The sequence below is a fragment of the Eretmochelys imbricata genome, chromosome 9 (assembly GCF_965152235.1).
Source record: "Eretmochelys imbricata isolate rEreImb1 chromosome 9, rEreImb1.hap1, whole genome shotgun sequence".
NCBI classification, from domain to species: domain Eukaryota; kingdom Metazoa; phylum Chordata; order Testudines; family Cheloniidae; genus Eretmochelys; species Eretmochelys imbricata.
The window spans coordinates 36696493-36762538 of NC_135580.1; the positions used below are offsets into that span (position 1 = coordinate 36696493).

General features: G+C 42.6%; 1 protein-coding gene across 1 annotated transcript; it reads left to right on the forward strand.

Moving 5' to 3' along the window:
• Positions 1-16929: 16929 nt before the first annotated feature.
• SERPINE2 (serpin family E member 2) lies at positions 16930-55861 on the forward strand. The gene is made up of 9 exons (XM_077825765.1): positions 16930-17042; positions 39115-39390; positions 44040-44267; positions 45113-45310; positions 50236-50434; positions 50571-50671; positions 53837-53923; positions 54653-54736; positions 55217-55861. Exons 2-9 carry the CDS (start codon positions 39135-39137, stop codon positions 55252-55254), a joined length of 1191 nt encoding a protein of 396 aa, XP_077681891.1. The 5' UTR covers positions 16930-17042; positions 39115-39134; the 3' UTR covers positions 55255-55861.
• Positions 55862-66046: the final 10185 nt, after the last annotated feature.

Here is a 66046-nt window from a genome sequence, read left to right on the forward strand (position 1 = left end):
GTGAGTCTGTCTACAAGGAGGTCAAAGTCCTCGAAGGAGGCTGTACTCGCCAACTCCTCCATCCAAGCAGCTTGCCATGGTGTGGCGGCCCTCACCATGGGCTGCTGCTCAATCTCTGCAGGCTCAGGCTGGAAAACTGCTGTGGAATTAGCCTGTTGTGTTTTTCTCTCCTGGTGTTGAGAACTCCATTTGGCCAGATCTTCCAGAGTGAGGGCAGTGTCTTCCCTTACGGATTTTAGGGCAGCACTGGTCCTTTTAGGAAGGACAGTTTTAGAGGTAGCAGTACTGGCCCTTTTAGGGATGCCGTCTTGCTTGGGAGTTTCTGGAGCAATGCTGGCCCTTCTGTGGATGAGTTCTGTCTGGTGTGTCTTTGATGCAGTGTGAGCCCTTCTGGGGACAAGGTCCTGTTGGGTGGTCTTGGAGGCCATGCTGGTCTGCCTACAGGTGGGGTCCTGTTACATGGTCCGAGCAGTGGAGATAGCTCCTCCACTGGCTGGGTCTCATTGGGTGGCCTGTGAGATCGTGCTAGCTGTTCTGACGACAGGATCCTGTGAAGTTACCTGTGTATGGGGGGGCGCTTACCCTTCTGACTACGGTGTTGTGCTGGACATACTGCAAGGAAGCACTAAGCTGTCTGGAGATGGAGTTGCCTTGTATAAGCTGCGAGGGAGCGCCAATCCTACTCTTGGCAAGGTACAGCTTAGGGATTTTCGAGGCAGCACTTACTCTTTAATTGGTAGTATCCAGTTGGGCTATCCCTGCCCCTTGGACCACCCTTTCCTCAGTAGATGGTTGGACCACCTCTTCTTGCTGTGGTTCTGGAGGAGTTGGTTGGGATGCAGTAGTCAGAGTGTTTGGGGAGTTGGAAGCCAGAGCTGGAGCATGTGGTGTTTCTGCTTTTGGAGCAGAGATGGGGTGGTGGCAACACAGACAGGTAAAGTTGGACTCTTCCAGTTTGAGATGTCCTTTGCAGGTGACTTAATGAGACTTACATTTTATCTGCGTCTCGAAAGGCAGATCGCAGAGGGCACACCGGAAGGTGATCCGCTTGCTATGGATTCTCTTGAGGTGTGTGCTGAGACTGCCAATGTACTGGAACCCTCGGATAGCAGAAGGAGAAGAGGAGTGTGTCCGTAGGGAGGGGATACTGGAGATAGATGCAGTCATTCTCCTTTTCTTCTCCCTTTGTTGGATGGACTTCAGTCATATCAGCGGATTCTCTGGATGGTTCTCGTTGCTAGGTTCGACTGGGTAGGCATCTAGTGAGATGTTGAGGTCCTGCTGGATGGTTTCTGAGGTCTCGCCAGTTGGGGTTGCTTCCAACACAGCAGGACAATGACCAACATCAGGATCCTGGGCAGTTGAGGAGGTGGGAGAAGTTCTCCTTCTAGCATCCTTCTCCTGAAGAGCAGGCAAGATGATATTTGTCCTAGCTGTGATGTCCTGGAAGGCCGTCCTCGAGGTGCAAGATTTCCCTGCAGCAGCATCTCCACAGGTTTTCTTCAAGGAGGCGCTGCTTTTCCAATCAATGCTGCTCATCTGCGATGTCCTGGAAGTGCTGAGAGTCTTCTTAGAGGCTGTTCCCCAATGGGCACTCCATGGAGCAGCAGCGGTCCGAGCAGCAGTTGAAGATTTCCGTGGAATCGGTAAGGGAGCGATCATCTTCTCAGTCTGTCCTAGAGTCTCCAAAGCAGCATGAAGATTTTCTTTTGAAGTAGCGGCAGTAGAATCCATCTTCAAAGTGGTAGTCTTCCTCAGGATAGGCAGTCAAGTCTTCTAGAAGGTGCAGTTTCTGCCTCAGTAATTAAACTGATAAGAACAGATTTAAAACTTCTATTAAAGCTAATGTTTAAGATCAAGTTTACACAAGTTAAGAAAGAAGGTACTGTACATCTGGGGTCAAGCTTGAATTATGAGAAATTACAAGTATTGGTTACAAGATTCACGAGATACATACATAGTATATAACCAGCGTAGACCCAGATTGGGGTGCAGGAGTTTTTAAAGCATCAGTGAATAAGTGATCTTGGGGGTATGCCACCCATAGAATGTATTTAGAGTCCAAGTCAGTATTGGTGTAGCGAATAGGTACATGGGTGGAGTGTGTCCTTGGTTCATCAGGGAAGGAAGTGGGTTATTTCCCTGACCAGCGGTCTCGTTTACTCCTCCTGGTACTGACGGTGTCCCGTGATGTGCTCTGTCTCTTGACCACCTGATGATTGTTGGACACCATGAGCTGTCTCACGAGCCAGGTGTAGCGCCAACCGACTCCGCACGCTCTAAGCACCGGCTCGTTGTGGGGATCCCAGGCGTCCAGGGCTCCCACGACCAGGGTGTGTATCTGGACCTCGTAGCCCTGGGCTCTCAGGGTGTCAGCCAGCAGGTTGTATTTCAATACCTTCTGAGCTTGGGCCTCATGCAAGGTTGGGGACCTGTTTTTGAATGGCCCCGTGACGTCCACCATGAGGACCTTCTTCTTTTCCGCGTTGGTCCTGATGATGTTGGGTCGCAGTTGGCTGTCCCGTTCCAGGGATGGCGGAGTCAATGGTGATCTTCCCCAGGGACGGCGGGATGGCTTTCACCAACTGGTTCTGGATGGCATTGTGGGTGGTGCCACCAGGCTCCAGAGTGGTGCTTACAACCGCACAGGATGTGGGGCAGGGTCTCATTGGGGTAGCCACTCTTCCTGCCGTCCTTGTCCCGGTTGCCACGGCGGTTGGCTCCACTGAGGGGAACACAGTTGAGCTGGGCCTGGTGGACAAACCGCCAGTCAGCGAACCTGGTGAAGCTGCCCCAGGGAGGAAGTGGTTGCTGGCGTCCCACTTTCTGGTCACCTCGAACACCTTGCCCTGGTCTGGCTTCCACTTGCGGTTCTCGGTGTAGTGGCAGCGGACAGTGTCTTTCAGGGTCCTTTCCAGCATCGTTCTGGCATTTGGGGTGATGATGGTGTGGTCTAATGTACTCCCAGTTTCCGGCGCTCCTCACACCACTTCCAGCAGCAGCCAGTCCTCTTTTCTAGACATCGCAAGGCGTTGCGGGCGCAGGACCAGAGAGAGGACAGGTCTCCTCCTCTCTCCCAAACTCAGCTTCCAGGGTGATGTCAGAGGGGGGCCCTAGCGATGCGTTTCCTGACCACGTCCCATATGGTGCCATCCACTATGCTCCTCACCATTAGGTCCAGGCATGTCAGGAAGCGGAAGGCGTGGGTGATCATCGTCACGTCACACAGGTCACCCATCCGAGGCACGTTGGCGCTGCCCTGCCTGTGAGAAATATTGATATCGGTGCTGGTCCTCTGGGGAAGGTAGAGCCATTTTCTCACCAGCTGCTTGATGGTGCTGTCAGCCTTGTTCAGGGGCACCTTGGCCATGGCCGATCCCCTGAGGATGAAGGAGTTGCAGGGGATCAGGAAGGTACTGAAGGCATTGATTGCCAGGGGGAAAGCAGGGAGGAGTCAATTTGGGCCACGTCCCACGGGATCTCTTGATGGTGTCTTCGGGGGTCTGTTGGACGCGGATTCCTGTGGGTGTGCCCAGGTGCTAGTATACGTCTCCCTCCTAGAGGGAGGCCATGGGCTTGCCCTGGATCAGGAACCATGATGCCCAGACCAGAGCCCTGGTGCTGCCGTCGACGTGGAGGGAGGTGCACTTTTGGGGGTTGAAGTGGAGGCCCATCCACTTGGCAGCTTGGTTGGTGACGTCAAGCATCCTCTGGAGGCTTTCCGAGCTATCGGTGACCAGGACCAGATCATCCCCATAGGCATGTTGATTCTCTTGCCACGCAGGTCGAAGCCGGCCAGGCTGCTGGAGATGGTTCGGATGAGTTGTTTCATGGCCAGGTTGAAGATGATGGGGCTGAGGGGGAAGCCCTGTTTCACGCCGCAGCAGATGGGGAGAGCGTCCATCTCTCCATCCGTGGTGCGGATGGTGGTGATGCAGTCCTTGTAGAAGTCCTGGAGGATCTGGAGGAAGATTTCCGGCATCCCGAACTCTCCAAAGGTGGCAAAGATGTGATGGTGGGGTATGGACCCAAAGGCATTGGCCAGGTCGAGCCATGCTACGGCACATTGCCTCCTGGATCTCCTGGCCACCTGAATGGCCATCTGAAGAAGGAAGTCGTGCTCATAACATCCCTTACAGGACATGAAGCCCTCCTGTGCTGAGCTGACGGCGCCCCGGCACACTGACCAGTCTGTGATCCTTGCCGTGAGGCAGCTGGCATACAGCCTGTAGATGGTGGAGAAGAGAAAGATGGGCCTCCAGTTTCTGGGGTTGTCTCATTCGCCTTTTTTGTGGATGAGCACAGTCCTGGATTTTTTTCCAGGAGCAGAGGGTCTGGCGAAACTGCTTGCATTTATTGAAGATGGCGGCGAGCACCAAGCAGACGGGGTCTCGCTTCTTCAGCAGGTGGTAGCAGATGTCATCTTTTCCAGGGGTGGTGTTTTTGGTCCTCGTCAACCTCACCAGCACCTCCTGTGGGGAAAAATCTCACTCCAAGTCCTCTGTGAGGTTGATCCGGGGTAGCAGGAAAAGGCACTCTGGACATCACACGTTCGTTTGGGCCTCGCGATAGAACATGTCCTTGAAGTTGCAGTAGAGCCTCTCAGACTGGATGGCGCAGTTGGATGAGGTCCCATCGAGGATCTCCCTCAGGGCTTTTGGGCAGTTAGTCCTGTATAGTTTCTGCATATGGGATGCGGCCACCGGATTGTAGTGGCAGCTGGTATCCCCTCTCCTGCTTTCTCTGGTGGTGGTGTTATGGCTCAGTGTAGGGAATCTGCGAGTGATCCGTGTGATCTCCTGGGGTTCTCTCCTCCCAGCTGTGATTTCCACAGACAGTTCTGTGGTCAGTCTGTCCATCAGGGTGTCAAAGTCTCGAAGTTGTCAGCCTTCGCAGCTCCTCTGTCCAGGCGGTTTGCCACGGCATGGTGACCCTCGCTTGCGGTCGTCGTCCCTCCTGCCATGCTGTCTTCGTAGATTCAGGAGCTGCGGGGTCGAACTGTGGCCTTGTTGTCTCTTGGAGTGGTGAGCAGCGTTTGGGTGGATCTTGAGGTGGGGGGTCTTGGTGCAGTGTGGGGAGGCAGCTCTCAGTGTCTCTGAGGCAGCGCTGGCTCTTTCAGGAGGGAGGCAGGTTCTGGAAGCACCGGTGCTGGACTTTGTGGGGATATGGTCCTGTCCGGAAGCGCTGGGGACAGTGCTGGTTCTTCTGCAGGTAGTATCCAGCTTGTGAGGTCCTCGATGGGCACAGGACTTTTTCGCGGTTGGGGTCTCACTGGACAACCCTGGAGGAGATGTTGGATCTCCCAGGGGTGCGGTGCCGCTGTGGGATCTGGGGGCTGTGGGAGGCTCCTCCGTCGGCTGGATCTCGCTGGGTGGCCTGGGAAGCGGTGCTGGGTGCTCCTACGGCAGGGCAGTATGAGGTTACCTGTGGGGGAGCGCTGCCCCATCTCGCATCCATGTTGTGCTGGATGGTCTCTATGAGGTCGCTGAGGCGTCTGGTGAGGTTGCTGACTTACAAGATGGCAGTAATCCCCCTCACGGCAGGGTTCAGCGTGGAGATTCTGGAGGCAGGGCTAGCTCTTTTAGTGGCGTTGTCCTGTCGGTCGGTCCTCGAGGCGTAGGTCGGCTGGCAATTGGTCCCCGCTTCCCCTCGGCTGGCAGTTGTGGCTCTGGGGACACTGGCTGGGGTGCTGAAGCCAGAGCATTGTTGGGGGTTAGAGTAGGCACCCGCAGGGTGTCAGTAGAATTGGCCATCCCCATCGTGAGGGGTCCCTTGCATGTGGTTTGATGATACTTACATTTCTTTTGAGTCTCAAAGGGTAGGCCGCAGTGGCTACACCAGAAGGCAGTCTGCTTGTTGTGGGCTTTCTGAATGTGCTTGCTGAGGGCCCCGAAGGTCTGGACTCCATGGAAGGGAAAGCAGAAAGGGCAGAGGAGGAGGCCCTTAGAATTGGGTATGGGAGGTAGGTGTAGTCATCTTCCCCTACCTCACCCTCTCTGGGGCAGACTTCTGTTGTGCCTGCAGGCTCGCTGAGTGGTTCCTCTCAGTCTGGCAGAGTAGCTTGAAGAGATGAAGTTCTGGGGCGGGGGCTAGACTTGCTGGCTGTGATATCTCTTTGCCTGATAGGACAACGTGCAGCATCGAGATCCAGGGCCATGGAGTATGTTCCCCTTGGAACAGCCTTCCTCCAGCCAGCAGGACAATAAGTAGCATCGGGGTCCTGGTTTGAGGAAGTGGTTCTTTCGGGAGTATCCCTCTCTGGAGCAGCAGGGCAGCGATCCACATCCTGGTCCTGGGTCGTTGGCGGGGCTCCTCTGGTAGCAGCCTTCTCAGAAGTAACAGGGCAGCGATCGGCATCCTGGTCCTGGGTCGTCATGGGGGCTTCCCCAGTAGAAGCCTTCTCAGGGGCAGCAGGGCAACGATCAGCATCCTGGTCCTGGGTCATCGCGGGGGCTCCTCTGGTAGCAGCCTGCTCAGGAGTAGTAGGGTGATTAGTAGCATCTGGGTCCTGGGCAGTGGGAGAGGTTCTCCACGGGTCCTTCTCCTCCTGAAGAGCTGGCGAGATGTTGTTGCTCCTGGCTGTGAGGTCTAGAAGAGCCATCCTCGTGGCACAAGATCTCCCTGCAGAAGTATTCCCAGGGGTGTTCTTCAGCAAGGCGCTGAATTTTTTCATCCTTGCTGGTTGTCCACATCTTCCTAGAAGTGGCGAGAGTGGTCTTCGAGGTTGGTTCCTCCTGAGTTTTCTGGGAGGCAGTAGATGCAGGAGCAGCACCCGCTGAAGGTTTCTGCGGAGCCAGCAAGGGAGCGATCCTCTGTCTGTCCTGGAGCATAGTGGTCTTCCTTCCTAGTTCTGGGGTCCATGATAGAGAAAATAAATTTTAGGAAGTGAGTGTAGTTCTGTGATTCAGTCCATTAAACTGATAAGAACAGATTTAAAAATTTTGTTAAAGCTAATGTTTAAAATCAAATTTACACAAATTAAGAGGAAAGATACTGTACATCTGGGGTCAGGCTTGAGTTATGACTTTCAAGTGCATCCACTCTGCATCATACCTCTTTTTTTTTCTCTCCCATAATCTGTTGGTACCATTTGGAATCCAACATAGTTTTTTCATTCTCCTTAGTCTCAGTTGTTCTCCTAAGATCCGAGAAGAGTGCTGGAAGGCAGATATATTAGTCCCAGGATAAGCAGGTCCCTTTTCCCTTGGTAGCTAAACAGGGGTTACTCTAGGTTAATTAGGACAACTGGGGCCAATCAAGGGCCTGCCAGAACCTGTTAAAAGCCCCCCCCTCCAGCCAGATAGGATAGGAGCTGAGGGAGGAAGGTGAGCTACTGGAGAGCTGAGCAGTGCAGACACCGACAAGCATTAGGAGAGAAGCCACACAGGTACAGAGGTAAAGAGTGGGAGAATCCCCACCCAATAGGGTGGACGGCTCTTCCGGGCCCCGGAGGTCTGAGGGAAGAGACTGAACCAGGTGTCTGGTCTGTTGCCACCATGCCCGGAAGGGCTGCCAGAGACTGAGAGGCTCCTCTCCCCGGCAGGGAGGCCAGGAGGAACTCTGCTCCAACAGGGTGTGGACAGTAAACCCCGAGGCATGCGGAAAATTCTGAGGGAAAAGAGGAATACCCCAGACTGCTGCTAAATGGAAGCATGGGACCCACCAAGGCGGAGAGGAAGCTTTGTCACACTAGTCTATAATTCCCCGGGTTGTCCTCATTCCCCTTTTTATAGATTGGCACTATATTTGCCCTTTTCCAGTCTTCTGGAATCTCCTCTGTCTTCCATGACTTTTCAAAGATAATCACCAATGGTTTAAATATCTCCTCAGTCAGCTCCTTGAGTATTCTAGGATGCATTTAATCAGGCCCTGGTGACTTGAAGACATCTAATTTGTCCAAGTAATTTTTAACTCTTGTTCTTTCTCTATTTTAGCCTCTTCTGATCCTACCTCATTTTCCCTGGCATTCACTGTGTTAGATGTCCAATCACCACCAACCTTCTTGGTGAAAACTGAAACAAAGAAGTCATTAAGTGCACCTCTGCTATTTCCACACTTTCTGATATTATTTTCCCCCCCGCATTGAGTAATGGTCCTACTCTGTACTTGGTCTTCCTCTTGTTTCTAATGTATTTGTAGAATGTTTTCTTGTTACCCTATATGTCTCTAGCTAGTTTGATATTGTTTTGTGCCTTGGCCTTTCTAATTTTGTCCCTACATACTTGTGTTATTTGTTTATATTCATCCTTTGTAATTGAACCTAGTTTCCACTTTTTGTAGGACTCTTTTTTATTTTTAGATCATTGAAGATATCCTGGTTAAGCCAGAGTGGTCTCTTGCCATACTTCCAGTCTTTCCTATGCATTGGGATAGTTTGCTCTTGTGCCCTTAATAATGTCTCTCTGAAAAACTGCCAACTGTCTTCTATTGTTTTTCCCTTTAGACTTGCTTCCCATGGGATCTTACCTACCAGCTCCCTGAGTTTGCTGAAGTCTGCCTTCTTGAAATCCATTGTCTTTATTTTGCTATTCTCCCTCCTACCATTCCTTAGAATCATGAACTCTATCATTTCATGTCTCAAATGTACATTTCTGGTCATGTCTTTCATAGGCTTCCTTAATGCAATGAGCCATACTATTCCACCGTTGATTACTGTCTTCCTGACAGCCCCTCTTGACTGCTTGTTCAAGACGTTTTTTTTCCTCTATTGCCCATATCCTCCTGTCTTCACTGACTTGACTCTGACTTTCAAGTGCATCCATTCTGCATCGTGCCTCTTTTTTTCTCTCCCATAATCTGATGGTACCATTTGGAATCAAACATTGTTTTTTCATTCTCCTTAGTCTCAGTTGTTCTCCATCAGCTCTGTGATAGAATCCAGAAACAAACTCTCCCTCTGCAATAGAAAGCTGTTCATCCAATGTGCAATATTTGTTTGAAATCACTACCACATGACTATTAGCAATCACTTCACCATGAAAGTTATCTATATGGTAGTGTTTTGATGCAATAAATACCCATCTCTGGAACTTTATTAAATGGAACATCATTGTTATTCAGAGTTAATGATCATGTTCCGGAGCAAGATTAGCACCCCCTAAATAAATACATGTATATCCCAGATGAGTTTAGTCAAGGATTTCTGTACTAGCAAGTGATGCAAGGTTGCACTGTCACTCGATAGAGGTCAAAATCAATACTTACGGCAATTCTTGTGCTGAAACCAGGTAGCTATAAAAATAATCCATGTGCAGAAGCACATTCTAATAAACATGCACCATGATCTGATCTCTCTTCTAGTAAATTGTGTGATCCCTGTACCAGTTCAAATCCAGTTCTTTCATGGCCAGTTCGCATGCTTATCTCTCCAGATGATATCTTCAGGGTGACATACTAGATACGTCATCTAACATAGAATGAAAAGCATCTTTTTCAGCATTAGGCCTTGAATTGTTTGGCACATTTGCAATAATAACTACCACATAGCACCATTTTCAGTTTGAAGGTAGGACATCAGGTGTGGAGAATAAGCCTGCCAAATCAGTAGTGCAGATTGTGCCCTCGGGGAAGAACCAGAGCAACACAGTGTGACTTATGCTGATAAATCACAGTGTGACAGAGTGCTGAGGCCTGACTGGTGGGTCAGCACTCTGATCACTGTAGCCTCAATTAGTTTCCCCAGTGATGACTGATTTGAGAAATTAGCTAATCAGAAGGAGAGATAAGGACCTAATTAGCCCTCATCTGGCTAATCTGATAAAAGCTAAGAAGAAAGTGTTAAGGAGGGTAGCTGAGTGCCGACTGAAAGAGCTCTCAAGACAGGGAGACCTCTCTTCCACCTCTGGCCCTGGAAATGAGGTACTGAAAGACATAGGGATTAAAAACTGTGATGTTGCACTGTACTGGTGTTGGTGGAAGGGTTTGGAATCAAAATATTGGCTGAAAACTAAAAGAAAGTGGGTGCGAGCAGGTTCTGGGGCAGCAGAGGATGGGGGCCTGGCGACAATCAAAAGTCCGACCCAATACTCAGGGGCGCAATGCCTAAATATCTTTACACGTTAGGGACTCAGTCTATGAAATCCTCTCTCTATGTCCCTTTGGAGTTGTTTTAAAGACTATGCACAAAGCTTTTCTGTTGGGACCAGTACATCTTAGACTATTTTGGTTTCTCTTGTTACACCTTTTAGATTGTTTGTTTGTTTTCTTTTTGCCCATGTTAATTAGTTCAAGTATTATTTGAAACTGAATATCAGATTGTGTTAGGTTGAGCAGCCCACATAGAAATAATGTCCTTGCTCTGATAACTGCTTCTGGTGAGCTACAGCTCACTTCACGAAAGCTTATGCTCAAATAAATTTGTTAGTCTCTAAGGTGCCACAAGTACTCCTTTTCTTTTTGCGAATAGACTAACACGGCTGCTACTCTGAAACTTGTCATTTTAATTACAATAGTAAAAAAAACTTGCTTCCAAAGTCTTTCTGTCCATCCCTTTCTCCCTTCACCACCTCCACCTTCTCCCCCCTGCCCGTTCCCCGTTGAAGAGAGCCCTTAAAGGGACAACACCCCTTTCCTTCCAGATAGCTGGACAAAGAGTTTCCCTTTCTTTACTTCTGACTATCTGATGAACTAGTTTGAAGAGAACCGTCCAGCGAAATCAGTACCTAGTAAGATATAAAATCCTTTGTTATGCCTAAAATCTTTGGAAACATTTTTTAAAGTTGGTGAAATTTCATAAACATGTCTTGTTATGGAGAGCACACAAAGTAAATTAGTGTTTGCTTTTTCTAAAAGCAATGAACATTGTTATGAACACACTAAACCTCTGTGACTGATTAATTTAAAATAATGTCTTTGTTTCAGTGAGTTAAATATGTAGTAATCTGGAATGATTACTTTATGAAGGCTTAAGAGTACATTTAAAATATAAAATCAGCTTAGAAATACTGATTAAGAAAATGTAAAACAGAGAAGAGTTGCATCATATATTCCATAATATTTAATGTTGTATTCAGCAAGACAGCTGACTCACCCTTACTACAATGTTTTTGCCAATAAATCTCTGACAAACTTCAGGGCATATCAAGAAACCTGTGACTGACATTTTTTATTCCCAAGTTTTGTGTTTTTAATTGGGTACCTTCTGCATGCCCGGTCTGCACCCATCTGGCATGCAGTGAAAAACATGCTCCAATTTCTTTCTGTGAGCCCGGGCTGCCGTCGGGCATAGGGGCATCAGTTTAATAATACTGTATTAGGGCCCCATTAATCCTAAAGACAGCCCTGCTTAGGACTACCATTTGCTTTTTTTGTGCTTAAGTCTGGGTCCACTGACTTTCTTTCACAGAGGCCAGCTAGCCCATTATTTTTCGTTAGTGCCAAGTCTGCTCTGTTGCCTTCTTCTAGGTCTGGAGTTGGCTCCCTTACCTTCTCTTTTCCCCAGTAATCCAAAGAAGTAGGCAGGCCTTTCCTGCCTGGCAACACCTGTTAAGAAGGTCACAATGTGCCAGGTGTGAACACAGTGGATGACATGGGTGGAGTATACTTCAAAGTATAAATATAATCCTTAAATCTAATCCACAGTGGGTTCCTCTCCCCCATGACAGAAATGTGGCCCAACATCAAATCACAGGAAACAGTGGTCAGTCAAAGATAAAAGAACTAATTCCACTGCTCACATCTTTAATCCCAACTGGAAAACAAGATCCAGAGAAAAGAACGAGGAGTACTTGTGGCACCTTAGAGACTAACAAATTTATTTGAGCATAAGCTTTTGTGGGCTAAAACCCATTTCCTCGGATGCATGCAGTGGAAAATACAGTGGAAGATCCAGAGAGTGGCCAGCTATACGTGTTGAGCTGGAACCCAGCTGGAATAGCTGCATGAATGTCATGTTAGGAAGCCAGAAATCACTTTTCAGTTATCTCCAGTGGACACTGAAGTCACCCAAAATAATATGTTTGATGACTTCATTGTGCCTCCAGAGAGAAACTCTACTCAGCCGCAGATTCTGAGGTACAAGCAGGCAACCCATTCTAATTCCATCCTGAGGCTCTCACACAAGATGGACTCTATCACTTCTAGGTTTGAAGCAGCACCTATATCTGATTGAGCCATAAAAATCTTCTGAAAAGGGACTAAGCTTCTTTTAAATGTACTCTCACCACAATTATACACACACATTCTGCTAATAACCCCTTAATGGATTTCAACCTATTTCAGGAAACCATTGTTTAGTAACGGATCTCGCTGATCCTTGACTATGCCAAACACAGATGAGCCAATTAGCCTTCAAAAAACCTAGGTGATATTGCTCACTCCAACTTTGTATTGAGTATGAACTCTAAAAAAGCAAAAATTCTTATCTCTGTTAACATAATTCTTATTGCTGCGTTCAAGTGTCCCACATTGGCGTTTTCATTTACAGGCCTATTATAACCCACGTCACTAATACTAATAGTTAGATTTCTTCAGATAAATAAGAACTTAGCTGATAAGTGATGTTATCTGATTCCTGTCAATGAGCAAAAGCATAGCAGCTAACAGTCCACTGTGCTTACAGATTAAGGGACAGAGTGGAAAACTTTTTAATCTTATCCTCATCCAAAACTCAGCCAAATGGTTTGGGGTCAAATCTTGGACTCGTACACCAGTGTAAATCAGAGAAACTCCATTCAAGTTAACATACCCCATGAATGATGGATTTGGTCTTAGATCGGATTACTTGTTGTTGGGTTTTATTTATGTTTTGTAAATAGCTGCTGTGTGCTATATATTATATTTTGTCAGTAGTCTGGAGTATGTTATTTCTCAACCAGTGGTTCATGTCTCTGGGGGGTTACAGGCAATTAGGGGGTTGTGAGGTACTGAAAATTTTATTACAGTCTAAAGGACAGAAAATCTCACTCCCCCACTTCCTGCACACACACTCTTCAAATTCAAGTATTCTCTACCAAGGTCTCAAAATGCATATAAATAAATTATATAGGCTTTTCATTGTAATCATTGATACTTTTTTTCTTTTACAGCAAATGCAAGGGGGTTGAAACATTTTTGATTTTGAATAAAGAATTGCCATCTGAAAAGGTTTAGCAACACTAATCTAAACCTTTTAACCTCAGCAGATGGCAGCATTCATAGATACCAAAAAATAGGCATTCTCCAAAATTAGGTAGTGGATAGACACAGGGTGTAGTCTGACAGACAATCTTGTCAGTTTTAGACTTACTTGTATTTGAATCAATTTTCCCATATTACGTTGATTTTTTTCCCTTTTGAATCTGATAACATGTCACATTTTTTCCATCATGACAAGAGATATTTTGCTATAAGTGAAATAGAAATTACTGACATTTTCTGAAGCCTTATTAGTGGCTGTATGTGACTTTAACCCTGTCCCTTCAAAATGACTAGGTCTCATCTGACAAAGCTATCTGGTTCTAAGTATAGCCTTGTAACATTAGATATGAGTATGAAGTTTTCTTTTATATACATATGTTTATATTAAATTCTGGTGCACATAAGTACCTTCATACAAATGAATTCAAATAATAATAAGACATATATTCAATTCAGACCTATATACAAATTCAGGGCAAAATCCTGTCATCCTTACTAAGGGAAAACTTCTGTTGAAGTCACTGGAGTTTTTGCCTAAGTAAGGACCTCAGGATTTGGTGCATTAATTTTAGCCTACATACAAAATCAATCAGTGCTAATACAAAATAACTAACAGGAGTGATTCATGATGTTTTCTTTACATACCTGCACGAGTGTTAATAATTTACTTTATAATAGGTACAAGTACAATTATGTAAGGCCATTAATGTATTAGAAAAATAGTGATTACTTATCTGGGCTAGAGGTGGCTGCCCTCTTCTACACCATCTTATACTGACAGTGCACCATGGCAACCAGAAAGTGGAAGGAAGAAGGCTGCTTTCTGGCAGCATAAGTCCAAGGCTTTGCTTACGCTGAGCTGGGAACTGTGCTACCCAAACTGGGTTTTAAATACAACTGAAAACCATTTCATGCTAATTTAGTTGAAACACTCTTGGTCTTGTTAACATCTGTGTTTAAACTAGAAACAGACCTAGAGTGAAAAATTTGGGTTCAGATCCAAACTTTGCCAAAGTTTGAGGATATTTGAAGCTGGGGTTTTGGTTTGTCTTTAGAGAGTAAGGGGTACTTGCTAGTGGTCCACACAGCTGGCCAGTCACTTGGTTCTGGCTCCCCCTCCTCCTTATTCCCAGAAGCTAAATTGCATTAAAGTGTTGCTAAAAATCCATTCCTAATATTAGTTTTCCACATAGTTTTTTACAGGGATGTTCTGTAATCATGAAAGGAAGGTGAAAGGGTCTGCATGATCACTCAGAAGGAGAAGAATGCATCCATGAGATTATCTCCATATTAACATTTGGTCCACATGAAGAAAGAGTTTGAGAATCAGTGTGCGTGACAAATGTCAAACTACTTGAAATTCAAGGGTTTTTGCATTTTCCTCTAAATGGGTCCATTTTTGTAGAAAATGTCACTAAAGTGTGCACATTTTTGAGGGGGGAAGAGCATTTCTGAGTGGAAATAAGCAAAAATGGGCCATGTATTGAACAATGGTGGCATTTGTATTGAACACTTGCAAAAATACTAATTTTGGTTGATACTGCTAATAAAGCAAAACATTATGGAACATTGTCTGTCCCGAAATCCCAGTCCTTACTGCCTCACCACTGGCTCCCCTCTCATGAGTTGTTCTGGATGAGTTGTTCTGGAACTGGGGGCATTTCAGAGATGGGAGAGGAGATTCTCCACAGTGCAGACTGGTACAGAGATTCTGAGCTGCTCCAGACTGTGGAACAATCCATAAGCAGCCCTGAGGAGGCTGCCATAAATTAAAGCATCCTCTGGCTGTCCTAGTTTATGCTGGGTTGTATATTGGCTCCCAGAGCAATACAGAAATCCAAGAGCATAAAGATGGTTTAAAGCACCTTTGTCCCTCTCTCTTGCTGGGCTGCATCTCCTTTGATGAGCCTGTAAAATGAAAAAAATTGTAACTTTCAAACAGCTCTAGTGTGTAACAATGACTGCTACACTCCACTACGCTCATAGGATGCCTATTTGTTTAGTTTGCAAATGACCCACGTGGTATTAACAGGGCTGTCAGGATCCTCAGGGCTGTCAGCCAATGTTAAGATTAATGTGCATTTCCCAGTATAATACTTCCTCCTTGTCACACTGCCATAGATGGCATCAAAATGTAAGGGAAGGGCCAAAGCCCCTTCAAACCAGGAAATTAGCCAGCTCCCGTCACTAACAGTAGCACCTGTGACATAGAACACATGAGACTGAACACACACACCCAGGGTGAGTGTCTTAGCGTGACAAAGTGTATGTGTGAGACAAGGTGGCTGAGGTAATATCTTTTATTGGACCAGCTTCTGTTGGTGAGAGAGACAAGCATTGGAGCTTACACAGAGCTCTTCTTCAAGTCTATTTACGAACTCTGTGCAAACTCGAAAGCTTGTCTCTCTCACCAACTGAAGTTGGTCCAATAAAAAATATTACCTCACCTCCTTTGTCTCTCTAATGACCTGGGACTGACATGACTACAGCAACTCTGCATGCTTTATTCACTGCTGGACTAACAGGTTTGGGAGGGGAAATGATAATCTCACCTGCAAATAAAGTAAGGAAGTTAATAAGGCAAGAAGGGAACAGTTAGGGACAAGCAAGGAGGATTCTCTGAGGCTAGAGATGGGGGAATTTAGGACAGGAGTGGAGTGATTGCACACACAGGCATGAGGGGAAGAAGTCTCTGGGAAGGGTTTCTTACCCAGGCAAAAGGGGAGAGTATTTTGGATTGGGGTTCTCCTATGCAGGTGGAGTGGTGAGTCTGAGGTAAAGGTGGGCAACCTCTCACACATGCAAGAAGGTGAAGAATGTGGGGCAGGGAGGGAATGGGGAGGAGTTTGGAAAAGGTGGGTGGTTGCTTCCTTTGTCTGGTAAGGGTGGAGTATAGCACTATCATGGGTAGGGAAGGAGAACAGAGTGGAGGCACTATTGAATATTTTACTTCCTAAAGTTTCTTCATTTTATTAGAGTCTATTTTCAAACTTTTCCTAGCAACTGTAGTGTCAGGAATATTTTGAGATTTAGATTGCATAGCTTCCATATTGCCCATGTGCTTCAATCCCTCTGCTCTTTCTTGCTCTGCTGTAGAACTACAGGGGGGAAGGGGTAGAGTTTGGAGAAGGGGTGGGCAAGGATATAGGGTTTTATATTCTGAAACCTGCTGCTCTTGTGGGGGTGTGGGGAAGGCTTGCTGCTGATTCCACATCATGTTTCTATGCAGGAGATGTGAGCAGGGACCTTCACATTGGGTGTATGGATACCAAGTCCTTCCTCCAGGACAGACTGCAGCCCAGGAGCAGTGGTCAGGTGAGGGGTGATGTCCCAGCCTCCCCAGACCAGCAGTGGTGGTCTGTGCTCCAGCTACCTCACACAAGGGTTGAAGGCAATGGTGGGGGTCGGGAGGCGGGGGCTGGGGGGGAGAGGTATGGATTATTTTAACATGGCACTGGGAGAGGGGGGAGTTTGGGGTAAGGCACAAGGGGGCAGGCTGTTTCTGGGTGGCAATGGAGAGTAGGGGAGTGAGTGGAATAGGTTTATGGGAAGGGTGGGGGGGGTCTCAAAAGAGCTGCTTGGGATGAGAACAGGAGTCAGGATCTGTCTCGGAGAGGACGAACCTGGCTCAGAGGGGCGAGGGTAAGGTGAAGGCCAGGTGTGGACCCGTGGAGGCTGGGGGCGTGGTTTCCCTCAGAAGGGGCGGGGCTTGGGTAGGCGGAAGCGTTTTGGCTGGGGCGGGAGCGGGGTCTCGTCGAGAGGGCAGGATTGGGGCGGGGCTCTGCTCGCGCCGCCCGCTCCCCTCAGGCGGGGATAAATCGCGAGGGCGGTAGCCGCGCTGCTCAGTTGCTGAGGGGATTTAAAGGGACCGGAGCCGCGGCGGAGCCTGGGCTGCGCACACCGGGCACTCGCAGCGAGGAGAGTAGGTGAGCGTCCCGCTCGGGAAGCCCCGGCCCAGCCCTGGGGCAGCCGGAGCCCCACCCCCCTGTGTGAGTGCGTGGGCTCCGTACAGTGCCCGCTGCTAGCCCCGGGGCGGGCGCGGTCCTGCCCGGAGAGCCCGCTGTCTCGGTGCCCTGGAGTCGCGCTGAGCCCGCTTCGAGGATGGGGGTCGTTACCCGCCTCCTGGCCGCCGGCGCCCCCTCCCCCCCGATTCCTAGGGTCCTGCGTCCCCTGAGCCTGCCGCCCTGGTGCGCGGTCCTCTTCTCCCCTGCAGATCCCCGTGGCCCCGGGAGTAAGGGATCCGGCCCCCGCGGCTGCCCATCGCCTGCCTCCGCTGGGGGAACCTCTCTCCCCACCCCCACTTCCTATCCCCCCTGTTACCATCCCCTGCTGGCGCAAGGCGGCTAGCGCTGGAGAGAGCGTCTGAGTCCTGCCTCCCATCCGTACCCTGCCCTTTCCTGGCCAGAGACTTTCCTGGAGCTGCCCTGCAGGAGGGCTTCTCTACACTCAGCTCTTCCCTACTGGCGCTAAGGTTAGGTCAGCCGCATTAAGGGTTGTGCCAGTGGGAGCCTAGTGTAGACGAGGTGCTTACAGCTGCCTGTGCTTTTTGTCACCTCTGTTGCCTGACACAGGGGTGTTGGAACAGTTTTTATAGTGGGGGTGCTGAGAGCCATTGAACCAAACTCTAAATCCTGTTATTGATGGAATCCACTTCAACCTAAGGGGTGCTGTTGCATCCCAGGCTCCCCTAGTTCCACCCCTGTGGCCTTAGAGTGTCATGGGGTAAAAGCACCAGCAGCCACATGGGAGCTTTGTCTACGTTACACCACTGTGACTACTGTCAGTGTTGAAAACCGTGGAAAATTGCTTGTAGAGGACCTTGGGTAGACACTGCTGAACATCTGTGTTGGTGCTAATATCGGAATAGTGACAGTAAGGAGGCCCGTAAAAGACTATGGACTAGATTCTGCTCTCACTGACTCCCAGTGTAACCCCATTAAAGGTAATGGGCTTATATCGGTCTTAAACAGATGTAAGGATGAAGAGAATAGGACCTCTTTAGGAAAGGACAAGAGAGGGAGCTATTGGATAAACACTTGGTACAAATCTTACAATGCAGCTTTGTATTGTGGCTTGTACTGTGTCTTCAGAACACTATCATTGCCATTAAAGAAGAATTACAAAGTTAAAATAGAAAAACGAGAGCAGAGGTGTACTCTGAGGTACAAGCGGGAGGGAAACATATTTTTTCTGATTATACTTGGAAATAGATGAGAATCTGAGCTGGAGATTTATGGGAAACTGTTCTAGTCTATTAGGATAACACCCTAATAAAATGACGGTTCAGTTAACCTATGGGAGTACTGTATGTGCCAAATGATAGACTGGATAAAAACTGAATGTTCCTAAATGTGTGATTATTCTTTGGTACACTTTTAAAAATCATTTTAAAAATCATTTTTGTCTAAAATATTTATCTGCGTCTTCAATAATAATTTAAAAGCTTTTTTCTCTAAAAAGAATTTAAAATTGAATGCATACAGCTAAAGTGTTGGGCAGCCACCTTTCTGATGGGGGGGGGGGGGCAATAACCAACTGGCCCACGGGGGAAATCTTGGGTCAATAACACAAGGACAAATCCTTAATCTTATGAAAAATGCCATGTGATCTTTGTCTATGCAACAGACAGGACTTTTTATGTGTGGTTTATTTTTTTAAAGATTTATGACCACCTCTTCTGTATAGAGCTGTCCAAATTCCCAGAGAAATTTTGTTCAGCAAATGTTTTGGGGAATAGGTGGAAAGTCTTCTCAACATGGAATATTTATTGACAAATATAAATATTTTTGACAACTCCCACCCACACCAACTAACTAACTAAACTATATAGGAACAAGTATTAACAAATGGGCTTTTAACAAAAGATTGAAGTTTGACTTACACTTTGAAAATATAAAGTACTATGCAAGTTCTAAATATTATGTAGTTCAACTGAATAGATTATCCTGATCTCTAAAGTCTTTTCCAGTATTTTTAGTGCCACCACTTGCATAAATTGTTACATACTCAATAGTAATATGAGGGAACTGTAGCATGACTGGGGTACTTCTTAATGCTTTATTTTTTTTAAAGTAGATAGTGTCTGTTTAGTTTTTGAACCAAACTTCCAGGAATCAAATGCCCTAAATTAAATCATAAGGCCTAATGCTTTACACTGTCATGTGGGTTTAATGCCAGATCTCACTCCCTGAACCAGAAGCGGCTACTGGTCCAACTCAGTGATGGATGGATGGTCAGGATGGGCAGGGATGGTGTCCCTAGCTTCTGTTTATGACAGGGAATGGATCACTTGTTGATTACCTGTTCTGTTCATTACCTCTGGGGCACCTGGCATTGGCCACTATCAGAAGACAGAATACCGGGCTAGATGGACCTTTGGTCTGACCCAGTATGGCCGTTCTTATGGTCTGACTTGCTCAATAGCAACTCTTTCAGCCAATTAAAGAACAAGCAGTGAAGGAAGTCCCTTTCAGACCTAAAGATTTAATCATAATCTCAGACATGGGCTGGGGTGTTTGTTTGTTTCCCCAATGAATGTTTTGTCAGATATTGTTTCTTTAGTTTTAATATTATAAGTCAGTGATTGAATGACTGCTATCTTCTACTGTGAGAAATAGAACACTAGTAGGAGAAACTGCAGCACAAGTTTAAAGGTCAACCATGAAAGTTACTCTTCTCAAGTAACTTTTCTTTTCCCAAAGGTGGCAATATGTTTATGTAAAAAGTTGACTTAAGCAGGTGATGAACTAGTGGGGGAGAAATACAGGAAGAAAGAAGACAAGGATTTATCTTGGCTGGAGTGGGGTAAATGATGCTTTTTTAAAAAATGAAGTACAAAAGAAAGACCCTGAGTGCATATCAGAATAGCAAATTGTAGTTAACTAGTACCTTTGTTTTGCATCTTTAGAGTCTCACAAATTTGCGGATATCCATGGACAATGTTTGCGGATCGGATGTGGATATAAATTTTGTATCTGCACAGGGCTGTACTTATCTTGATAGACATGGATTATCCTCAACACTTTCATTTTGGTGGAAGTTGTGGATGCTCAGTATGTTTCAGGATCAGGCCCTTTGGCTTTTGTTCATAGTAGCCAGTAATGTCTTGAGTAGCAAGTGTGCAAATGCAGAAGGAGCTGTTTTACATAACTTAGTTAGTTAGCAAGCCTAATGGCATCTCTGACGTGGTTTTGGAAATAATTTGAGATGATACTCTTAACTTGTTAAAATGGGCCACTTTCAAGTTTGAGGCCCCAAAATGTAATCTCCCTGTAACTGTATGTTTACTGTCATACTGTTCTGTTACCCCTTAAACAGACTTTGTATTCCTGAGCTGCTCTTCAAAAATAATCCAAGCAATTAATTCCTCTTGTAATCCTGGAGAAAGTAGGTTGATAGCAAAGAAAAAGAATGTTTTTCTGAGTATTCCTCTGACCCCTCCAAAATGCAGGTTTCCTGTGAATTTCAGTGAAGTGACTACTTACAAGCAGTAAGCAGATGTATATAGCAACACTGTGTGTGATTTGGGGAATGGGAGAATCTGGTGCATATACTGGTGATCAAAATACTGCTGCATACCTGTGGAACTACCAAATATACTTTGAAGACCCAGAAAATGAGGAACAGCCCTAACTGGAGAGAAAGATGATTAAATAAATGAATTCTCGTGTGTATAAAATTTGCAAGTTGCAAGATTTAGCATTTCTGATGGAAAGATAGTGAGAAATAGGGAAAGCAGGTGTTTGGTACATCAGTAAACTTGGGTGTAAAATGAGCATCTGCTAATAACAGTTGAGATCTGCACAATGGACAGGTCAAAACTGGCCATTTTAAGATGTTACAAAAGCTGCCCCCATCAAAATCTATTTTGTTTTTTTTCTGTTGCATCCATTACTAAGGTATTCAAGTGCAAAAAAATATGACTTTTTCTCACTCAGATCGGTGGAGATTATAGTAATCGGTATGGGTGGTTGCTTACATGTTACACCACATACCTTAGCTAGGTGATGAGGTAAATTCATGTCAGTACAACAAAAGAGAATTGCATAAGGCTTCAAAATAATAGTCAATCTCACGTACGGGTATATGCAGAAATATTGCTGTTCCTACTGTTTATCAGTGACAACAAGTAAACTAGGTTAACGTCGCAACAGTCTACAAAAGTGTTTGTTTTTTTGTTGTTGTTGTTTTTTAGCATACATCTAAAGTCCTGAGATTTGGTCGTGGTCAGCAGTTCAACAACTGTTGTAGAACAAGTATATCATGCTTTGCAACTGGTATGTGTATTTGTGGAGAGGGGGAGCCATGTAGAATATAGTCAAACATAATGCAGACACCAACTAGAATGTGGAAAAGTAATTTATTTGATAAGTCTACTTTATCCTTGGCCAGTTTATAAATATGAACCAGATTCAGTTGTGTTTTGATTACTTGGATGTCTTGCCTAATAAGAGACAAGGTGCACGAGGTAATGTGTTTGGTTGGACCAACTTCTGAACAGTCCAGTGAAGGTATTACTTCACCCACCGTCTGTCTCTGATATCCTGGGACCAACATGGCTACAACATGGCTACAACAGCATATACATTCATTTCAGATGCCTGTGGATGGGGGCTGGCTTGGGTTAGATTTGAACTTGTGGAACTAGAGGTGAAAGACTCTCAGTATCTTAACAGTTCCATGAGCCATCCAGTCTTTTTAACACTAATAAAATAGTATAAAGCAATTGGATAAAAAGAGAGAGTCCCAGTGGAGGCTTTTTCTTCTTGTGAATCTTATTTAGCGTTGTCTAGACAGTTTTGATTGCTTAATCACAAACATGTATAACATAGGTCCTTTTAGTATTCATTGGGGGAAAACCAAAGGCAACCATCAAAGAATTTTCTGTTAATTTGGTATACTAAACTGAGTAAGTAATAGTAGAATTCACTATCAAAGGTCACATATCCTGGGAAAGAAGAGGATAAAACAGATTAATCATCTCTGTAAGTGATCTTTAAAGGGTTGCTGTTTTTTGCATTGCATTAGATGTCCCTCGCCCCAAACAGTCATAAAACTTTAATTTGAAATAACTTCACAGCAGACATTGCCAGGATACCTACTTTAAGATGACATGTAGATTAGACAGCCGACGTTGACCACAAACCAATTCTGAACTAACAAACTGAAAAATCTGTTAAAAGCAAAATGTAGAATACATTTTTCTTTTGGCTTTGAGGTGGAATGTAGCATGGAAGAGTCAACCCTTTTTTTGTATTTGTTTATTGAAAGTTCTACCATTACAAGATGAGGAGAGAATCTTATTACAGAAATAACTTTCTTGATATTTCCGTAAGATATGTCTGAATGTTTTCAGTGTGTGAAACTTAGCTGGATATATTCAGGTTCCCTTGCATGTTCAAGCACGCCCTCTACCGGTTGAAACTGTTACAAAAATTTTAAAAATCTACTACTAACTTGATTACGCACTGAGATCTGTTGAAAGGCTAACTGAAATGTGGCTTTTTGGGAGGGGGTGGGTTGAGAAGGTAAAGCTGTAAATCTCCTGGGTTCTTGAGCACAATCTGTGTAGATTGTTTAGATATGTTGAAAATATCTTGCTGGACAAACATGGGAAATCTTCTAATCTTAGTTTGTATATTCTGATTTCTTCAGTTTTTGTGAAAATTATATACAGTAATGCTTATCCCACTAATTACATATTACACACGCACAAAAATTGCTAACAGAACACCATAATTTCAAAATCAAGCACTCAAAAATTAGGAAATGCCAGAAGTATGATTGCCCATGCATATGCTTCTGCATTCATATGCATTATGACACAATCTTTAATTATCTGATCATATTATTTTTTTCTACAGGGGAGTAGGAAGTTGAAATTTTTGGCCCTCAGGGAGTGGAGGAAGGAAGGAGAGCCCCTGCTACCAAGCATGGGGGTGCCAGAGCATTTAAAAGAAAAGGACTCAATTTTTTTTTAAATAGCATGGGCAAAACAATGTATTTTTTGTTTAGCCTCATTCTTGGAAGCGTCTGAAATAATAATAATAATTAATAATAAATAAATCAGCTCCAACTATTAAAATTGGCAAAGTTTATAAGCAACTGAAAACAGGGGCTTACAGTGGAAAATATTGGGAAACCATAATCATTCTTGAAAGGATTAATTTGTACTACATGAGTTGCAGTGTGGTATAAAGAAAGAAATGTGCTTTTCATTGTGAATGAAGTTAGTAGCCTTGTAACCAAGGCAGTAATGTCATAATACAAACAAGTGCTGTGCTAGCTTTCTCTATCAATGCATGCCTGTCCTGCCCTGTTCTTCAGTTATGGATGGTTCAGATGACATTTTCACACAATAGCAAAGCAGATTTTTACTTTACAAAGCAGAGGTATAAAAAAATCTTAGTATACATAGAAAACACTCCTAAATAAAAATATTATTTTTGTTATGCTTGTAAGTACCTACAGCAGAAGGTCTCTAGGCACCGCATTGATGCATCTGATATGGATTAAGAACCTTCTTATGGATATGAACAAGACAAACTTTCATGCTTATACTTCAGGTCCTTTCAGAAGCCTTTGATACAGTTGGCCATATGGTGCTGCTGATCACATGCATGACAGTGCTTCTCTCACAACTGCAGCTCAAAATTGGTTTTGATTATTTCTTATAGACTGTTTACAATGTTGTGATGCGTTCCTTGCCAAAAGACTTAGTGAAGTTTCACAAGGCTTATACCCATCTCCTGCTTTCATTAATTTTTGACTGCTTAGAGCAGTTGAGATATCCTATATTGCAGTGCCACCAGTATATTGGAGGAGCCTAGCTTTTCAGACACCCTTTGTTCCTGAGTGTTTGTGCAGTCCTTGGCACAACTGGGTAAACAATACTGATTGGTCCTTTATACGATAATTGTTGGATCTACTACACAGCACAAATAGCTTGCCTTCTCTTTTTAGCATCCGCAATCATGGCTCTGGCCCAGCTGTCTGTCAGTGGGGGGAGGAAATCACCTAGGATGGAGACTACTGACCTTTCTGTAACCAGTTTCGTTCATGTATCTCAAAAGTTTTAGAACCAGAGCAAAATAGCTGCCTCAAATCTGAACTCCTGCTTTGAGGAACTGGAGGGAACGTCAGCCTTGTCCCCTGAGGGAAGTATACAGTTTTGGGGGGTCTGATGGGTCTTGTTGCTTTTCCAAACCTCACCCAAACCCCGCTGCCTCAGGCGGGGAGGCCAAAACTGAAGCCCAGTGGCTTCAGCCATGGGTGAGGGGCCTGTAACCTGAGCCCTGGGCTGGAGCTGAAACCTGAGCTCTGCCGCACTGGGCTGGAGCTGAAGCCTGAGCCCTGCTGCCCAGGGCAAGGGGCTTGGACTTTGGTTCTGGGCCCCAGTAAATCTAACGCCAGCCCTGGTGACACCATTAAAACGGTGTTGTAACCCACTTTGGGGTCCCAACCCACAGTTTGAGAACCACTGAAATACTCCATCTGATGGGGAAGAGAGGGCAGAGCATTTTTAGCAGAGGGCACTTTCCTAAAGAATTCCACTGTAATGGTTGTAAGCCTGTCCAGGCGCATGGTGCAAGGCCCACCTTTTTGCAAAACCTTTTACATCCCTGTAATAAAGAATGGCCTGCTATAATCCCTCAGGGATAGGTAAGGAGGAATCTCCAGTAGTACCTGTATTGAGGAATGGAGGAGAGAAAGGGTCTTAAGAAAAAATTCAATGCATTCTTAATCGTGTGTCTTCTACCTAGTAATTATAGCAGTGGTTTCCCAAGAATGGACCCTTTTTGGTACATTTAATATTCTTCCTGCTTACAATAATAAACTAACCACCAAAACCAGCTTGCTTGCGGCAAGTTATTTTACTTTTTATTTTCATGAGCAAGTAAGGTACCACTCAGTTTTTGTCACGAGAAGAATGGGTGAGTGTAATTGTAACTGAGTTAATAAATTTTTATGCAACATTATATAGAATTTCAGTAACAGGGTTGGTGGAGACAGCCCCATTATTGGATGTCTTCTTTTTTTATTGCTTAAAAAGCAGATTAGTCAGGACTGAACATTGTGGTACAATGGAGTGAAAATAAACTCTCCAAAAGGAGAGGCATTGCAGTCAAGATAATCAAATCATGACTCCAAAGTTAACCTTGTACGACCACCTTCATTTATAAACCTGATAATCTATTGAATAATCTGTGTTTAAAAAACAAACAAACAAGATATCTGCCCTCATCCCCCAAGACCCTCTTTTCTGTGTGACAATCACTGTGTAGTCTGTCCAGAGGGAGCCTTATTAAGGAAAGTTTGCATGTAACCAGAAAAGGTAGTTTCCAAAGTTTGTTCCACTTCTTAAAATTTGCTGCTTTTTTTTTTGACTGTTCATAATTCAGGTTAAAAATAACTTGTTTCTACATGAGACAAGGTGGATGAGATAATATCTTTCATTGGACCAGCTTCCATTGGCGAGAGACACACGAGGGTCCAATAAAAGGTATTACCTCATCCACCTTATCACACTAATATCCGGGAACCAACAGGGCTACGACAACACTTGTTTCTGAATGCACATTCTCTAAAAACTAGTCACAGGATGATTTAACATGTTGGCATGGAGCAGTATGTAGTTACTAGAAGCCATTTATGCTTGTATTATAACTTGTGACTGGTCTAAATGTTACAAGCTCCAGTTGGATTAAGCTTAAAAAAAAAATCCTAGTTTATTTAACTGCAAGGATCTCCACAATATTATTAAGTCAACCAGCAGTCTTAGGAAAGAGAGATACCAGCATTTCTTTGTTCTTACATCTAGCAGCCAGCATATTTTCATCCTAATCATTCCACTGTTGGAAGGACAAGTGACTGGAGGAATCCTCACCCCTGGATTTGTCTTGTTTGGTTTGTTTTGTTTTTAATATAGTGTAAGGGCAAGTCTACACAACAATCGTAAGTAAACCTAGTTTAGGTTGACTTACAGCGGTGGCTGATGTCCACACTACCCTTCTGACAGTGGTGTACGTCCTCACCAGGAGCGCTTCCACCGACTGATGGGAGCAGTGTGGGGGGCTGAGAGCCGGGACTCACAGCTCCCTGTTAGGAGCCCAGCTGCTGCCTGGTGCTCCTCACATCAGGTAGGGAGATCTGTGCCCAGAGTCTGGTTGGCAGCTGTGCCCCTGGTGGGGAGCCAGGACCCTGGTGATCAGCAGGGCTCCCAGCGTGGTGCTTGGGTGTTAGCCCCAGCCGGAAGCCTGGGGTAGCAGCTCGGCTTGGAGCAGAAACCCAGCAGCAGCCCACCTGTGGACCTGGCTTTCTTGTCAATTTCACAGCTCTAGCCAATAGTCGATGTAAGGAATGCAGTATTTACAAACAACACCGTGTCACCCTAACTCCACCAACATAAACCCTATGCCTCTTGTGGAGGTGGAGTTACTGTGTTGGTGTTGTAAGGCACATACATTGGTGAGAGCAAGTCTGTAGTCTAGATACTGACATAATTAGGTTGCCTTATGTTGTCCTAATTTTCTAGTGTAGACCAAGCCTCATATATCATTGAGACTGAAACCCCAACCTGGCCCCACTTGCTCTCAGCATCAGCATCTTCTTGGAATCCCATCAGAGGCAATGGACTGGATAGATGTGCATTTCTCCTTCACTAACAGAACCTCTTCCCCCATCCCCACCCCAATGTGGGTGTGGAATGTGGTAAAGAGAGGTTAAATAAGATTATCCCCAAAATCTTCATCATTGGCTGTGACACTAACATGATTTCCCCCCCTCCCTCCAAAAAATGTCTTGGAGATTAGCCGGAAAAGATGGAAAATAACACAATTTATGATTTTTGTGATCACTGTGTCAGACTTCCTGACTGAATGAGGTTATGGTGCTTCAGTAGTTTGTTCCGTCATGTGTATATAGTAGGGCTCCGTTGGCTTTCAAGGGAATGGTGTGGTTGCCAGATTTTTTTGATCCTTGGCCTGTGCCTGGTCACTACCATGGCTTTAACCTGGTAAGAGTCAAAACATAGTTAGATTTCAGATGAATAATTTTTCATCAAATCACAAGTATTTCCTGGTGAGCATTAATGTGGTCGCTTCTGTGGTAGGCTAGCCTGACATACCAGTTTACTTTGAGTCTTTGTTAGGTGAAACGAGAGTTGAAATGGGGGTTTTCAGTTCTGGCTGGATTTTGAACCAAGTAACACCTTTTTTGGGTCTAATTAAAGGGGATCTGCAGAGAAGTGAGGGGAGGTGAGAGAAGACTTGTGCCTCTGGTTTATTATGATGCATGAAGTCTTGCAAGATGTGAGGTTTTGGTTTGCACTCAAAATTCAGCCTTTCTTAGAGGCTATGGAAAACTGGTAGGATTAAGTCATCAGTGATAACATACAAGATAGCCAGATTAATTAAAATGGGGCTGTTTACAAGTGCCTTGTGTGGTGCTTTTTAAAATTTTTAACACAAATATCTTGAAAACATTTGTAAAAAGAGGTGTCTTTCCCTAATCTTTTCAGCAATTCCGAATTGCTGGAGACTGGATGCTAGATGGGGAGGGCTCTGAGTTACTACAGAGAATTCTTTTCCAGGTATTTGCCTGGTGGGTCTTGCCCACGTGCTCAGGATCTAACTGATCACTATTTTGGGGGTCAGGATGGAGTTTTCCCCCCAGGTCAGATTGGCTAAGATCCTGGTGGGGGTTGGTCTTCCTCTGTAGCATGGGGTATGTGCACATTTAAACTAGTGTAAATGGTGAATTCTCTGTAACTTGAAGTTTTAAACCATGATTTGAGGAGTTCAGTAACTCAGTCAGAGGTTGGTCTATTTCAGGAGTGGGTGAGGTTCTGTGGCCTGCAATATGAAGGAGGTCAGACTAGATGATCATAATGGTCCCTTTTGACCTTAAAATCCATGGGTCTAGGAGTGTATTTATTCAAATAAGGGCTCATAAGCAACACTGCACATCTGAGTAGTTTCAGCAAAACCAGAAAGGACTAGATTTGACTTTCTGGTCCTTCATATATCTAATGGAGGTTTAAGGGAATATTTCAGACTGTCTTTGTGCATCATAAAGAAACAAAAAGAGCACAAGCACAATTTTGTTTGTTTGTTTTCCTTGGCATGTCATCTTAAAACACTGAGCTCTCTAGAAGCTAGTTAGTTAATCCCTGTGCACATCATACCAGCAGCGTTTGAGACAGTTGTAAGTCCCATACCATTGTGCTGGTGGAGTTGATTACATTAGTGAAGATGGCAATATAGTTCAGTTGATGCCATCATCCCACTAGAGTCCAGTGTTTGAGGCTTCTCTGAGTATAAAAGTCCTGCTAGCAATGAAGTTAGTCTGCATTTACTCTGGTGTTACTGAGAGCAGAGTTTGACACTTGAATTGTCTGTCAATTCAATATTACAGAAAGTTTTACAGAACACTAATCTGCTAGCCTTTCATCTCTGAAGATAAATATTTGAATCCTGGGTTACATCCCAAACAAAGATGAATTATGTTCTCAACTTTCAGATAAGGGCTCTAAAAATCCACCAGTGAGAGTTTTGTATGTTGAGTGGTATGATCATAAAGTTGTGTAGGTGCAGGTCAACTTTCACTTTGGCAGATCTGCTGTTACAAGTGAAGCTGAAAGAAAATGGTCAGAACACCCTTCTTGACATACCTGTATGTACAGCTGCTTCTCTTGATCAAGATTTGAAAGGGCATGCCATACTATAGCTACAAATCATTTGTCCTGTTTATCATAGGTCTCAGAGACAGATGAGTTTGTACAAAGCTACTGTCAGGTCTGCTTGTGCATGAGATCCTGACTAACCAGCATTCTTTTGCTTATCATTAACAGAATATGCAAGAGTTGTGTCAAGTCACTGTTGTCTTAAAAGTTATTTAGTGATGGAATACAACTTGCAAGGTCATTCTAAAATATGCAGTAACGCAACACTAGTAATAACTTTATGCAACTATGAAAAGTAGCACTGTTTCAAACACAATCTTAAATGTTTTAAAAGAACAAGATATCAAGTCACAGATCATACTAAATCTTGTGTAACCTGCCCTGCTTTCAGCCAGAGAAATGATGGCTGTCTGTCTCTTGCAGAATTCTCCTTTATATCTGCCATACCTTTTGGCTGGTACGGAGTTTGGGCTTCTTTTACTGCAATAGTATTTTGTACTTGCAGTATCTTCCAGACGAGGATCTTAGTTCATTCTACGATTAATTTAGCTTTATGTCTTCTTGGGGTAGGAAAGCTTTTCTATTTTATAAATTAGGAAATTAGTATAGAGCTTAAGTGACATCACAATGGGAAGCCAGTGACAGAAATGACACTAGAATCCAAGTTTCTATAAACACAAGAACAGAAGGTATTTCAGAACCCTAAGGTGTAGAATCATGGAAATAAACACCTAACATGTTTGGTACGGTGTGGTTCATTAGGAAACACACAATTTAATTTCTCTGTGCATTTAAATGTAACTTACATTTTCAAATCTGTTGGGGCAAAAATTGGACAATTACATGTTTCCATATATAACGGGCAGAGCCTCAGCTGGTATAAATTTTCATGGCTCCATTTAAATTAATTGAGGTATGACAATTTATAACAGGTGCAGATTTGCCACAAATTTACTTATCCATCATATTTGATGTTCAATGAAATAGTGCTTTCTCCAACTGACCTAATTTTCCAGCCCCCACCCAGTGTTTTAAATAGTCTCTTGCTTTTTTCTTTTTTTTTTGGGGGGGGGGGGGAGGAGGAAGACAGGTGTGTTGAATAAACCTCCAAATCCTATTGAGTATTGAAATTGTATCCTCTTCCTTTCACGTATAACTGAGATTTTTACTCAAGACTGCAGTGTAATCCCAAACTGGCTAAACCATCCTCTCAGAAGATTTGTTCCACTTTATTCTTTTATTTTTTAAATGAACACACCATTTTATCCCTCCTGGGTACTTGTATGGCTGCTATTACTATAGTAATGAGAGTCTCACAATCTCTTACTGTATTTATCCTCACAACTCCCCCATGCAGCAGGTAACATTGTTATCCTCATATTGCCCTTTCTGTCAGTATCCATCTGTTGTCACTTGTCTTCTAGTTAGGTTGTAAGCTCCTTGGGGCAGGGGCCATCTTCTTTTTCTTTGTTTGCACAATGCCTAGCACTGTGGGATCCTGGTCCATGACTGCCTGCTAGCATACAGTAACACAGTACTATTCTTAGTTACTGTATAGTACCATATATACTCATTCATTAGCCCGTTCGTTTATAAGCTGACCCTCCCCCCCCCCCCCGATGGATAGGTACAAATAGTAAAAACTGTATGACCCTTTCATAAGCCGACCTTATGTTTCAGGGGTTGGCAAACTTTGGCTCCCGGTCCATCAGGGTAAGCCGCTGGCGGGTCAGGGCGTTTTGTTTATCTGGAGCGTCTACAGACATGGAGCCCCTCAGTTCCGTGTGTCCGCGGTTTGCCATTCCCAGCCAATGGGAGCTGCAGGAAGTGCCTGCTGATGCTCCAGGTAAACAAAACGACAATGTATTAGATATTCAGTTCAATGATTTCATAGAGTTTAAAATCATCAGATTTTGGGGTAGGCTCATTTATAAGCTGACCTTCGCTCTTTGCTGCATCATTTTTTTACCAAAAATATTCCGCTTATGAACAAGTATATACGGTATGTCATGTGGTTTGCTGCACAATAAGAAGTCTGAAGCAGAAATCTTCTAACTTTCCAAATTGTTCAAATCAAATATATTGATCTGCATGTACTAGACCAGTTTATGCAGCCAGCAAGATATTATCCCTGTTAAGATTAATGTAGTAAGTGCCATAACTATTTTTTAAAGCTAGCAATCAGCTTTTCTTAGCAACATTCTACACATACTAAATTTTCTAGCTACTGAGTAGTAAACAGCATACTTTAAGAGATGCAGCAAGACAGATATACTGCACCTGACTCAGCAGTTTTTTTCAAATCTGAAAAGCTGGTGATTGTTGCTTAACAAATTACAATTTGTGAGGCAACAATAATGTCTTTGGGTGGCATATGAGACCTTGTTTTGTCATTGCCTGTCCCAGAGTACTGAATATCTAAAAGACAAAAGGGAGGAAATAACACTGAGGGGACACTGGAAAGCCCCAAAGAAGGATAAATGTTGTCTTATATCTTTTGAGGGTTTGGTTGGATTTGTCCACATTTGGTGAGCATTGTGAAAGACAGGAATTTTGAATGCATAGAGCTGATGAGCCATGGTGGTAAATGGCATGCCTAGAGATGGAACAGAAATAGAGGACTAAGAGAAGGAGACTAATGGTGCATGAGCCTGGCAACTTTAGCGGGCAAGGAGATAAGAGCCCAAGAATTTTAGGCAATTGAAGAGTTGTGAACAGCCTTTAACTAGCATGAAGAAGAGCTTGCCAATAGGATATAACTGCTACTAGCAGTCGTGGCAGCATATTCCTGATGGATTCATCCTGCTCTGCCTTGCTTCATCATGTAGCTAGATTCTGGTCTTACTGCTTTGAAGGAACAGTTGTTCTGTGCAGCACAGCCTGTCTCAACCAATATTTACAAGTTTTGTTGAGCATTTTTCCTGCAGGACTGGACAGAGGGTTAGCAGCAAAAGTAAAACGTCTGTCTTTAGCTTCAGGCATTAGAGCCTTGTAAAAATATTAACTTGAAATAAAATATCTGGTATCCTGGCAAAAGTTTGTAGTGCAACTGTCATGAGAATTTAAATTGTAAGGTAGCAGAATGGTTGACACTCTGATAAGAAATAAGCAGCATTGTGCTTCAGATTCCCTAAAGAATTCATTTTTGAGTCTGTGTAATCTTTATTCAAGAAAAACTCCTATAGGCTTTAACTCTGTAGCCCTTCTTGGAAGGGTTCAGTCATCCTGTCAGTAGTTCATGCGGATTTAAATCGAGAGTTGGAACTGTTTTCCCTTGTGTTATAAATTAGTATATCATGGCAAGAATACATTAGGATGGAAAAGTCATTCTCCAATGATCTGACCCCTTTCATAGTTGCACTTTTTGGTTCTTTCAGAAGGACGTATTTAGCTTTAAATGGCAGATTTTAACTGTGGGTTTATTTCATCCTAACACAACTGATTTATTATGTTTGCCGTCCACTGTTTAGCTATGTCCAGATAATCTGTAGCTGCAATAAAGGCACTGACTAATAAAAAGGAAGAAATAAGGGGGCACTGATTTGCTTGTGCATTACTATTGCCTACCTGGTCCAAAGATACTTGGCTGTCAGACTTGTTCCTTGCTGCTGTGGTGGGGGTACTTTACGGCCTCAGACTCATCGTGTGACTCTTCAAAGGGTTGGCATCAGAGACTCAACAGGCCTAGAATGTCCTGCTGTCAGAAGAGCCTATTTTTGGTCTTGCTCTTACAGGAGTAATCAATTATTTTTTGTCAAGACTATATCTTGACCAAAAAATTTGGTCCAAGGTCCAGAAACAATGATAAGTAAATAAAAAGATTTCGGGGTCCATTCAAAAGTGTCTGGTGGTGCGTATTTTGCTCGCGATCTGCTTGTTGGCTACCCTGTGTTACGCTCTTCTTGATTCTTGGCCATTTTAACACTGTCTGAATAGGGAAACTCTGACTAAACTAAAGAGAACTAAGTTAAGAAATATTTGGGGACTGGAGGGAGCTCTGAATTTGTGCTGTCCACTGTATGAGGATGAGTGAATTTGACATATTCTCAGGAGACTGAGATAGATTGATGGCTCCAAAACATTGCAATTCCATTGAGCTCTTGTGTCCAAGTGTGTAGTGGGGGAAGGGAAATATCCGTATAGAAATTAACATTGACATTTAGTGTGAGAGAGAACGAACAAGTGCCATGTGCGCACAAAACAAGTGTGGTATTGAATTGGGATGTGAGAACTCAAAGGAGTATGTCCTGTATCTTTTTAATCAGCCGAAGAGCATACATACCACATTGTTGCTCTTACAGTTAATCTTTAAATGTATAGTACCTTAACTTCCAACTAGAGTTAAATGTGGGTGGTAGTGTGAATTTGTCTGGACTAATTAAGTAAATCAACATGCTATCGATCATTCTAAATAATGGTATTCAGTAAGGCATTAACATAAAGATGTTCTCTGTAGGATTCCCAGGGGCAGATACACCCCTCAAAATCACTAGCTTATGGCATTTTAATTGTCTCGGTTGAGAGTTGTAGCATAGAGGTAAAGTATTGAATCTGCATGGACAGTTTCACTCTAAATGGGGTTCCTTGTCTAGATGAGAGTTAATTAAGACTGGCAGAGTGATTTGAGGAAGTCTGCATTTTGGGGGGTTGTACTTCCTATAATGTGTCAGCTCTGTGGATCAACAAGAATGTTGGCCCTTGAGACCAACCAGCACCTTTCAAAAGCCCTAATGTCTATAGATATTGAAATAATTAACGACCCTCAATACAAATCAGTTAAGATAATTTTAGTTTCTCTTTCAATCTATTATATGTCCTGGGTGTTTTGCCTCATAAGTGAGTGTGCAGTGATCTTTCTGTGTGAGGTGGATTATTGACTACATTGTTGTCATCTCATATTTTGTGGAAAATTACATCTTGATCCTATTTACACTCTGTTTTTTTGTCTCCTAGGATGGTCAGTTCTACTTTTTGTTCCATAACATTGCAGAGTTGAAAATGCTGAAATCCATGCCAAATTCATTCATAATATGTGGAAGTCGTTTCTGCCATGAATTAAAACAAGCTCATTAGTAAAATTAGTTTGTGTGTCAGTCTACTGTTATGACGCTGTTTAAAGTTGTTCTGGAGCAGGCTGGGTACAGCAGGGGCTAAATGATGAATGCGATATAGTTAAGATTGCAACATGCTTTTAAGTCTAACACAGGGCCAGTCTTAGGGGAAAATGGCACACTTGGCGAACTTGCATTTTGGTGCCCTTGGCCCCCATGGCTTCCCCAGGCTCCTCTTCCTCCCTTTGCCCCAAAGGTCTTCTCCCCCCTCCCCCACGCCCCAATCCCTGCACCCCCTTCACTTCTAACTCTTGCATCCCCTTCCTGCACCCACGTGGAGAAACTGACCTGGATGCACAATGTAGCTGGCATTGCTGCTCGCTCCCCCCCGAGACTGCTGCTCCTCTGCCTCGCACACCCCTAGGGGTATGTGGAGTAGCAGGGGAGCGAGGAGCAACATCAGGGTTCCCTGTATCCAGGTCACTTTCCCCGCCTGGGCTACGTAAGGAGAGGGCACAAGAGCAGCAGCTCCTGATGCCGCACAGCAGAGGTGGGGAAAGTGACCTGGATCTAGGGAGTCCTGGTGTGTGTGTTTGGGGAGCAGACTGTGTGTGAGAGAGTGTGTGTGTGGGTACAAACCACTAACAAAAGCCAAAGCTGGACAAAACGCTAGCCATGTGCTGCTCCCACTGAAAGGGAACGATCACACTATCTCATCCTTCACATTTCTCATATGAACTACCAGGGCTTGAATTAAACTTTTGTATTAAATTGGGGCAAATTTAAAAACTGTTTAAAACATTTAAAAATAAAAAATACGAAAAACTTTAATACATTTTATTTACAGTGTCCTTATTCATACTGTTCTTGCTAGTCCTTCCCCCAGGTAGAGAGGCACAGAGACTAGGATCAGGACCAGCTGTGCCCCCAAAAGACAAGGCCAACCCTCCAAATCAGACCTGACCTGCATCCCTCCCCAGACCGAACTGGACCTGACCTGCATCCCTCCCTAGTCTGAACCCCCCGAACTGGACCAGACCCACATCCCTCCCTAGACCAGGGGTGCTGGTGAGTGGATGGGGCAGGAGGAACTGGAGGAGATCCGGTCTCCCCCAGGGGCAGTGGTGGGGGGATGAGGCAGGGGGCACTGAGTCTCCCCCAAGGGTGCTGATGAGGGGATGGGGCAGAGGGCACTGGGTTTCCCCCAGGGGCACTGGTGGGGGGATGGGGCAGGGGAATCTGCGGGAGGTCCAGTTTTCCCCGGGGATGCTGATGGGGGAATGGGGCAGGGGGCACTGAGTCTCCCCCAGGGGTGCTGGTGGGTGGAGGGGGCAGGGGACAAACTTTTACTTAGTCAGCAGGCACCTGCTAAGCACAGCCCTTTACCATTTCAGTGCTTGTTTCTCTGTCTGTCTTAACAAGGGAGGTTAGGCAGGGATGGTGTTACTTCTGGGGAAGTTGACATAAGAGAGACTGTAAATTGTTCACTGAATCATAAAAGCAAAAAACAAACCTGACTTGACTCTGAGAACATGGACAATCAATATTAAGCTCTCTCTTCTAGATTTGCTGCAAGCTGCTACAGTGCTATATTCATGCTTAAACAGTATGGAAGAAAAATATTGGTGTCCTCTTAAAGCTGTGTGAGCTATTTATAACAATTTATCTGATGAGTGAATCCATTTTTCTGTTCACAAGCGAATTCTAATTTTTTTCGTATTTATGCATTTCTAATTGTCTGAAGAGTCGATATGAACATATTTCAGCATATGGATTGATTGTGAACTGGACTTGTGCCATATCTACTGAGACTGGTGATTTTTGTCACATGGTATTGTTTCTGTTCCCTGATTGGATGAATGCAGAAAACTGGGATTTCATTATACCCATCCTGATCTCTTGCTTCTCTCAGAGAGAGGATTAGGACAGTTTGTGGAGCTGGGAGGAACTAGGCTGACAGGATTAGGGAATTTTTAGAATATTTTAAAATCTTTCTTTACCAAGCTCCTTGAGTCAGGCCTTGCCTGGCACATAATTGTTAAATAAATAAAATTACCTGTTGTAGAATTAGTTCTGGGATCCGATTTAAGAGTAATTGCATATTGGCATGTACATGCATGGTCCCAAGCCATGCAGATTGCAGCAATATCCTTATCTGTTTATTTAATTGCCTCTGATTGGAGTTTTTGCCTAGTCCTGCAAAGTGTAAAATCCAGTGTCCTGTTAATATTGTTTAAACGTGTTACGCAAAAGCTTTGGTTTAGGGTTTTGGCAATACTGTTCAGTGACAATGTATTGTTCAGACACTTGATCTTGTTCCATTTACATCGCTGTTTCACCTATCTACCGAGTGCATTTACTGAGTTCCTGTTTTTTGTCAGGGTTTGTCAGTCAAAAAGATGCATGTAGGCCAGGAGGCAAGCTTAACATGGACATTACCAGCATAGTTTCATTGTCATAACCTGGCTTGCCTACAAATGGCAGGACATAGTGACTTACATCAAAGAAACAACACCTTCACCACCACTCCTCCTCCCTCTTGGTCTGGACAAACTTTGAAAAGGAGGAAGTCTATTATTTCCTCATCTACCCAAAACAAAATTTGACACTTAAGTTTGTTTACAAATATATTAGTACAAATAAACCCTACTAGTAAGAATGTTCATAAACAAAACTAATAGTCAACATGATGGATTGAAATTCAGCTTCTAGTTCATCTAATTGACTGAATAATTTTTCCTATTATTGGTCCAGCTCTAGCCTATGTCATGGTTCTTGGGGGAGGAGGACAAGGGGAAAAAAATCTTACCTGTACAGGTCAAGGAAACTGTACTAGATTCTTGCTATCAACTGTGTTGTAACTAACATGGTGGTTGTATTGTGATGTGGATGGGATCTCAGTTACCTCTGTAGTTCCCCTTAAAAACTTTATCAACTGCTACTGTTCAAATCCAGTTTAGTCTGCACTATGCTCAGAGAGCTCCAACTCACTGTTTTGCAAACTAATAGTTGCTTTTACATCAATCCTTTTTAAGAATGGTTCTAAAAATTTTCAAAAAAAGTTTAAAGTTTAAAGGGCCACCACTTTAGGTTGATAGGCAAGACGTTTAAAATGAACATAGGCAAACGGTTCTTCAAATCCTAAAATAAAAAGCTATCTCCCCTCCAAACTAAGGACTGTAACATGCATATATACGTGAAATACTGAATCTGAATTCCTTTTCTAGATAACTTAGTAAACCAAGACCCATGAATTTCTCTCTGGATACATCTCTCTGGATACACTACAAATACAATTGTGCTGGGGGACTAGGTTGGGTCATGGCTATTCTTGGGTGCATTTAAATTGTGCCTTGGTTCCATCTGCGGTACAGGAGGAAACCATGATTGAATTATATCCCTTGAACTATGCTATAGCCTTGACAAATACAGCATTTCTGGTTCTTCCGTTTCCAAGGTTTTAGCAGAGTTCAAGTACACTGATCGATCATTGTTGCTTTGCACCTTGTGCAGTCATTTACACTCATGGAAGATGGGTGCAAACTGTTCCCATTCTGACCTGGTAGAGTTTTACATCTCCTTTGTAATCCGTTTGCTCTAATGTAAATGACTATTCAAATTTCAGTACAGTGCTGATTTTGGACATTGCCAGATTTGCACTGAAAGTCACTGTGTATATGAATGACTTGTACAATTAGTGCTCTCTGGAAACTGCAAATGCAACAGAGGTCAGGATCTTCAAAGGGAGAAGGAATGAAACCATTCATAGAGCTTTTGCATGTACTATACAAATTATCTGAGTTTTATTGAGTGTGTATAACCTTTTATATACATATATTATAAAGACTTATTAGATAATGATTTTTGTAACTGGTCTTCAGTAAACCAGGTAACTAGTGACTTTTGCATGTTCAAGGGCTACTGCTTTGGAGCCTTCTAAGTAGTTTTTGGAATACACACTAGTCCATATTAGTGCAAATAATAAACAAGTCTCCTACGGTGAGGGAAAAGAAGGTTTTATAGTTCGAACAACTAAGACCTCAAAAGACAGTAAAGGGTGATGTACTAGTGCATTATTAACGTCCGAAAAATCTGAGCTCTTCAAATATGCAAGTAGGATGATGCATTTCAAATATGCAAGAGGAAAAAAGATGATCAGTTACTCCATAAATTATGCTGGACCAAGTTATCACTATCAAGTTGTATTCAATGACACATCTATTTTATAACCTCTGTGCTCCTACAAATAAAGCTTCATAGGAGAGCTATGTTGTCTTATGGATAGAGCTCTGGTTGGAACTCAAACCTGGTTTTTATTCCTGGCTTGCCATTGGCCTGCTTGGTGACCTTGGAGCACTTGCCCTCTTTGTGCCTCAGTTTCTCCATCTGTAAAATGGGATTGATGATACTGACATCCTTTCGTAAAGCACTTTGAGATCTGCTAATGAAAACTGTTATATAAAAGCTAGGTAGTATTTATAATACAGAACAATTCAAATGCAGTTATGCTTTACTATAAGCTAACTGGGTGACTCTTAGTAGAAAATCATATTTGGAAAAACTAGAAACCCAATACCAGCTTTTGAGAAGTTAGCAAATATTAGTAATCTTTCTTCTCTGTGAAAAATGCCAATTATGCCTAAAGTTAACCAATAAAAATGTAAAGTAAATTGGACTACTGTATTTCAGAGTTAACTGCAGGTGTCAGGTCTGTTTTCAAATCACTTGTCCTCCTTCTCTTGTGTGCATACATGCATCTCTGCTTTTGATGGACAGTTGGCTATTGTGTGTACAAGTGCATCAGCTATCTTTGTGAAGATGTTATGGTGTACTTGCCTTAATCAGAAGTAGTGCACTCTAAATCCAATTGTATGAGTGTTGTGATAGTTTGATGTCTTAAAACCGGGATCAGAGTCTATTAAGACACAGGTAACTGAACTTGGACTTGGTCTGTTTTAGTGGAGTTTTACCTGCAGCATAAAATAAGCATATGACTCAGCACAATTGTCATTCTTTCTGCTTCTGGAAGGCTCTGGACTTGGAATAGTAGGGGTACTGAACTTGAGGTTTGAGGCTTATTGGCAAAGCTATGTAAAATTTTCACAAAACATCCACTACATATGCCTGACTTTGTCTAATGTTAGAGAGACAGCTACAACTACACTGCATTTAGTGCATGTAAGTGTAGCAGAGAATTTTTATGCTCATGCAAGTGGTCTTTAACTTTTTTTTTGTTTGTTTTTGTTATTTTTTTGTCTCCTTTAGGTTATTTTTGTTTAGAAATCATGAACTGGCACTTCCTTCTCCTTTTCACCGCTGTGACTTTAACATCTGTGTGGTCCCAGTTCAATCCTTTATCTCTTGAGGAACTTGGCTCTGACATTGGAATCCAAGTTTTCAATCAGATAGTCAAAGCTAGACCTCAGGAGAATATTGTGGTTTCTCCACATGGGATTGCATCTGTACTGGGAATACTTCAGCTGGGTGCTGATGGCAAGACAAAGAAGCAGCTGACAACTGTGATGAGATACAGCGTAAATGGTCAGTTTTTATCTGTTGTTATGCAGGTTTTTTATAAAGTGATTCATAAACTTTTAAGGCTGGAAGGACAATATATTTTAATGGGGGGTTCTTCAAATTCTGCTACATTCTTTGCATCACAAGCCAGTTTTACTAAACAATGATCAGCACGAAGAGAAGGCCATACCTCCTAAAATGTCTCCTACAATATAGGCTACCAGATAAACATGGACCCAGTTTAGATAGAAAATTCAAATTCCATCCCTTCTCACTGATGTTGGTGCCATGCTTTGGGGTGACCTATAAACTATTTATGTGGAGGATATGGAAAGATATATGGGGATAATTTGAGTCTCTTGAGCTCAGAAAATTAGTTTCTGCCATTCCAAGTACTCCTCCAACAACAATACAATCTACTTGGTCCAGCTACATGGCATTACGTGCAGCTTAAGCATCTCTTGAAGGACACATTTGATCCAGATGTGCTTGGGAGCACCAGAGACTCCAGAATTGGTGATGTGTAGAGAGCTCTTTAGGTTCACCTGAACATCTGTAGCCTGTTATGTCTTCCTGACCCAAAAGATCCTCCTGAATTTAGATTGCCTGTACCATGACTGGAACAAAGATTGGTGTGTGTTGTTGACCCCTGGCCTGTGAGGAAGTGCCTTGCAAACCATTTAAAAGCTCTACTATTGATCTACAATTAAGACTGATCCAGCAGAAAATTATTTCTTCTTCGAGTGCTTGCTCATGCTGATTCCATTCTAGGTGCGTGCGTGCCCTCGTGCACAGTTGTTGAAGACTTTTGCCTTAGCAGTATCCGTAGGGTCAGCTGTGGCACCCCCTTGAGTGCTGCACCCATACATCGGTATATTAGGCGCCACTGACCCAACGCCCTCTTAGTTCCTTCTTACCTCCCATGAGGTTGGAGTGCCTCGTCTCGCCATTCGCAAGAGCACGAGCGGTTCTTCATAGACCTTTGTTCTACCTAATCTGTACATCAGTGGTCACCAACCGGTTGATCGTGATCAACTGGTTGATCTTAGAGGATCTCCCAGATGGCCAGATTCCTCAAGGGCCTTGAGCACCTCTACCCACATGTCGAGGACCCTGTTCCCCTGTAGGACTTGAACCTAGTGCTATCACGGGTTCTCCTTTCGAGCCTTTGGCTTTCTGTCCTCTCCTTCTTCTGTCTTGGAAGATTGCATTCCTGGCCACAGTGACTTCAGCCCACCGTGTCTCGGAGATTCAGGTGCTCACCTCCGAACCACCCTATATGGTCTTCTACAAGGACAATATCCAGTTGAGACCCCACCTGGCTTTCCTGCACAAGGTGATCTCTGTTTCATTCAAGCCAGGACCTTTACTTACCAGTCTTCTTTCCAAGGCCGCATAAGTCAGAAACGGAGCTTAGATTGCATGCCTTGGACTTTAGGAGGGCTCTAGCCTTCTACATCAACAGGACCAAGCCATTCCATAAGTCTACACAGTTGTTCATTGCAGTGGCTGACAGTATGAAAGTATACCGTGTATCCGCCCGAAGAATTTCTTCTTGGATCACTGCCTGCTTCTGCTATGATCAAGCGAAGGTGCTGCCCCTGGCGATTTTCACCACCCACTTGACCAGGGCACAGGCCTCTTAGGCTGCTTTTCTGGCCCAGGTGCCTATCCAGGACATCTGCAGGGCGACCACTTGGTCATCCATCCATACGTTTACATCCCACTACACACTTACCCAGCAGGCCTGGGATGATGCTGGCTTCGGTAGGGCAGTACTGCAAGCTGTGAAACTGTGAACTCTGAGCCCACCTCCATAGATACTGCTTTTGAGTGACCTAAAATGGAATCAACATGAGCAAGCACTCGCAGAAAAAAAACGGTTACCTGCCTTTTATAACTATTGTTCTTTGAAATGTGTTGCTCATCTCCATTCCATTACCTGCCCTCCTACCCCTCTGTCGGAGTTACTAGCAAGAAGGAACTGAGAGGGTGTAGGGTCGGCAGTGTCTAATATACTGACACATGAGCACAGCACTCAAGGGGGCGCCACAGCCAACCCTACGGATACTGCTAAGGCAAAAGTCTGACAACTGTAGGCGCGGACACACCTAGAATGGAATGGACATGAGCAACACATCTCGAAGAACAACAGTTACGAAAGGTAGGTGATCATTTTTGTTGTTGCTGTTCATACTGGTTCCTGTGTAGGTTACAGTGTGTGGCCTTGCCAAAATATATTTCTGCTGGAGATTTGGGTCTCGTAGAGCCACACTGGCTCACATGTTTTGGGACTGTCCCAGGATACAGACCTTGTTGGCAGTTTCAGCCAAAGGGCCAAGAAATGAATGAGACTAAACAGTCCTTGTAGCTTTACAGATAATCTCTGCAGCACAAAGTTGAAGTCCAATGCCAGCATAGTATGGGTAGATTGCAATGCCTCTATCCCTGTTGTACTACAACAGCCTTTAATTTAAGATTTCAGAAATTATTGGGCAATAAAATTATTTTTATATTTAGTTTCTTATAGGCCTCTGAGCCCATTTAGTTGGCGGGCTCTCTTTTGGATCTTTTGATGCTTTTTTGGCTTTGCTTCTGTTTCTTCTGTGAAGATCCCAGACTCTCTAGCCTTTCCCGGGCCGCCTTTCTATTCAAACATCCCTTTCTTTCAGTCTCTGTTCCTGACATTGGCATAAATCCTTGTTATTCCTCTACCAGTTCCTTTCCTCTAGAGAGTAGGGTGAGAGTACTTGCTGCTTCTTAGCATGCCAGTGAGGCTTAGCAGCAGCACAGAATGCTGGCACTTACAGAATCTTAAAGGAGCTGTGTTTATGAAATGTGAAACCTTCCAAAAGGTGAGTACATTTTCAGACCTATAAAGAATGAGCAAAGTTGATGTTTTCCTGTAACACACTGTCCCCTCCTTAATTGCTTTGCTGTGCAGTTTTCTGTGTTGGGTACAGCTAAATGATTTAGTGTTGCTTAATAAAATATCCAAATGTTGAAGATTCAAATCCTTTTATGGGGTAATCTTGAATTTAAAAGCATTTGAGTTTTCTAAACATAGCTATTTGCAAGAGTTTCAATGCTTCAAAATTAATGAATTTATTTGGTTTTGGTTGACTTAGTCTAACAATCCTAGACACATGAGACAAACTTTTCTGTAGTGTGACCCATATCTTAATATAAAGAGTCTCATGGACCACCACCTTTTTTATGTTTGCATGGACCTCCTCTTCTCTTGTTCATGATTGCCTAATAACCCTGTGACAGCTACAAAAGTTGCTTACTTGGAAAGGTAACTCTAGGGACATAGTTAAAGCATTTTTAGCTATCTTTTAATGCAATTTAGTATCTAGAAGCAAGGAGGAGAGCCAGTACCATGTGCGCAGCCAGCTCTCCCTAAACCACCAGCAAATTTCAGTGGATGACTAGTGGGGTACAGACTAACTTGAAAACATCTGTTATGGTATGCTCACCAAAAGAATATGTCCATAATATTGAAGATAGTGAATACACGGAGATCATGTGATCTGTCTTACTAAAGGAGCCACAGCAGGGCCAACTATTGAGGACTTATCCTACATGGAGCTGAAATGGTGGTTGTTGAATCTTTTGCTTTCTTTTTTTCCCTTCTCAGCTCCTTTTTTGTGTGGCTTGTTTAGAAGCATTAATGACCGAACTGAGGTGTGACCAATGTAATAGTTTTCCTGTGCTGCTCTAAGGGCATGTCTACACTTACGGGGGTCATAACACCTTCCTTGGAAGACCACTCTTTCATAGAGACTTTTATGGAGCATATTGCAACCTATTAATAGTTGATACCTTTGGATAAATACTCTGCTTCCGATTAGATGTTGGAGTCTAATACTGAATTTCCTTACTAGTGTAACCTAGTCTTCAGATTTAATTTTAGTTTGTTCCGGAAACTTTCCAAAGGTCGGTCTCTCTCTCTTTTTTGGTTAGCACACAGTTTCCAGAAAACTTTTTTATATCCACCCTATTCCTTACTGAATGGAATGGAGGGATCAAAAATGACTACCTTAGTTTTTCAGTTTATGGTCTTAGTCCCTGCCCGCCCCCCCCCCATGACTTCTGCCTCTTAGGCACAGGAATAAGGGTAGTTCCCCTGGTCCTTCTACTCTGAGTGGCCAGAATGAATATCCTTATTCAGTTGTAGCTGCTGGGAAGATGAGGACTCTCATCCACAAAATAACATTGTAGTATTGTGTTAAGTTGCAGTGCTGTAAACATGTCAGCATAGGGTCAGGATGTTGCAGCCTAATTTATGTTGTGGCTCTCTAGTGTAATTGATGACAGTTTAACTAGATTGTTTTTGTTTGTTTGTACCTATTCAGGAATAAACATTTTAACTGTATTGTCCATGCCAGAAAGTTATTGATTAATATACCACACCAGGACTCTGATGTACAGTACAAGGATTAGACAAAGAGCCAAATTCTTCGCTGTGAAGTAGTGTCCTTCAGATAAGTCAGAGATCCTGTTGCTCAGATGAGTGTTTAAGAATGTCTGTCAATGGCATTGGTATTCTTTCTTTACCCCATCACGTTAGTGTGTGTGTGGATGTCCGTAATTACTGGTACAAGTTAACTCCTTTAAAGCTTCTCTTTGATTTTCCTTTCTAAATAAAACTTGCTGTTATTTCTAATTAGGAGTTGGTAAAGTATTAAAGAAGATAAACAAGGCCATAGTCTCAAAGAAGAATAAAGACATTGTGACAGTTGCTAATGCAGTGTTTGTAAAGAGTGGCTTTAAAATGGAAGTGCCTTTTGTTACAAGAAACAAAGAGGTGTTTCAGTGCAGTGTCAAGACGGTGGATTTCGAGGACAAAAATGCAGCATGCAATTCCATAAACCAGTGGGTGAAAAATGAAACAAGGGGTAGGTATTGAATTTTTTGTGTAAATATGTTAAACACTTATTTTATAGACACACTAAAGTTAAGAGAGAGGTAAAAAGTTTTTTAAAAGTGGTGGGAAGACACTACAGCATCTCAACTTATCCCTAGTATTTTTTTTTTTTTTAACTTGGGTGCACCTTGCCTAACTACTTGGAGATGCATGGTATCTATTGTCCTTTAAGAGTCACTTCTATGAAGCTAATTCCAGTGATGTTATTTTCATAAACAAAGAGAAACTGCAAAACCTACCACTCCCATTATTCAAAATTATCTACATATTGCTGAGGCCAGAGTTCGGGTTTTACATTACAGCATAATTAGCTTGTGTTGCATCTTGGTATCTGTTGGGAGATGAGTGACATCATGGGGATGCTTGCAGTGTGTCATTGATTGTGGTAAAGGCAATAGATGGGTGGCAACAAGTGTTGGAGATTTTTCCTTTTAACTTTTCATTTCCAGGCTGTGGCTGATTCAGCCTTAATTGTTTACTAAACTAAGCACACAACAAATGTTGCTAAATAACGCCCTACCTGAGCACAACTCTTAGATGGGTACTAGAGTGTTCCCTTGCTAGTGAAAACTAAGATCCTAATACAGCTGCCACTATACTCAGTAAAATGACTCCACTGATGTCAGCAGGCCCTGAAATGAGCGGAGCTATAATTCTTCAGGCTGGAGTTAGCAGCCATCTTTGCTCCAATTCAGAATGAATGTTACCTAGTGAATTACAAAGTACATTGGCACTTCTGTTTCCTCATGACCAACTGGCTTACATTGTGACAGAAAATGCTCAATTTCCCCCCTTCCTTTTTTATTTTATTTTCAGGTATGATTGATAATCTCTTATCTCCAGACATTATTGATGGTGCTTTGACCAGGTTGGTGCTGGTAAATGCGGTGTATTTCAAAGGCTTATGGAAATCTCGTTTTCAACCTGAAAATACAAAGAAACGCACATTTAATGGAGCTGATGGGAAGACTTACCAAGTACCTATGCTGGCCCAGTTGTCTCTGTTCCGCTGTGGTAAGCTCAGGAGCTAGTTTCTTGTAAATGAAACACAAAACTTTTTGCACTGTACTCCTTTCAAAATGTAGGCAAAGAAGGTTAATGTATGTGTTTGTGTGGGGGATACATAGCATTCCTGTTTGAGTAGATATTTGTGTTGAAAGCTACTGTTGGTTAAGTGGGAAAACTTTTCAAACTCGTATCTCCTGTTTAATCTCCTGGATTAAACCTTGAGAACTGTGAATGGTCTGCACCGTTGGAAATCGGGTGACTTTTATTTAGGTGCATTGTTTTAGATGCTCCTGTTCAAAACCTTTGGCCAAATAGATAAGAAATAAAATGTATCCTGTCCTTAATCAAAAACCTATCTAAAGTAGAAAACCTTAGAATTACTTTGTTTTTATATTGTATTTTACCCATATATTGTGGGAAGGAATATGCTTTAAAAATCTGCAAATAAAAATTAAAATACAGAGTTCTTTAATAGCAGGCCATAATAAGTGTAAACAAAGCATGCTTAAATTCACTTTAGATTCTGAAGTAGTGGACAGCTGGAAACAGCTTTTCAGACAATAGCCATTAAACCAAGGGACTGAGTAGCACAGGGTTAGTATTTTAGTTGTTTACCTCTGGAGGTCAGCATTTAAATTCTAAATTGGGTTGCAAGTGAAAAGGAGTTCACTGGATTCAGCCTAATTTCTATGTCTGTCACAAAACCAGAACAGAAGCCCACATGACTGGCAGCCTCTACTCAAGAGTTCCAGTACTGAAATGAGAAAAGGAGTACTTGTGGCACCTTAGAGACTAACCAATTTATTTGAGCATGAGCTTTCGTGAGCTACAGCTCACTTCATCGGATGCATCATCGGAGCTGTAGCTCACGAAAGCTCATGCTCAAATAAATTGGTTAGTCTCTAAGGTGCCACAAGTACTCCTTTTCTTTTTGCGAATACAGACTAACACGGCTGTTACTCTGAAACCTGAGTACTGAAATGGGTTTTGCTGGTCAGGCTCACAGTGCATTGGCAGCATTTTTAGAAGTGTGTGTGCATGTTTTCTGCCTGTGGTCTAAGATGAGAGACATGCTATTTGTAACTTGCTTTTGTATGCACTAAACACAGTTACAATGAATAAATGTAGAAATATATCTGAAAAAATAATGTTACTGGTAAAGGAATGTACCATCAGCTTGCCAAGAGGGCAAACATAAATGTATTGCCTCTATTTTTTCGCTTATAAGTGATCATAAAAATGTGCTCGTTTAGCCAACATAGGAGCTTAAAAATAGATCACTCTCTGGTTTAAAAAATATGAAACTATTTTGTACCTTGGCCATGTCCTGAAAATCTTTACACATTAAAGCAAAAATTAAATGCTTAAGACAGATAAAACTTGAGAGCTGTGAATGAAAATCATGTATTGAAATATTTAGGATCTATACTTCAGCAAATGACCACACGTCACGGTCAGGTCTTGCTTACAATTCTTGTATTACCCTAAAATTCATAGGGCCTGAATCTGATGTAAATAGGGAGTAACTCTTTTATTACATTGTTGTAACTGTGATTAGAATCAAGGCCATTATTTTCAAGGCCTTTAGATGGAAAGCATTAAGCTTCCTGTTTCAGAATTGAAACACATGTTTCAGGTTAGGTGTCTTAATACAGTTGAATGCAGAGGTTCTCAGATTTCTTAGTAGTGTGAGAAGCATCTGAGGAGCAAAAACATCTTGTAGATACCCTTCATGCCCATTTTCAGCTCTGAAGATCACAGCATCCTATGGCAACTACAGCAACTGTTTGGAAACATAGTATGGGAAAGTAAAGTGTGTGTTGCTCTTTTTAAATGTAATTTAGCCATTGTGAATGAGGGAAGCTGTCAACATGTAATCACCAGGCTCTCTGCGGACCACTAGTTTGAGAACTACAAGCTTAACGTAAAGGAGATAATGAGACAGAAAACATTTTCTTTAGTTGAGCTGGAAAAGGAGGTGAGCTAGAAAAAGAGGTAAGGTAACTGCTCCCTTCTACCATCTCTGTAATGAGCTGATTTCATGCAAGCAGTCTTAAGGTTGCAGAGTTCTGCTAACAAGGTTAATTTTCTGGTACAGAAATCCCTCATCAATTTGGGTTGGCATGCAGATGGGGATTTTGATCCAGAGTGGGAAGTGTAGTGAGATGTTGCTGCTGTGTAGTGACTCTGTCCCAAATATCAGTCTCTAGCACATTGTGATCTGTGCACATAGACGAGCTCTTCTCATCTGAGAGACTCCTTTAAGTCTGCTCTGATGAAACTTGTTCTTTTGGCACTTGTCTAAAAAGCCATATTAACTGAAAAAAGGGTGGAGCAGGAAGAGGGACCCTATTCAACTAGGGTAGCCAGCTGCCTGGTTTTTGACTGGAAAATCCAGTTGAAAAACGGACTTGATTGGGTGTCCAGTCAGCAGTACAGTCTGGATACCCAAAGTCCAGTTACAGGTGGCAGCAGAAGCACTGGGTCATTACCTTTGCCAACCCCTATTCAGCTGGGGCTGCCTCCTACCTGCATCGGATGGCTGCAATTCCCAGCCTGGCTTTGCGAGTCCCTCCCAATCTAGGGAGAGGGGAGCAGGAGGTAAGAGGGGAAAAGCAGCAAACAATGAGGAGATGTGGGAAGAGGAGTGAATGGGGTGGAGCTTTGGAGGGAAGAGGTGGGGCGGAGGAGGTTCTGGCACTCCTACTGGTGTGTCTAGTTTTTAAATATTACAAAGTTGGCAACCCTATAAAGGGACTGTCCACTCAAGACAATGTTACAACAGAATCTAAATGCATAGAGCATAACACTGAGGGAAGAGTTTCCTTCGTGGTCTTACAAGTAAGTGCTTTTCAGCTAAATATGTAGGCAGCATGCTGTCCACCCAGCTGATGATGGTAAGAATTCTAGTTGATAAGGGATTCCCTGTCACAAAAAGGAATCTCTTTGATTAGGAAACCAACCTATTAGAGTCTATCAGCCTCCAACGTGTCTCCAGGAAAGTAAAGAAAATAATTAGCTTTAATTATTTAATTTAATTTAAATAAAATGCTAGTAATTAGACATAGGAAAGACTCTCAGATTGCTAATGGATCTTCAAGTTGCAATTCAGTCCTCTGAGATGGGACATCTATAGATAAACTGCTAGCTGTAATCCTCCATGACTAACACCTGTGATGTTTTGTTAAAGTACCAGTTAGTGTCTTGATAGTTAAAGGGGTCTTTTAAGAATTTTAGCATGAGCTGAGCTGGCTGGAGGCCTATTATGGTGTGTAATGCTTTACCAGCAATAGGAGCTACTTGTGGAAATCTCTTTACTCTTGAATAAATTTCAGGATGTCTTTTTATTGCTTTCTTTTTGTGAGAAGAGATGTTATTGTGAAACAAGTTTGTGATTAACTTAATTTGTTAACTTCTTCCTTTTTTCTGTTAACTATAAAATAAGGAGAACTTTAGTCCATTTCCCAGATAAATTGTATCCTGGAACATATAAAATGGTTTTCAGTTCCCTTAGCCTTTTTGACCACTTATTTTCTTGTAACTCTGTCTCCATATATATTCTTTGCTGATCAAGATCCATTCAAGTAGCTAGACTTTTTTTTTCTACTTTCTTTTCCAACTGGTAAACAAGCCTGTTGTGCTTTTCATTAGCCCTGTTAGTGTTATTGCATAGTACTTTCAGTTTCATGTCCTAATGTCCCGTAACAGAACAAGGAAGACGATAGTCTGGGTTTTTTGTTTGTTTCCAAGTGGTATGGAAATAGTATGCTACTATGCTCATAATAGTATGCTACTGATGTAATTATGGTCTTTAACTAGAGTAGTTATGGTCCCTGGTGGATTACCAGCAGCAGTTTGAATGCTAGCATAATTTGTATGTAGGTGTTTATGCTGGAAAGTTTTATTAGGATGCACCATTGGATTTATGTCTAGCCACAATAAACTGCTGCTAAAGTAGCATCACATGGGACAAAAAAATCCAATAATCTTTTGAACGATCCCATACTGAAAACTGCCTTTTAAAACACTAACAGGATTTTGCATCTTTTAATAATAATGGAAAGACTCCTATTGACTTCAGTGGCCTTTGGATGAGACCCCATGTATGTTTACCCACTGAATATGGTCCTGCACATTACAGATAGTCAGTGGCCTGCTACAATCTGTTGTGCATCATGTGCTTACAAACTGCTGGCAGTCCTATCCTGGGCAATATCTAAGTTCCTAAGCTTGTCTTTTTTTTTTTTTTTTTTTTTTTTGCTACCCTCTGTTCTTATTGTTATCTGTGTCCTTTACTTGCCTACCTTACTGTTTCCAGGGGAGTCTCCTTGGTGAACTGTAGCAGTAGGCTCTTTTACTCACAGTTCAGAAGCAGCACAAGATTCAAAGGGGTTCAAATGCAGATGGTGTGGCAGTTGGCAGAGACTGTTAAAGACTCTTTCTGATCCCCAGTGTACCATAGTCCTTAGAGGAAAAGAGAACCTGCTTTACAAAAGGAATCTCATGCTCTCTTTTGGATGGTCTTTTATTTCCATCATGTCTCCCACCCACTACCGTTTCAGTAGATGCTGATGAGACTCTGAAGCAGGCTGCGGCATGGCTATTTATATTTTCAAAGGAACTCCAACAATCCACCAAGTAATATTCATGTAACTTGTAGAAACTAATCTGAGACACCATAGAGTAGATTTTTTGGCTCTATCTGCATTGCATTATCAAATGTAACATTTATATAGACTCCATGCTTGTTATGTAAGTGAACTCTACTGGAAGATGGTAACCCAACTGTGACATTGAGACTTTACAGTTACAATAATATTAAAGCTTTGCCAATAGGTTTAACATTTTTACTCACTACTGCTTTTGAATATCCGAGGTTGAAGGCTTTTAACTGTTTGAGAATTATGACTTCTCTCTCTCCCTCTCCTTAGGCACAACAAGTACCCCAAATGACTTGTGGTATAACATAATTGAATTGCCTTACCATGGCGAAAGCATCAGTATGTTGATTGCTCTGCCTACAGAAAGCACTACCCCTCTCTCTGCCATCATTCCTCACATCAGCACAAAAACAATACAGAGCTGGATGACAACCATGATACAAAAGAGAGTGCAAGTTATTTTACCCAAGTGAGTACTAATATCTTCCAGTCTCTTCTCCCCCCCAACCCCCAAAATAAGGAATTCTTCTATAGTCCTTCTCAGCACTTAAAGCAACATTTAGTCATAATTCTGATGTCTCTTCTATTTTGCATGCTGCAATCAGGTTCACAGCAGTAGCAGAAACAGATTTAAAGGAGCCTCTGAAAGTACTTGGCATTACAGATATGTTTGAGCAGTCAAAGGCAAACTTTGCAAAAATAACAAGTAGGTTGTCTTGTTTAAATTCTTCTTCTTCCGGTTTTTGTTCACGTTTTCTAGAACTGCTGTTTTACAATTGCAATTATTAAAACAACCTGCTGCTTTGAAACATTTCCACCAAAAGGCAAACTTCTAAATTAATAACAAAGTTAACCATATGGTGTGTCTTGCGAGAAGTAAATAAAATGTTGAGGCATTTTCACAGTCAGAGTCGTACATTTTCTTCAATATTTTTCCTTTTGGCTTACAAAAAAATCATGTTAGATGAGACCATAATGGAAGATGTAATTGAGGCCCTTTTTTTCTTTTACAATTTGTTTTATAAACTTTGCATCAACAGACTTGAGAGAAAGGAAGGATGTCTGCCAAATTGATGGTAATGTTGAGTAAAAATGGAACAGTCATTGAACTGCCTAATTGATCCATAAACTTTTTTCTCTTTCTGACAATGGAGCACTGACTTCTAAAAGAGAACTGGATGTCTTGTGGTTATGAATTTTATGTCGCCATCAGATTTCTGATTAGTTACTCGGGGGGGGAAAAAAAAACCATCCAAAACAAAAAGACCTTGCTTGTTAACACAACTCATTTATATCTCTTATACACTTCTCCACTTGAAATAAGAGATTAAGTTCCTTTTAGGGCTATCAAACGGTTAAAAAAATTAATTGCAATTAATTGCAGTTTTAATCACACTGTTAAACATTAACAATACCAATTTAAATTTATTATAAATATTTTGGATGTTTTTCTACATTTTCAAATATGTTGATTTTTATTACAACGCAGAATACAAAGTGTAGAATGCTCATTTTACATTATTTTTATTACAAATATTTGCACGGTAATAAAAGTGCAATGTACAAGTCGATGCATGAAGAGGTATATGACTGTATAGCATATCTGGCACATAAATACCTTGTAATGCTGGCTACAAGAGTGCCATACAAATGCCTGGTCTCACTTTCAGGTGACATTGTAAATCAGCAGCAGGCAGCAGTATCTCCCGTAAATGTAAACAAGCTTTTTGTCTTAGCAATTGGCTGAACAAGAAGTAGAACTGAATGGACTTGTAGGCTCTAAAGTTTTACATTGTTTTGTTTTTGAGTGCGGTTATTTTAAAAAAAAAAATTCTACATTTGTAAGTTGCACTTTTATGATCAAGAGATTGCACTCTTGTACTTGTATGAGGTGAACTGAAACATACTATTTCTTTTGTTTATCCTTTTTACAGTGCAAATATTTGTAATAAAAATAATATAAAGTGAGCACTGTACACTTTGTATTCTGTTGTAACTGAAGTCAATATATTTGAAAATGTAGAAAATATTTATAATTTATATTGGTATTGGTTAGCAGTGCAAGTAAAACTGATTAATCACGATTAATTTTTTAATTGAGTTAATTTGTTTTGAGTTAATCACGTGAGTTTACTGCAATTAATTGTGAGCCCTTGGTCCTTTATTTTATTGGAAGCAAAGTGTTCTATTTAAACAGTTTTTAAGGTACTCAGGATGAATTTAAATTGTATTACCTGTTGCTATAATTTCTGTATTTAAGAAAAAATTACTCTGATTACAAATTTTCAGTTTTACCTTTAAAACCACAAAATAAGCTCAGAATCTAAGATTGTAACATGATTTCAAAGATTTTAAAAATGATTTGTGTTGCTGCATCTTTAGGGTAAACTATGTCCTCCAGTCACCTAGACATTTTCTATCCCATTTATTTTATTACTGTCATCATAAACATAATGCACTTAATCAGTGAGTGAATTGTGCCACTGATTTCTGCATCACTAAATAAAGCCAGGGCAAAAGATTCTGATTTTGGACATTGTCCATCACCATGTGTTTGTTTTAATTATATACACAAGCATGTGCTAATACTGCAATGGCATGTATACACAAATGCCATAGCAGACTTGTTTAGTGTGTTAAATTTCATATTAGCACTCTTTCTGTGCTTTGGCTAATGTATGTGTTAACTAATAGCAACATTGTGCCTGTGTTAATACTTCTCAATTTAACAACTGATATACTACGGTTATATAAGAAACAGTCACGCAGAAGTCCCACTAATCCATTCCTTTACATGAAGCATATTGTATGCTTTCTCTGCTTGGTGTCATCAGATTGGCTGCTTCTGTAGTGATCAGATCCAGCAACTGCATCTTAACAACAGGACAAAATCCTCTTGCCTACACCATGATTTCAATCTTTACTAGGATTGCCAGGTGTCCAATTTTCGACCAGACCACCCAGTCGAAAAGGGACCCTGGCTGCTCCGGTCAGCACTGCTGACCAGGCTGTTAAAAGTCCGATCAGCGGGGCTAAGGCAGGCTCCCTGCCTGCCATGGGTCCACACAGCTCCCGGAAGCAGCAGCATGTCCCTACTCCAGCTCCTATTTCATAGGGGCAGCCAAGGGGCTCAGCATGCTGTCTGCGCCCCAAGCACTGGCTCTGCAGTTCCCATTGGCCAGGAACCATGGCCAATGGGAGATGCGGGGGGCAGTGTCTGCGGATGGGGCAGCACACAGAGCCGCCTGGCCGCACCTCTGCGTAGGAGCCGGAGAGGGCACATGCCGCTGCTTCCAGGAGCTGATTGAGGTAAGTGCCGCTGGGAGCCTGCACCTCGACCCTCCTCCCCCGCGCCTGCCCCAGCCCTGATCCCCCTCCCATCCTCTGAACCCCTCAGTCCCAGCCCAGAGCCCCCCCGCCGCTGTGCTCGAGCCCTGATCTCCCTCACGCCCTCCAAACCGCTGGGTCCCAGCCCAGAGCAGCCTCCTGGATCCTATATCCCTCATCTCTGGCCCCACACCAGAGCCTGCACCCTCAGCTGGAGCCATCATCCCCTGCACCCCAATCCTCTGTCCCAGCCCGGTGAAAATGAGCGAGGGTGTGCGACAGAAGGAAGGGGGGAGATGGAGTGAGAGGGGGGCAGGGCCTCTGAGACAGCATGCAGCGGGGCAGGGCAAGAGTGTTTGGTTTTGTGTGAATAGAAAGTTGGCAACCCTAGTCTGTGCTAGAATTGTAGCAGCCTTCTCATGCTCTGCTATACAGTTGGTCTACCAGATACAAGAAACTTACTACTTTGGAAAACTGTATGTAAAGTAAAGAAAATGTATAACTGCATGTTAATACAAGTGCTGTTCTTGCTTTGGTCACACAGGAACGGAAAGCCTTCATGTATCTCATATTTTGCAAAAAGCAAAAATTGAAGTTAGTGAAGATGGAACCAAAGCTTCTGCAGCAACAAGTAAGTAGTTCTCTCTCTGGTTTAATTTAATCCTTAATTAAAAGTAACTATACTAAAACAAATTAATTAGATTTTCTCTGAAGTGGGAAACCTTTTGTGAACGCTTAAATTGAGATCACTTCAGCAGAAGCACGTACTCAGAAAGGACAGTAAAAAATCAAGTGAATTTTACCATTGAGAGGTGGTTTTTTGTTTTTAAGTGAATTTTATGTCAATACAGAATTAGTTAAACATAGCCTTCCACAAATTGTAAACCGTCTCTTCACTCCACTAGCTACCTATAGAACAGCATCAAGTTTAAAATTTAGTGGCCAAATCCTTGGCTCCTAATATGCCTCCTTGTGCTGTTCCAGAGGCAGGCATTTATGCCACACTGCTCTAAGATGGCAGCTGGGTTTTCCTGTAGGGGAACAATCTTGAATTTTGATGTTCTTCTCTTTTTTGAATGGATTGTGTGGTTCTGGTGAGCAATATAAGAAGGCTCATTTGCAATAGATAGCATTGGATAAAATGGCCTCCTGTGGCTGACCCATGCTGCCACTGGTGATTATAAAACAATTAATAAACTGATGCATGATAGTGAAATGGAACATCTAAAGGAGCAAACAAATATCGAATGCAAATCATAAACCTGTTTGATGCTTCATATTTGCACTGTTTGTAGTGTGATAGTGTTTGGCTTGTTTAATTTTCCATCCCATTTTTCTCTTCTTTCACTTTCTTTGGAAGCTGCAATTTTAATAGCCAGGTCTTCCCCTCCTTGGTTTATAGTAGACAGACCATTTGTATTTTTCATCCGTCACAATCCTACAGGTAAGCAAAGTTTGTATTATTTTGCGTGCAAGTTGAGTTCATACAGTATAATGACTACATGCAAACTGTAATTTCTAGGTGGGAAAGCTTGAAGCTGTCCAGTAGGTGCTGCTAAAACAAATACAAAAGATGCTTCTGTATTATGCTTTTAACTTTGTTTAAAATAAACCAGAAGAACTGGAAATCCTATTCCACAGGAGGTCAGACTAGATGATCATGATGGTCCCTTCTGACCTTAAAGTGTATGGGAGGGTCTTGGGAGAATCTATATTCGTATACACTCCAAACTCACCTAAAAACAAATAGTTTGTTAATCTACAGTTCCCCTAACCAAAACAAAGAAAGCTCATGGAGTGTGAAACAGCCTTCTTACCTAGATTTTATTTGAATGCATTCTGTAAATGTATTTTTCAGTGAATGCTCTACAATACTTACAAATTGGATATATGTAGTAATATTGGTCTTTATTTACTCCCTTAGGTGCAGTCTTGTTTATGGGACAAATAAACAAACCTTGAGTACGGAAAAGGTTTTCCTTAAGAAGCAAAGTAGAGACTCATTTGATACATCCTTGCTAGTTCCGTTAAATATTTTCGTACACTACTTTCACTTCACTCAAGAACTAGTTTTTAGCCTGCTGTGACTAGATTTTGAAAAAAGAGTCAATGTAGTTCTGGTTTTGTGGGAAAATACAAATTGAAAACTATGATACCTTTTCAAAATGTCTAAAAGATTCTTTGAACTACTGAATGGTTGCCTATGCTAACAAACTTACTGAGCTTTTTCTGTCCTAAGAATTTTATGCATAGTTTTTGTGGGAGGGTTTTAACAAGAGCATGACTAAACAAACCATTTCTGTTAGCATTGATTTTTCTGTGGAAAATGTCTTTGGGTTTGTAGATGTCCCTTCAACACTATTTTTGCCCTTGAATGGCTTGATGACTGGGTATCTTTTGTGGAACTAGATGAAAAGCTCTAGCAGTTTATTTTATATAATGCATGTAACACTGAGGTAAAGTTTTAAAGAACTAATGTCTTGATAACACATTTGCATTGACGTCCTATTTTACTGTAATGTAAACTTGTCATTGCTAGTATTCACTTTGTATTGGATTTAAATTTTATATCTGTTTTTGTACAAAGGAAAAAATAAAATGCATTATGAACAGTCAGAGAAGCCAAGGTATCACAGCAATGTGCTGGTGAGCATTTGTGGGCAGGACTCCTGGGAGCCACTTGTTAAAATTCTGCCACCAACTGAAAGGATGGTTTTCTTGATTTCCCTAGCCTGATGGAGCTAAGCCTCTCTGCAATCTGCTAAACAAGTCCTGCCGTGGATGACTTATCCCTAAGGCTTCAAAAATATGTTTGAAGAGCAAATATTTTGTCTTTGCAGTGCCCCAGATTGCACCTAATGGCAGGTGTTTTCAAAAATGTACCGGAGGAGAAGATCTCAGCTCCCCCCTACGAGGTCCTTTCCCACACTTCAAAGGATGCAAGTTAAACAGTATTATTATCAACACCTGGAGGATATCGTTTAGGAACAGTGTATTAGCAAAGTGTTCCAAGGAAGAGCACGTGATGGGTTTGCTTATCACTGAGTTGCCTTCCTACTTGTTTGAGAGCATTTTTGTGTAATTAGTTGGGGTGGGGCTGGAAGTATGGAAAGAGCAGATTCTTGAGTCCCTCATATCACCTCTCTGTGAGCAAATGTATCCCTGTGACTTGGGGTCTGCTCTGGTGCAAGGCAACAGAGACTCAGTGTGGATAAAATGCTCCCATTCTGTTGCAGTAGAGTCCTACACACGTGCATTGGCGTAACTGTCTGCATAAGGTGCAGAGTGGTGGAGAGTTGGGCCCATTGTGTTTATCACAAGCCTAAGAGCATTTAAAACTTGTGTGAACTAGTATGTTAACTTAGCAGTTGAAGAAAATGATAGTTCCACATAACAAGCACATCTGCATCTGTCCCGGATTTAAATTATCAGCAGTATGAGATATCAGGACTGGGTCTCATTAAAATAAGCTGTCAACATTGATAACTGCTTATTTGCAATAGCAGGAATAAGGAAATATCTGATCATTTATGTCTAGAAAATGATTGTGATTTTCAGGAGATCTTATGTGGAGAAGTCGTACCTATATAGGGAAGTAGCACTATATGCTCTGTGCTGTGTGGCAGACAACGGGTAATAAAGCTTGTAACTTCTGAGAGTCCGCTTAAAGAAGAATACAAGAAATTTAATAAAGCACTGCTGGCATAGTCAGTAGCATTTGTAACCCTTCTGCCAACATGGGCCAGGTTCTCTCCCGCACCAAGATATGTGCAGAACAGGAGGTAGGAAGGGGGCCTTCAGAGAGCCGTTGTAGCTCCCTGACTCTGAAGCTGTTACTAGTCTCACTCTTTGGCAGGGCCCTGTGTTTCTGGGGTGGGGAAAGGAGTGCTCTGAAATTTTAGTCCCTATATACTACAGTGAGGCAGACCTGTTTTCAAACCGGTATGTTAGTACAGCTCTCAAAGCAGCTAACTAGGCTTAGCCCCAAGTGCCACTGAACCTTGACTCCCATTTGTGTACATTAAGAGCAGTAAACCAGAGGGCCTGAATGAAGCTGAGCTGCCTCTTTAGAGAGTGCCCCTTCTTTTGCTCACCTCTTAATTCACCCCAAAGATGTTGGGAGGAGGTAGATCTTGCCCTATGATGGTAGATAACTCTTGGAAGAAGCCAGATCTCGTTGCCTACAACCACCAAAGAAGTTGAGGGGGAAGTCAGTAGGAACCAGATCCTCTTCCCTATCTCTGTCCATGATGCACTGAATTACAGGAGCTGGGTCTAGCTACTCCAGATGCCTAGTTGTGTAACTGATCCTAATTTGTTGTATTGGTGAACCTTTCTGGCCAGCAAGCCTCACCTCCATTAGACGCAGTCTAAAGGTAAGGATGGAAATAGGGAGCCTGAGCGCAGAGAGGAGCCAGATGAGGCTCACGTGTGTTAGTTGCTTAAATGGAAAAATTGAATTCTAAGCCCTTTTAAACCCACAAATGTAAGTTAGCTCTGCTCTTCCCTATGGGACTTTCCAATTTTTCCAGGCATCTGACTAGAAGTTAAAGAGTTGGTCAAAAATTTCCATTAAAACTGTTTTTCAGCTATAAATTGGGTTTTCAGATAAACAATTTTTTTTTTATCAAACAGGACTTGGGCAGGAGCTATCAGTGAGAATAAACAGTATGAACTTTGTACGATAAGAAGGGTTTGAATTACAGGGGTGGGGACCAAAAAAGTGTTCATGTCTCCAGAAATGAAAAACAGCAACTTTACTGTGTGTCCTAACTTAGCCCTCTTCTCCCCTTAAACAACTACTTTATCCTTCCCTTCCAAAACTGCAAAAAGTAAACAAAAAACCCTTCTCTTGGCATGGGATGAAGTATTTGAATCCTCAGGCACACCGGAAGGCTTCCTTTGAAAATCAGAAGAGGGGTCAAAATTGGATTTTCAACAGAAACCTTTTCATCTTTAGTTGTGGAGTCTGTGACCTCTTTGTTCATAATTTAGTGACATGTCATTTATTGAATCGGACTGGGACTAGTGAACAATTTTCCAAGTAAAAGCAGCAGCACAGAGCTAAACAAAGACAGTGTCAGTGAAATCTACCCATCCGCCTACAAATTTTAGGATCCGCAGTCGAAATATTTAGTATCTAGGACTCGTTTCTTGAATTCCACAATTCTTGATGCTCCCCGTTGTAGAATTGTTTCAGTAGTAACACAAGGCTGAAAAGCTGATTGAAATGTCTAACAAAGGTGATAAAATGAGTCTGAACAAGATATATTCTGTTTATTGACTTTCTCCAAACCCTTAGTCTAAAAGAGGGATAAGCAGAAGGTCTGGGAGAAGGGAGAGAAATATGTATCTAAAAAGTTAGTGGCTGGATTGGCCACTGTAAAGATTATAGATCCCTGCAGAGTCAAGGGTGTTTTTGTGATAAACCTCTGACAGCAACAATACTGTTCCCACAAACACAGACTTTGAGTTCAGTGAGTTATTTCATATAAAATATCCAAATGGCCACTGATAGAGTGATGCTTTAGCACTGAACTGTGCTTGTGCTTTGTGCTGTGTTTTTCTCATTAATTCTTATTGCACCATAGTCTCTTCAGTCTACTGGCTGTTTTCCCAGTTCTTTAAGGCTTTTTGGGTATCCACCCAAGACCTTCTGGAAATTGGAATTTTGATGCCTTCATGTTTCTGGACATCCATCTTAACTTCACTTAAAGGAAGAATGTTGTGGTGGCTGGGCCCGAATCACACTTTTTCTCCCACTGCCCCTGTTTGTTCCATAGCCCATCTAATTCTCGATCTCTACCCCACAAAAGACTCAAAGGATTCTGTACCCTATTTTCTTTTCTTCAAGGGGCACCACGCTGTCTGTAGCCCTATAGATGTGTGCAATCCCACAATAACCAGCCTGCCTACATCCCTGTGATGGTAGAAAAATAATTCTGCCTCCGTATTCAAAACAGAGGTTGGAAACAGAGTGACCATATGGAAGCGAACTTGCGCTTTTAATTACAACCTACCTCTTATTGGCATCCTTTAGGAAGGAAACTATTTTCCTTAGAGAGGTGGTGTGACGTAATGGATTGATCACTGGCCTGGGCCTCAGGAAATGTAGCTTCTATTCCCAGTGCTGCGGCGGGGTGACCTTGTGCAAATATTTCACCTCCATTTCCCCATCTCTAAAATGCAGATGATGATACAGAGTTCCTTTATAAAGCACTTTCATATCTACTGATGAAAAGTGCTTAATAAGAGCTAGGTATTATTCAAATGTGGATGGTGCGCTGGGCAGGGAATGAACATGGGTAAATAATTTTATCTGCATTTTTTGGGGTGAGTCTGAGGGGCAGGAAGAAGAAAGGAAACAGAGGGAGAACAGTCAGTGACTGTTTCCTGCAAGAAGGGCTACAATCAAGAAACTCTGGATATGAAAGTGCATCCTCTTTAGAAAGCAATTAAAGGTAGTGAGGCTGGGTGGCTACATAGGATTTCTCATAGTTAAATGTGTCTACTAGAAATGAACTCATTTGTTTTCTGAAAAGGAAATTTTGTTCATCTGGTGGATCGTAAAGTTTTTCATAATTTCAGAGGCTTAAAATATTTTCTCTCGTGCTTTTCTTAAATCTTATTAAATTTTTGAAATATTCTTGAGGTCTTGCATGCTGCATATGCCATCAGCCTGGCCCACTTAAACCTAGTTCTATTTTTATTTTTTAAGTCTTGGCCATTAATGGGGAAAAAAGCAAAATTCTCAACCTGTGTAAATCTGATATAGCTCCATTGATTTCAATGAAACTATGCTGATTTACACATGCTGAGTATCTGGGCCAGAGAGTTCAACCATGGCAACCAATTTCAGAAAGTTACTTCTCTTAAAATGCTGTTTGTCACCTGGCAATATAGTACTGTAGTAGACCAAGGCTAATAAAGGTTAAAAAGAATAAGAATTTCAGATCCACGTCTAGGAACAGAGCTGCAACCTCCACTAAGGAGTGGAAACAATAACTATTTTCCCATCTTATCGCACTTTAAAAAATGGAAAGTGCTTTAGCTGTAAACTTGCAAATCAAAAAATGTTTAATAATTCAGGTTCTAAGTTTAGGCCTCTAATCTGAAATATGGTTCATTTATGGTTTGAGGCAGTGGTTGCAGTTTGTCTGGTGGTGATTTGCATTATCATAGTGGCTGGAATGCCATTAGTCTAGGCGCTGTACAAACAGTGCAAGATAGTCTCTGCTCTGAAGAGCTTTCAGTCTAAATAGACACACCTAGGCAGAGACAAGAGGCACAGACAGGTGAAATCACTCAGGTCACATAGCAAATCAGAGATACAACTGGTGGGATCCCGCTGTCAGTCCCAGGGAAGTGCACCATCTACTGGTGACATTATGGAGATGATCAGACCAGACACCACCACTTCTGGACTACAACCCTAAATTGGTATATTTGCTGATTATGCTTCTCTGTGCACTGTTGATATGTGTTTATGGGCTGAGTGAGGTGTTTTTAGCTTCTAGAGTAATAAAAGTACCTCAACATTGTTTTCCTCCCAAACTTGTGGGCCCGTGCTACATTCAGATCCCTCTGGAAATCTTGCTGGTCCAATTTTAGCTCCTTAGTGAGAGAGGCTGGGAATCCTCCCACACACTTTTTTCCACCTGCCAGGACTTCAAGACCTTCCAGAACTTTCATTTCCATTCCTATTTCTCAGTGACCCTGAAATGCAGAGTCATCAAATCCAAGTGTACTATCTACCAAAAGAGTGTTTATGCAAGAGGATGAGACCATCAGATTTCTTTTATGAAGCACTTAACACATTTTGGGATACATCAAAAGCAAATACTAATGAGCCAGATTATTTCCTGTGCCAAGATCCACTTCTTTCTAGAAAGAGGAGTGCCTACTAAGGAGCTGGTTTTGGTATCTTGATTTACAAGCCATATTTGCATCAGCACTGATATAATTTGCACCAGTTGGCTATAGACCCTAATGTACCATGCAGTAGCTGAGGGTTGCTGAAATGCAGCTCTGCTCTATACCTAACATGCTCCACTAGCATTATGCCACCTGAACTCCCCTTGTTCCAGGGGAATTCTTAGCTGGGCAGTTAGTCAGTTTGTGGCATCTGAGAAACACAAAGGTCACCAGAATGAGGGGAAAGAGTCTGGCCCCATGAAATGTAAAAGTATGCGAGAGCAGAGTGGCCAAGTTGTCACCAGTACATTCCAGATACGTGTTGGGATTCCATGTGAGACCTCTTTCCACTCTGCTTCCCGAGAACGCAGTTCGACTCCAGCCTTCATCTCTCAGATATCTTTATTTGCCATACAGCAATGCTATGCTGAGTTGATCAGACTCAAACGCAGGGGGGATAGATGCAGGGTACATCACAGCTCCAAAGTTGCACAGAAATCTTCTCCCTTTATATACATTACCTATCTCATTGCATTTACTATACATTGCATCACACATTTTTGGATTGGCTTGGTTACTTGGCAGGAACCAATCCCTGTGCAGCATGCACTGACCATGGTTCAGCTTGCTCTTTACCTCATCTCTACATTCCTAACTTCCCTTGTTATCTATTTCATCATAAATAGATCCCTGCATGTTCTCCCTCTTATCTTAGTTGGCTCAGACATTCTGTCGTCTTAGCATGCTGACCTATTTACTTATCTTATTTAACACAAATATTGTTTTCAGCCTAATTTATTTCCTTCCCTAATCCTGTCTTCCAAAAAATGAGGCCTCTCTCCCTGTGTTAATCACTCATGTCAGGCCAGACCTCACTACAGTGTCCCTGTTCCAACCCTACCTGGCTGTAACTGTCAGGGCATGATCCAATTCCTGTCAGATGACCACTTGTAGAGGGCTTTACAGTAACAGAACTGCCTCCAGCCCCAGATTTCCACTCTGCCTGTATATCTGAAGTGCTGCTGCTCTTTCACTTCTGGTTTTGGCCTTTTCCTTTCAGTTATTAACCTGACAATTAATAGCCTACACATTTTGTCAACTTTGGTCCCCATCGCCATAGGATGGGATCATCCTCCTGGGGACTGAGCTCTGCTGAAACAAATAATTATATACTTCAAGCATGTGGTTAAGGGCTCTGCTGGATCAGGATCATAGTGCTTAGTTCCTTATAGAATTAATGCCTATCTGAGCAGCATCTTTCATAGCAGAGTGTCTACTCATGCCTAGCATACATAAGGAGCTAGGGAAGTTGAAGAATTTGCTCTGTATTTTCAGTGGCATTTCATTTTTTCTTTTTAGAACGAAACTTTTATTTTTAAATCATCCTACAAGAACCAGGTTCAATGAGCCAATAATGTTGGTGAATTTCCTGGCCTTTGATGGCTTTATCACATGTGGTAGTACTTAAACATCCACTTCTGTATTTAATATTATCTTCTTTTATTAACACCTCTTCAGGGAGCTAATAAAATTTGTCATCTGTAAAGTGTATAGAGACATACCCTTTATAAGATTTGGTATGTATAATGAACAAGGCATGATTATAGCACCCTCTTGTGGCCAAGGTATGAACTTGCTTTGTATTTAACTACTTCAAAGAAAGCCTTGACTTACAATTAAATGGTTTCAGAGTAGCAGCTGTGTTACTCTGTGTCCGCAAAAAGAAAAGGAGGACTTGTGGCACCTTAGAGACTAACAAATTTATTTGAGCATAAGCTTTCGTGAGCTACAGCTCACTTCATCGGATGCATTCAGTGGAAAATACAGTGTGGAGATTTATATACACAGAGAACACGAAACAATGGGTGTTACCATACACACTGTAATGAGAGTGATCAGGTAAGGTGAGCTATTACCAGCAGGAGAGTGTGGGGGGGAACCTTTTGTAGTGATAATCAAGGTGGGCCATTTTCAGCAGTTGACAAGAATGTCTGAGGAACAGCGGGTGGCGGGGGAATAAACATGGGGAAATAGTTTTGCTTTGTGTAATGACCCATCCACTCCCAGTCTTTATTCAAGCCTAAGTTAATTGTATCCAGTTTGCAAATTAATTCCAATTCAGCAGTCTCTCGTTGGAGTCTGTTTTTGAAGTTTTTTTTTGTTGAATTGCCACTTTTAGGTCTGTAATCGAGTGACCAAAGAGATTGAAATGTTCTCCGACTGGTTTTTGAATGTTATAATTCTTGACATCTGATTTGTGTCCATCTATTCTTTTACGTAGAGACTGTCCAGTTTGGCCAATGTACATGGCAGAGGGGCATTGCTGGCACATGATGGCATATATCACATTGGTAGATGTGCAGGTGAATGAGCCTCTGACAGTGTGGCTGATGTGATTAGGCTCTATGATGGTGTCCCCTGAATAGATATATGGACACAGTTGGCAACGGGCTTTGTTGCAAGGATAGGTTCCTGGATTAGTGGTTCTGGTGTGTGGTTGCTGGTGAGTATTTGTTTCAGGTTGGGGGGCTGTCTGTAAGCAAGGACTGGCCTGTCCCCCAAGATCTGTGAGAGTGATGGGTCATCCTTCAGGATAGATAGTAGATCCTTGATGGGTTGTATCCTATGGAGCCCTAACCACAAATTAAAGCTGCTCTGCACTAACAATGAGTGCAGAAGGAAAAAGATATAAGAAAATTCAACCACAACACTTTTTGGATTTCTCTTTGAGATTCGTACCTGCTGCCATAAGGAATGAGACAGCACAAGGTCAAAAACAATGGTGACAAATATTTGTTTTATTTTTTGCCAAAATCCTATTTTTGTTAGCAGTGCAACTGCTATAATGGATCAGACCAATGGAACAGCCAGTCTAGTATCCTATCTCTGACAGAGTGGACAGTACCAGGCCAGCTGTCTGAGGAAGAAGCTAGCAGCAGGTAGTTCTGGGGTAATCTGTCCCCAGGAAAAGGTTCCTCCTAACCCCCAGTAGCTAGTAGCTGACTTTTACCCTGAAGGATATTGGTTTCAAAGCTCTTATCTGCTGTTGTTATGGAGCCATAGTATCAGCGCTATGCCCCCAGCTTTGGGGAACAGTCTCTAGGAGGAATCTCTTCAGGGCCTTACTGCCTCCTTAAACTGAAGCTCAGGGGCTCCAGCACTCTTGTTTCACACTGTGAGCTCTGTTCAGCAAGGCCAACTGAGAGACTCCTGGAAGAGACTCATACACTCTTTGGGGATTAACGCGAAGCATTCGCGGCAACACTCAGTGTTGTCAAAGCAGTAGTGCCTATTAGTCAGAGTGCAGGATAGAAAGTCCTTAGGTTGGTATAGAGGAAGGAAGGTTAGAGCATAGCCCAAGTCCTTTCTAGTTAGCCCGGAACCCAGCCGAGCTCTGTCTTTCTCTGTTTTACCTCCTTCCTCAGATCACAGGTGAGAGCCCAGCCTCCTTTCAGTAGCCAACTCTTAGCCCTGAACTTCACACCTCTCCAGCTGGGGGATATTGCTGCACTTCCTTTCTGAGCAGTGGGGAAATCCGTATCCCTCTAGGTCATTGGTGTCTTGGTATCTATGGCCTCCTGGTTGGATTTGCCACTGTCTTCTCTCATTCTACATTGATATGAAGTTGCCTTGACCGGTCCTTTTTTTAATGAGGCATTCAGGCTCAGACAGCTAGATGACAATTATATCTATGTCTTTTAGCCTGCCCAGAGAGCAAACAGTCCTTCCCCCTGACGCTGGGTACTCTTGTGAAATATGAGAAACTGAGGCGCATACACAAGATGCATAAAAAAAAATTACAGGAAATTCCCACTTTGTCACAATTGCAACTCGGCTATTCTTGTTATCCAGAGAAATATCCAGGCCTTTTTTTCTCTGTATTTGGTCAGAATGTAAGGAGGAGGAAACCAAAATTGTGTCTTGGTTTTTCATCCACATTTTATTTTCACTGAAATTTTCTGCCTAGCTCTACTCACCATGCTGTTCTAACCTGACTAGGGAAGTTGTTGAGCAGCAAAAAGTCTGATTGATCTTTAGCTGTTATAGGGCTTGGCTTCACTGTAATGCTTCAATGAAGACCCTACCTATGCCAATGGGAGGGCTTCTCCCACTGGTGTAGGAAATCCACGTCCCTGAGAGCTGGTAGTTAGATCGATGGGAGAATTCGGAAGTTGAGAGTAGCAGACTGGAGCCTACGACCTAGAACAGGAGCAGAAGACCGAGTCAAGGGGTAGCAGAGGAGAGTCAACTGGGTGGTGAATTGTTTAGGCATGGGAAAGAGGTCAAAGGTACAAAGAGGGCTATGGGCAGAAATGCTGAGGGAAGGCAGCAGGTGTGGGGTGAGGCTCTCTCTGGCACAGACTCCTAGGCTGACAGAAGGCTAGTTTGACTCTGCCCTGTGCCAACCTGGGTAAATCCAGCTCTCTGTATTTTATGCAACTACCATGTCAAAATAGACCAATGTGTTAGTGTCATTCTTTGCCTGGTATGTGTCATGGTTTCAGTGAAATATCTACAGGGGTGAGGGTGGTGGAAGCAAGTGCTGTCTGTCCTTTTATATTAAATATACAATGGCTGGAAATGTGCATGTTAAAGTTCCAGATTTCCAAAATAGTGACACAGACAGCCAGAGTAGGGAGAGAATCATATTAGTATAGTGTAGAAGGAAAAAAGATTATGTCACCAGGCAAGAGGAGAGAGACAATTCACCGAGCAAAAGGAGGTAACAGATAAAAGGTTCAGTTATTACCATAAAGCAAAGATGATCATGGTACAATCACTATTCTCATAATAAAGTTCTTACGTTGCAAAATGCTCAGCAAGCCAGACTGCCTAAAAT

Excerpts from the sequence above, each read along its gene's own strand:
- SERPINE2 (XM_077825765.1), top strand. The coding sequence starts at position 39,135 with ATGAACTGGCACTTCCTTCTCCTTTTCACCGCTGTGACTTTAACATCT. Across the intron at positions 39,391-44,039 it reads GATGAGATACAGCGTAAATG|GAGTTGGTAAAGTATTAAAG; the intron begins GTCAGTTTTTAT and ends ATTTCTAATTAG. Across the intron at positions 45,311-50,235 it reads GTTGTCTCTGTTCCGCTGTG|GCACAACAAGTACCCCAAAT; the intron begins GTAAGCTCAGGA and ends CCCTCTCCTTAG.